This window comes from Nicotiana tomentosiformis, chromosome 1 (assembly GCF_000390325.3).
Source record: "Nicotiana tomentosiformis chromosome 1, ASM39032v3, whole genome shotgun sequence".
In the NCBI taxonomy this organism is placed as follows: Eukaryota; Viridiplantae; Streptophyta; class Magnoliopsida; order Solanales; family Solanaceae; genus Nicotiana; species Nicotiana tomentosiformis.
In genome coordinates, this window is record NC_090812.1 from 23,806,605 (window position 1) to 23,869,936 (window position 63,332).

The 63,332-nt window shown below is 40.5% G+C and overlaps 1 pseudogene; it reads left to right on the forward strand.

Annotated features, from left to right (window-relative positions):
• The first annotated feature begins 24,570 nt into the window (after nt 1–24,570).
• Nucleotides 24,571–32,804, forward strand: LOC104092812 (ferric reduction oxidase 6-like; annotated as a pseudogene).
• Nucleotides 32,805–63,332: the final 30,528 nt, after the last annotated feature.

Sequence of the window (63,332 nt, forward strand, 5' to 3'; positions counted from 1 at the left end):
TGCGCCAATGCTGTTTGGACCCTTAGGGGCTGTTTCTTACCATCCTCTCATTGTTTTCGATTGAAAATCTATACTCAGTCATGTTTATACTTGTTTACCATATAACTCAGTTTTATGACTCTATTTTGATGTATATAAATGTTTTGGGCCGAATGCCCTGTTTTACTGAAATGCCCGAGAGGCTTGAGTTACTTATGATTGAATGAGGCCGAGGGCCTGATTTGTGAGGATGAGTGTGGATCGGGGCTGCCCGCCTGCAGCATACTTATGACTGAGTGAGGCCGAGGGCCTGATTGGTGAGGATGAGTGTGGATCGGGGCTGCCCGCCTGCAGCATACTTTATTATTATCGCACGTGAGTTGTCCATGCAGATTATAGTGCTTGGGCTGAAGGAGCCCCTCCGGAGTCTGTACACACCCCCAGTGAGCGCAGGTACCTACTGAGTGCGAGTGCCGAGTGCTGAGTGACTGGGAGGCAAGAGTGATTGTGAGATATGCCCGAGTGGCAGGAGTGATTGTGAGGTATGCCCGAGTGGCAAGAGTGATTGTGAGGTATGCCCGAGTGGCACGAGTGACTGTGAGGTCTGCCCGAGTGGCTGTTTATGATTTCATCATTTTTGCTCACCTTTTCATTGAGCCTTTGTTTGAAAAACTATTGGAAAATAAAAATGATTTTTATTGGAACTGGGTTTAAACGAGATGTTTGATTCAAATCCTGATTTTTAAGAGCATGTGGTATTTTACTGAGATTTCCTTATATGAATGTTTTATGCTTTATTGCTCGTCACTACTGCTCAGTCTTTATTTATTGTTGTTACTTACTGAGTTGGCGTAATCACGTTACTCCCTGCACCTTGTGTGCATATCCAGGTGTGGCTGGACACGGGAGCGGTTATTGAGTGTTCTGGTTGCAGATTTTCTTGGAGATAGCAAGGTAGCTGTTTGGCGATCGCAACCCCTGCTCTTCTCCCTCTTATCTTCCTCTAGTAGTATTTAGCTATTCTTCCAGGCTGAGTTAGCCTTGATATTGTTAGACAGATTATAGTAGATGCTCATGACTAGTGACACCCGATGTCGGGCTTTTCTTTTCCGCACTTCTATTTTTCTTTGATTTGAACTCTTTAAATGGAGGTTTTTATGTTAAATAACCTTGAAATTATCTTTGAAATGAAAATATCATTTTGTTTTGGAAATGAGTCAGCTTGCCTAGTTCCACGATAGGCGCCATCACGACAGGGGGTTACTTTTGGGTCGTGACAGAGGTAGATGAAAATGATGTGGATGAGGTCAACCTAGAACCTCAAGTACAAAGAAAAGGCCGCGCGCTTCATGACAACGTGCCAAACCCTCCCCCACCTCCTCCAAGGGCAGCACATCGGGTGCTACCCAATGAAGGCTACGCAAGTACAATTGTCCCGCCCCAGATTCGGGCGGGCAATTTTCAAATAACCAATGTCATGCTGACACTATTGGAGTAAAGGGGTTTCTTCACCGGAGCTCCACATCAGAACGCATATAAGTATCTCAAAGGTTTTTTAGACACATGCTGGGGGAGGAAGCAGACGAATGTATCTGAGGACGCTTTGAGATTGAGGCTTTTCCCATTTTCACTTAGAGGGAAGGCTTTGGATTGTCTTGAGAGACTTCCCAACCATTCCATCACCACGTGGGATGAGTTGGCTGAGAAATTCATAGCAAAGTTTTTCTCTCCGGGTCATATGGCAACATTGAGGGATGAGATCTTAGCCTTTAAACAAGAGCCAAATGAACCTTTACATGAAATCTGGGAGCGGTACCGGACAATGGTAAAAGAATGCCCCAACAATGATATGACTGAAGCAATGATCCAGCAAACATTTTATAGGGGTATCAACACAACCAACCAGTTTGTGGTGAATCAGCTGGAATGGGGTAACTTCATGAACACGCCATATTCAGAAGCATGTGAAATTCTAGATGAGATGGCGGACACCTCCTCAGCTTGGCAAAGTCGGGCAAATGTACCTCAGGGTGACCCTAATGTCATCCAACTTCACAAGGAACTCCATGATCACGGACAAGCCATAGCAGAATTGACAACTACCATGAACTAGTTAGCAAAGGCTCAACTTCAGCAGATTCAGGGGCCAAATCAAGTAAACGCCATGGAAGGAGAGAATGTAATGGTCAACAAGAGAAGACAGCGTGGTCAACAAGTGCAAAGCAATCAAGAGCAATTTGAGTAGAGTGGTAGTGGCTAGGGGTGGGCATATTTCGGTCCGAACCGAAAGAACCGACCGAACTGAATTTTTTTTATTTCTGTTTCAGTTATTCGGTTTTTTCGGTCGGTTTCGGTTTAAAATTTTAAAATTTTAGTTTTTTGGTTCGGTTTTCGGTTATTAATTTATTTGGTTCGGTGAACCGAAAAACCGAATTATTAGCAAACCAACAAATTTTCGGTTGGTTTCAGTCTAATTTACCGAAATTTTGAAACAAAACCAACAAATCTGTCAGTCCAATTATTACATAGAGAGCCCAATATGATAATGTTCAAACCGAAAACTGAACCGAAATTAAAAAATAGAACTGAACCGAACTTATTTCAGTTCGGTTTCGGTTACTACTTTTACAAAACTGAAAACTAAATAACCGAACCGAATTTCTTAAAACCGAATCGAACCGACCGAACGCCCACCCCTAGTAGTGGCTACAATCAAGATGATTCTTATGATGATCAAAGTGAGGAAGTTTTATATGCTAATAATTACCAAGGTCAACGGAGCAATTCTCCAAATCAACAATGGAGATCACAAGGAAACAATCAAAATTGGGGAAACCTAGGCCAAGGGAATTGGAATAGTGGCAACAACAACAATCCGAACAATTGGGGGAACAACAACCAAAATTGGGGTAACCAACAAGGAAATTGAGGAGGAAACAATAATAGCAATTGGAGTGGCAACAATAATAACAATTGGGGAGGCAATGGAAACCAAGAGGGGTTGGAGCAACAATAACCAAGGCAATCGGGGGTCGGGATTTCAAAGGCCCCCGATGTATCAACAATCCAATAACCCGCCTCCATATCCGTCTCAAGGGCAAAGTTCTTCAAACAATGAGATGGGGCAGATAGAAAGTATGTTCAAGCAAATGATGGAAAGAAATGTCGACTCCGATGCCCAAATAGCCTCCCACAATACTTCTATCCGCAACTTGGAAGTACAAATGGGTCAAATTTCTCAAGCATTGAATACTCGCCATAAGGGGGCACTACCAAGTGATACGGTAGTAAACTCGAAGGATGGGAATAATACAGGCTATGCTATGGCGGTGAACACAAGAAGCGGTAGAGGTTGAGATGCAAGTGCCTCCAATCCAAGAAAGATTGTGAATGATGATTTGGTTGTGCAAGAAGATGATGAGATCCAAGCCAATGATGAGAATGTGAATGATGAAGTAAGGATAGACATTGATGACAACGTGAAGGAGACACAAAATGATGTGAGCCCATCTAGGGAACACATGATAGACAAGGCCCATTTGCCAAGGCCTCCTCCACCGTATCCTCAAAGGCTTGTAAAGAAAACCAATGAAAACTAATTCAAGAAATTCATTGATATGATGAAGAGTTTGTCCATCAATGTGCCATTGGTTGAAGCTCTAGAACAAATGCCGGGATATGCCAAGTTCATGAAGGACTTGGTAACAAAGAAGTGGTCAATGAATTGTGAGACGATCAAAATGACACATCAAGTGAGTGCCATTGTGCATTCCATGGCTCCAAAGCTAGAAGATCCCGGTGGCTTTACAATTCCATGCACTATTGGTAGTGCCAATTTTGCCGAAGCCTTGTGTGATTTGGGAGCGAGCATTAATTTGATGCCATATTCTGTGTTCAAGACATTGGGTATTGGAAAACCAAGACCTACTTCCATGAGGTTGCAAATGGCGGACCGGACAATGAAGAGGCCGCTAGGGATTATTGATGATGTTCTAGTTTAGGTCGACATGTTCATTCTTCTCGCAGATTTTGTGATTCTCGACTGTGAAGTTGACTATGAGGTGCCAATCATTTTGGGGAGACATTTCCTAGCAACATGGAAGGCATTGGTTGATGTGGAAGCTGGGGATCTCACATTCCGGGTGGGCGATGAAAAAGTTATGTTCCACGTGTATAAGTCAATAAGGCAGCCTAATAGCAACGAAGTATGCTCTTTTGTGGATCTTGTGACGGAGGTGATTGTAGATGACACGAGTGCTATGATCAATGTGGAAGACCCTCTGGAAGCTGTGTTGTTGAATTATGAGGATGATGAGAAGGCAGGCTTGATAGAATGTGCAAATGTTTTGCAAGGAATGGGATCCTACATATCTGGACCCCGTAAACTTTCCTTGGACCTTGAGAACTGGAAGACTCTGCCAACAAAGCCCTCAACCGAGGAGCCACCAACATTGGAGTTGAAGCCCTTGCCTTCACACCTAAGGTATGAGTTCTTAGGCCCTTGTTCCACATTACCTATTATTCTTTCTTCGTGCTTAACTAACGTGCAGGTAGATTCCACCCTTGTGGTGCTTCAAAGAAGGAAGAAGGCAATAGGATGGACATTGGCTGACATTCGGGGTATAAGCCCCGCCTTTTGCATGCGCAAAATCATACTCGAGGAAGATGCCAAACCATCTGTGGAACATCAACGGAGGTTGAATAAGGACATACAAGACGTCATCAAGAAAGAGATAATCAAATGGCTAGATGCAGGGGTTGTGTACCCTATTTCGGATAGTTCATGGACTTTGCCGGTACAATGTGTCCCGAAGAAGAGGGGTATGACTGTGATCACAAATAAGAAAAATGAGTTGATCCCCACCAGAACTGTTACCGGTTGGAGGGTATGCATGGATTATAGAAAACTGAACAAAGTGACCCGCAAAGACCATTTTCCATTGCCATTTCTTGACTAAATGTTGGATAGACTTGCAGGGCGTGCTTATTATTTCTTTATGGATGGGTACTCCGGGTATAACCAGATTCTCATTGCACTTGAAGACCAAGAGAAAACCACCTTCACCTGTTTGTATGGCACATTTGCATTCTCACGGATGCCATTTGGTTTGTGTAATGCACCGGCTATCTTTCAGCGGTGTATGATGGCAATATTTACGGATATGGTGGAGGACTTCCTCGAAGTATTCATGGATGATTTCAGTGTTGTAGGGGATTCATTTGAAGAATGCTTGGATAATCTTGACAAAGTGTTGTCCCGATGTGAAGAGACCAACTTAGTGCTTAATTGGGAAAAATGTCACTTTATGGTCGAGGCGGGCATTGTCCTCGGCCATAAGATCTCAAAGAACGGTATTGAAGTGGACAAAGCAAAAATTGAAGTGATTTCAAAACTCCATCCTCCTAATTCCGTCAAGGGAGTGAGGAGCTTTCTTGGTCACATGGGGTTTTACCGAAGGTTCATCAAGGATTTCTCAAAAGTGGTGAACCCCTTGTGCAAGTTGTTGGAAAAAGATGCAAAGTTTGTGTTCAATGATGATTACATGAAAGCTTTTGAGCTTCTCAAGTATAGATTGACTACCAATCCCATCATTACCTCACCCAATTGGAGCTTACAATTTGAGCTCATGTGTGATGCTAGCGACGTTGCGGTAGGAGCGGTTTTGGGGCAAAGGATCAACAAGATATTTCATCCAGTTTATTATGCAAGAAAAATAATGAACGACGCCCAAGTCAACTATACGGTGACCGAGAAAGAGTTATTATCCATTGTCTCTGCCATAGAAAAGTTCAGGCCGAACCTCATGGGTGCCAAAGTGATTGTGCACACCGATCACGTGGCACTTCGTTGCTTGATGACCAAAAAGGACTCTAAGGCTAAGTTGATGAGATGGGTTCTTCTTCTACAAGAGTTTGACCTTATAATCATAGACCGAAAAGGGAGTGAGAATCAAGTGGCGGACCACTTGTCCCGTTTGGAAGAGGAGGGGAGGCCCCATGATGGCCTCGAGATTAATGATTCGTTTTCGGATGAACAACTCCTCTTCGTGTCTTTGAATGGGATGCCTTGGTTTGCCAATGTGGCTAACTTTCTTGTGACCGGCATTGTCCTGAGTGAGCTCTCTTCTAACCAAAGGAGGAAGCTCAAATGGGACAGCTTGGATTATTATTGGGACGAGACATATCTTTTCAAGATTTTCAATGATGGTGTTATCAGGAGATGTGTTCCGGAAGAGGAGCAATTGAGTATTCTTGAAGCTTGCCATTCCTCGCCCTACGGTGGGCATCATGGTGGGGTGAGAACTGCTACAAAGGTCCTAAGCTATGGATTTTATTGGCCTACCTTGTACAAAGACGCTAGCGAGCTTGTTAGGCATTGTGATGAGTGCCAAAGAGCTGGTGGAATTTCCAAGAAGAATGAAATGCCCCTCACCACTATTCTTAAAATTGATATTTTTGATGTATGGGGCCTCGACTTTATGGGGCCATTTGTGAGTTCATGTGGGAACACTTATATTCTGGTTGTTGTTGATTATGTTCCCAAATGGGTTGAAGCTGTGGATTTTCCTAACAATGAGGCACGGAGTGTGGTGGATTTCTTAAAGAAAAATATCTTCACAAGGTTCGGCACCCCAAGGGCTATCATTAGTGATGGGGGTTCTCATTTTTGCAACAAAGCCTTCGACACTTTACTTTCTAAGTTTGGTGTCAATCATAAGGTGTCAACCCCTTATCACCTACAGGCTAGTGGACAAGTTGAGGTCTCCAACAGGGAGATCAAGAGCATATTATCCAAGACTATCAATGCAAACTGGACTGATTGGTCAAGGAAACTCGACGATGCTTTATGGGCCTATCGTACAACTTACAAGACTCCAATTGGTATGTCTCCGTACTAGTTGGTATTTGGGAAAACATGTCATCTTCCGGTTGAATTAGAGCACAAGGCCATGTGGGCGCTGAATAAGTTGAACCTTGAATGGGATGTAGTTGTCAATCTCCGGGTAGAACAACTAAATGAACTTGATGAGTTCCGGTTCGATGCTTATTCCAGCTTGTCCTTGTATAAGGACAAGATGAAGTACTTACATGACAAATATATCCGGAACAAAGAATTCAAGGAGGGTGACTTGGTTTTTCTATTCAACTCTCGGTTACGGATGTTTCCGGGAAAGCTCAAGTCAAAGTGGAGTGGCCCTTTTGAAGTGGTGCATGTAACTCCGTTTGGTGCTCTCGATTTGAAAAACAAAAATGGTGAAATCCTTAGAGTCAATGGGTACCGAGTGAAGCATTACCTTGGAAAGATTGATGATAGCCACGTGGTGGCCTTGATCCATTTCAAATGATGATGGTAACATGCGTCGTGCCGCGATGTTAAATCAGGTGCTTCTTGGGAGGCAACCCATATATTTTTCTTTCTTTTGATTTTCTTCTTAGATTAGGCATTATTTTGGATTAACTGGTTGTGAAGTGTATGTAGGAACTGGTTGTGCAGTGCAGGATTTTGACAAGGAAAAATTTGGTTAAGTGTTGGAAGTTTGCGGACCGCGCCCAAAATTTCGCGATCCGCGGCCAATATTGAAGCTGGTCTACATAAGGTAACATAGCGCAGACCACGATAGAATTTTGCGGCGGCGATCAGGTAAGGCGGTGGGTTCCACAGTTGATTAGTATAAATAAGGGTTCCTTAAACATTTTACACTTTTTGAACCCTAACGTTTCACCGCACAAAAAGCACTGTTCATCTCATCCTGCTCTCAATTTTCATCTATTTCACATTAAGAGTTCATTTCCTACTACATTTTTACAACTGGTATGTTCAATTCCATGATGTGATTTTATCTTTTTCTTTTCTTTTCTCTTTGTTTTAATTTTTCTTTTTAGTTAGGGTTAGATGCATGTCATGATCTCAAATTAATGCTTAATTGATACTTAAATACATGTGGGTAGTGTTTATATGCCTAATTGGGGCTGGGGTAATTAACTTTGCATGGTTAATTGAACTAATTTTTGCACACTTAGTAAAAACCCTAGTTATTAGTGTTCTTAATACCGATCTTCTTTGAATTTCACGTCTGCAGTCCATTATACGCGGTCTGCGATAGGGTAGGCGGCCGCGTTCATTTTTTTGTGGTCCGCGCTACCCCAGCTTTTAGTTACTGGGTGATTGCTAAGAGTTCGTGATCACAGTAACTTTTACGCGGTCCGCGGTTGGTCCTTCGCGGCTGCATTCAAGTTTTCGCGGTCCGCTCTTGTGAACTTCAAAGAGTCTGTTAATTGCTTTCGCGGTCGCGGTCGCATTCATTTTTTTGCGGTCCGCGATTGGTCATTCGCGATCACGTTCTCTTTTTCGCGGTCCGCGATGGGCATTCTGCGAGAGCGTCCACTTTTTTGTGGTCCGCGATGCCCTATTTTGAGAAACACTATTGTTCATTTCATCTGTACTGCTTTAAGGCATGATTGAACCCCAATTCTAATTATCTTTCACTAATTATTTATTGCAGAAAATGGTGCGATCTCGTGGAGGAGCAGACAAATCAAAAGGGAGGGCAGAATCCTCCCGAGGCCGGGGCAAAGGAAAGCAGGTTTTGCCCTTAGCAGCTCAAAGAATCATAAGCAAAAAAGCAAACCCTCGCTAGACCTCATGCCGAATCATCAGACACAAGTAAATATCTCCCATCCCAGGAGATTTCTGAGGGGGAGTCTACACAACCTCAACAAGAGGCCCAATCACAACCCTGTCACCTAATCAATGAAGCTACCTCCTCTTCTAGGTCGTTTGATGGCTCAGAGGGAGGTAGTGAGGCATCAAAGCCATCTTCCCCACCTGCTGCAACTCTGGCCTCAACAGCTGCTCCTATCAATGTAGATGAGGATGTCGAAGTCCCGGATGACAGAAGAGGGAGTGATACCAATGTGGATGGTCTTTCTAGATCAAGGAAGCCCGAGGTGTGGGTGGATTGATTCGTGAGCGAGAAAGCATACCTCAAATTCCGGGAATGGTATCCCCAAAGGTCGCTCACCCTCGAGCGACACTTTATAGAAAGAGATCTCCTTTCTCACAATCCAAATGCCAAGAGACAGTTTGAGGAGAGAAAAGGGTGGAAGTACTTCACCAGCAAGGTTCCGGATTCCAATGAGTACCTTGTTAAGGAGTTCTACGCAAATGTTGCCCACATCAAAAAGGGCACCACTATGACAAAGGTACGGAACTTGAAGATACGGTTTGATGGCGACACCTTGGACAAATATGCGGGTTTTGAGGATGTGGAAGTTGTACAGTATTTGGAAAAGATGGCCCTAGATGAAGCAGCCTGGCCTTGGCTAGCAGAAGTAATAGCCATCCCAGGGACAACACCGGCCTGGATCGTAGCTGGAGTCCCAATCCCCAAAAACACCCTCAGCTTTGAAGCCAAAGGGTGGTGCACATTTGTATGTAGCCGGCTTGATCCTAGCCAGCATGATAGTGTCATCCCACTCTCCCGGGCGATCCTAATAGCTTCCATCATGGCGGGGTATCCAATCAATATGGGGAATCTCATATCCCACCACATCTCCAAAGCAACCGAAAAAGAATAAAGGTCCTACCCCTACCCGAACATCATCACTATGTATCTCGAGGACCAACGGGTAAAGGGGAGGCACTATGACATGAAGGTGAAGCCGAAGAAACCTTTCTCCTAGTATCGCCTCCAAGGACCGGACAACCCTAAAGCAAAGGGTAAAGCCACTACCTCCGTTGGCCAGTCTGAAGAGCCAAGGGTAGAGACCACTGGGTCAGAGCCTTCCACAGCAGAGGGACCTTCAGCTGGCATGCCTCCTCCTTCATCCGGGCCATCCATCACTGTGCCACTATCTGTGCCCTCATCTTCTACTCACCCCCAGACTGCACTGCGGTTTTATCAGACCTTATCCAACATCAACAACTGGATGCAGGCGGCTACTTCAAAGCTATCTGTCGTATCCAGTGCATTAGCAGCACAGTCAGCCCCAGGACAGCTTCAAGTACCTCCATCAGTGGAGGATTCATTGAAGGAGATTCTGGACAACCATAAAAAGCTCCTGGACAACCAAATGAAGATTCTGGAGACTTTGGATACTCATGGCAAGGTGATCAAGGATCTGGGCAAGCAGGTAAAGAAGATGAGAAAGACTCAGGCCTCAAAGGAGTCAGTGGAGAAGCTGAAGAGGGAGGTAGAGAAGTTCACTTCTGCTAGAGATATCCCACTTGACTTTCTTATGGAGGAGACTGCCCCAGCAGCACACACAGTAGAGCATGCGGCAAACAAAGCTCCAGTTAGAGGATTTTTGGTCCCCCAGTTAGAGGATTTGGAGATCCAGTTAGAGGACCTGAAGGGAGCTGGTGATCCTATGCAGTCACAGGGCCCCACTCATGTGCCTGACCCCATGCAGACAGAGACCACATAGGGAGTTTTCTTTACTATCTAACCCTTCCCTGATCTTATTTTGATATTAGTTTTGAGGACAATGCTATCTTTTATTTGGGGGGGAGAGGTGGTCCATTTTGATTTGGTTATGATTTGATGACATTTATATGTAATAACTATGATACTATTTTTCTTTACCTTTATTTATCGTTATTTTCACTTTCGTTATTTTTCACTTTTGGTAGGAATATAACTTTACCATTCGATGTATATATTCATTTCCATTTTGTATATATTTGTTTCACTCCATTATTGTACATATTCATTTTACTTTCCGTAGTTTACTTCATAACTTCTTTTGTATTTTTCCTTAATAGCTTAGCTTCTTATTTCCTTTAGTAGCTTATTTTTGAGTTTTTAGCTTCTTTTTTACATTCTGCGTGATCAATAAGCCTTTTGTTTTCTTAATGCCACGATTCTTTCCAAAGGTGGATGTTGTGTGAACCGGGTGGCTCTTCCCAACGATGGATGGCATGAAAACCTTCTTAAGGGATTGAGTCCGTTTTTTTTTTCTTTGATATATTGTAGTAATGAATAAAAGTGTCTCAAGCAGGCTTCACTTGGTACTAACACATTTACCTTCGACCTCATGGCTAGAGACAAGTTGATTGACAAAGAATAGCTCTAGTTGTGACCTTTAGACTCTTGAGTTGACTAAACCAATCATCGAGTGGTTTCTTTGAGCCATTTGTGATCTTCAATCTTAGATAGGGTTGTTGTGGACCTTCGAATCTGTTCTCTTTAACAATCCAGTAGCTTGAGAGGTGAGGTATTGAATTGCAAGTCCAAGTCTTGTGTCAATAAGTCTAGAACTTGCCCTGAATGATTGTCTAGGCGAAATTCTAAGTATAGCTCTACTTGAAAAGTGATTGTAGGCTCTCCTTGGTCCAAATTGAACTTTGAAAGCTTCTGTAGCCTACCATTATGATATCCCTAGTCAACCCCTTTGAGCCTAAGCCTTTTTCATTCAATAGCCACATTACAAGCCTTTATCCATTTTATAATGACCCTCTCTTGGAACCCAATCTTTTCTTAGCATTCATGATGAACAATTGGCAAAAGCATAAGTTTGGGGGAGAGACGAGAAAATTGAAAGTGATAAAAGGTTAAAAAAAAAGAATTGATGAAAAGGAAAGGCAAAGAAAAGGAAGAAAAGCCAAAAAGAAAAATGTCAAAAAGAAAGAGAAGGTTGAAGGGATTCAAAGAACATAATGATAAAAGGCAAGGAATGATGAGAAAGGGAGAAAAATGATTGCATGAGTAAGAAAGAGTGACAGTTTGTCTCTCTAGTTCCCCTAAGGAAGAAGAAAAATGACTCAAAGATTCAAGAAAGTATGAGCCGAAATGAGAAAATGGAGTGCTTAAGGAAAGATGAAACCATCATAGTTCGTTATGCCCTACCTTGGTCCAAAAGCCTTCATTACATCCCTGCTAAAGCCCTATATGATTTCAAGTTGAGTGAGCTTACATTAGTGGTGATTTACATAAGGGGCAAGCTTATGGTACTTAGAGCCGGACTTGTGGCATTCTTTTGAGAGTGATAAGCCCACTTCTTTACAATCCTTGTTTTGAGTGTTACATTCTAAAAAGTGAGATTTGCTCATGGAGAGTAGAGGAGAATGAGTTTGGGATCCACAATGACCTACGTGATAGAGCGAGCTTCCTTGATGAATTGAGTCAACTCTTGATGCTCTAGTGTCATATTAGAACTATGGAACTCAAAAGGTAATAACATGACGTTGTTGATAATTCATTTGTGTTGAGGGTAATTGTTAGTCCCAATTGATGCTTGATAAAGTCACCTTAGGCCAACTGAAATATCTTTTTTTTTTCTTGTGGATGTGGGAATTACCTTATTTGCTTGAGGACAAGCAAAAGCTTAAGTTTGGGGGAGTTGATAAGTAGGGATTTTAGCCTATTAATTGCTCTCTTTTACTTGTGTTTTGGGCCAAAAATGCATGAAGGTATTCCCGGAAACTAACTTAATATGCTTGCTTGTAGGGATTGTTCAAAATGAGCCAAAAGAGCCATAATCAACTCATAAAGGAGTCAAAACTTGAACAAAACCCAAGACTAGGCCAAGAGGTGTGGAACGCGGACCGCGACAAAAAAGTGCAGCCGCGAAAGTATCAACGCGGACGCGGCCATTATTTCGAGGTCCGCGATATGAAGAATCAGAGAGATGGTTTTTTGGGCACAAACATGAACGCGGACCGCGACAAGAGGATGCGGCCGCGAAAGTAACAACACGACCGCGATGGGAATTCCGCGGATCGCGGTTGCTAAGGTTCAGAGAGTGCATAATTCAAGCAAAAATGAGAAGGGCGGTCCGCATCAAAGTTACGCGGCAGCGGAAGTCTCTCACACGGACACGGCGGAAATTATGCGGTCCGCGAAACAAGGTTCAACCCAAGTCCATATGTAAAGAAACGCGGATCGCGATCAGAATTACGCGGCTGCAAAAGCAAGTGTGCGGCCGTGGTCAGAATTATGCGGCCGCGAAACGTCCGCAGGGTATTTTTGTCCGAAAATTTTAGCTTAGTATAATTAAATCTTTTTGTCAATTTTAGGTTATGTTATGTTTTTTCTGAGTACGTGAGACGACTAGTTTTTCCCTTTTTATCAATTTTGTACAAGATTTACCTTATAACATTAGATTTTCATCTTTTAATTTAGTATTATGGATTATATCTTCTCTTTATCTTTGATTTTTGCTATTATTATGTGTAGCTAGACCCATAGCTAGGGTTGTGACCCAACCCTAGTGTGGGTATTTAGTGGGTCTTAAATTTTAGGGCTTGATTGTTTATGGGTTAGTGATATTTAGCCTAGTTCATGCTAGAATTGTAGAATTAGTGATTGCAAACACTGATTCATGCCTTTGTGACTTAGCCTCTTCTTGAGAAAGAGGGACTAAGTCTAGAAAAACTAGGCTAACAAGGAATTGGGGTGAACTCAAAAAATTGATAGCCCCAATAAAAGGGTTAAACCTAGAGATAGTAATACCCGACTTGAGCTAATATCACTTGTATTGCATGAATACCCATTTGGACTTGAGAAAGCCAAATTGGGCAAAATCACTCAAACTACCTAGAGGTATAGATTGAGTACTTGGGTGTGATAGCTATATTATGACCCCAATCAAATCAAACTCGCCCTAGATTACTGATACCCGTTAGATATCCACCTAGGCGGAAGTCACTACCCTAGTCCTTTTTAAACACTTGAAAGCTATCATCAAAAATATTGTACTTAGCTTTAATCTTATCATCCAATAGAAATAGAAATAGAAGTAGAATCAACACCATTATGTTTGGAAGTGAAATTAGGAACAACACACACATCTATATTTAGATAAATACCTAATTCCAAATCAATTAACTCCCTGTGAAAATCGATCCTGACCTTATTGGGTAAAACTGCATCGACCATCCTCGCTACTCAATAGTGGTGTAGGTTTGGCAAACGATCAACCCCACGGGCGATTTTTGAGTTACATTTCGGGTTTTTGTTGAAAAAAATCTGTATTTTCATATGGAATTAATTCCTATAATTTGTATTGACTGATACGAATTAATTGTGAATAGATTCGAGCCGATTGGAGTCAGAAAATCGAGGGAAAGGCATTCTTATTGACTGATTGAGCTTGGCTTGAAGTAAGTGACTTATCTAACCCTGTGTGGGGGGAAATCCCCTTAGGATTTGAAACTGTTGTAACATTTTGTGATATGTGAGCGCCGTGTACGCGAGGTGACGAGTGCGTACTCGGGCTAAATTTTGGAAATATCGGTTCTTGTTGAGTAGTTTTCTTTTAAATTCTTTAACTAAGCTACCTTAGCATATGTAGTGATCATGTTTAGCCTAGTATCACATGTCTACGTGCCTTAACTCTTACGTGCATTATGTGCAACATGCTTAGTTGAATTACCTGCTTTCCTTGATTTGATTTAAATCTTTAACTGTAAGATTTCTTTCGGAAAATTTGTTGTTCCTTCGACTACCTGCTGCATATTTACTTTTGGGAATACGAGGCGGTTCCTCAGAAGATCCCCCTGTACTGCATATTTACTTTTGGGACTACGAGGCGGTTCCTCGGGAGATCCCCTTATACTGCATATTTATTTTTGGGACTACGAGGTGGTTCCTCGGGAGATCCCCTTGTACTGCATATTTACTTTTGGGACTACTAGGCGGTTCTTCGGGAGATTCCCATGTACTACATATTTGCTTTTGGGACTACGAGGCAATTTCTCGGGAGATCCCCGTACTGTAGATTTACTTTTGGGACTACGAGGTGGTACCTCGGGAGTGACCCTGTTGTTTACCTCTATTTACTGCGCTGATATTTTCTGAAACTTCTTATTGTTTAAATCCTCAGTCATTTCAAAAATATTATTATATCTTTTGCCTTACTTTTCTTTTAAACCAGTAGGGACCTGACTTGACCTCGCCACTACTCTATCGAGATTAGGCTGGGCACTTACTGAGTACCATTGTGGTGTACTCATACTACACTCTGCACATCTTTTGTGCAGATCCAAGTACTTCCTATCAGACCAGGTACTTCCTAGAAGCTTGTGACTTATTTCTACCAGGTTTTGGGAGTTGAAATTATTGGATTGCAGTTTTATATTTATTTCATATGTTGAGAATTTGGCTTCACTTTTATTTTATGTATTTCCGCAAAAATTGTTAGGGTTACCTAGTCTTAGAGACTAGGTGCCATTACGATATCCTGCAGAGGGTGAATTTGGGGTCGTGACAAGTTGGCATCAGAGCTCTAGGTTCATAGTTGTTATGAGTCACAAGCAGGTTTAGTAGAGTCTCGCGGATCGGTATAGAGACGTCTGTACTTATCTTCGAGAGGCTATGGAACTGTTAGGAAAATGTTCACTTCTTTGATTCCTTATCGTGCGCATTTGTTGACTTCAAAATTTTAAATCCTTGTCTTTCTATTCTCTTACAGATGGTAAGGACACGCACAACTGGATCCGATGATCAGACACCCACACCCCCAGTTGAAGTCGCAAGAGGCCGAGGCCGGGGCAGAGGCTGAGCTAGAGCCGAAGAAGACCACGTAGTGCAGCCAGAGCACCTGCACGAGCTGCTGCAGCAGAGCCACCAGTAGCTCCAGTTGGAGAGCAGGCACCTGAGATGCCTGTTACTACCCCTGCACTTCAGGAGACTCTTGCACGGGTTTTGAGCATGTTTGGCACTCTAGCTCAGGTAGGGTTAATTCCACTTGCTCCTGCCACATCTCAGGCCAGGAGAGGAGCACAAACTCCCGCCGCCCGTACTCCAGAGCCACGGGCCCAGGTTGACCATGCCCCAGGGGTTATACCAGTACAGCCAGTTGTCCTAGTTCGGCCCGAGGTTATGGCAGTAGTTTCGGAGAGGGAACAACTCAGGCTCGAGAGGTACAAGAAGTACCACCCTCCCACTTTCAGCGGTTTGGCTTCAGAGGATGCTCAGGGTTTTCTTGAAGAATGTCACATCATCCTCCGTACTATGGGTATTGTGGATTCTAGTGGGGTTTCTTTCATGACATTCCAACTTAGAGGAGCGGCCTACCAAGGGTGGCGGGCATACGAGTTGGATAGTCCGGCTGAGGTAGCTTCACTCACTTGGACTCAGTTTTCAGAAATGTTCTTGAGGGAATATGTTCCTCAAAGTCGTAGAGATGCATGGCGTGCAGAGTTTGAGCAGTTGCACCAGGGTTTTATGACAGTGTCAGAGTATGCGGTCTGATTCAGTGATTTGGCTAGGCATGCACCAGCCTTGGTTGCTACTATTCGAGAGTGGGTTCGTCGATTTATTGAGGGGCTCCACCACCCTAGTATCAGATTCAGTATGGCTCGAGAGCTGGAGATGGACATCGTATACCAGCAGGTGGTGTCAATTGCTAAGAGATTTGAGGGTATGCGGACCCGGGAGAGATAAGAGAGAGAAGCTAAGAAACCTCGAGATTCTGGCATGTATAACAGTTCTCGTAGCCCAGCTACAGCTCGTCAGGGTAGGGGTTATGGGAGTCGCCCTATTTATTCAGCACTTCTAGCTGCCAGCGGTACTCTGGCCACTCCTAGGCCCCAGGATCCCTATTATGCACCGCCAGTGTCTAGTGTACCTCCTGTACGCGGTGCTTCTAGCGATCAGTCTAGTCGATCAGGCCCGAGCCAGTCACAACATCCATGTCCACCGAGAGCTTGTTTTGAGTGTGGTGACACTCGTCATATGGTGAGGGATTGCCCCAGACTTAGGAGGGTTGCGCCTCCACAGATCTCTTAGGCCCCAACTATTCCACAAGGCCCTCAGGCTTCTCAGTCCATGATTACTGCACCAGTTGCCATTCCACCTGCACAGCCAGCTAGAGGTGGAGGTCGGACAGGTAGAGGTCACCATAGAGGGGGAGGCCAGGCTAGATATTATGCCCTTCCTACTAGGACAGAGGCAGTTGCATCCGATTCGGTTATCACAGGTAGTGTTTCGGTCTGTCATAGAGATGCACCAGTCTTATTTGATCCAGGATCCACTCATTCTTATGTGTCATCTTATTTTGCCCCGTATTTGGGCGTATCTCGTAATTCTTTGAGTTTTTCTGTTTATGTATCTACACCCGTGGGTGATTCTATTATTGTTGACTGCGTGTATCGATCATGTTTGATTGTTATCAGTGGTTTTGAGACCAGAGCTGATTTATTATTGCTCAGTATGGCGGATTTCGATATTATTTTGGGCATAGACTAGTTGTCTCCCTATCACGTTATCCTTGATTGTTATGCCAAGACGGTGACGTTGCCTATGCTAGGTCTACCGTGGCTAGAGTGGAGATGTACCTTGAATTATGTTTCTAGCAAGGTCTTTTCATTTCTTAAGGCTCGATGAATGGTTCAGTAGGGGTGTGATGCGTATCTGGCCTATGTGACAGAAGTTAGTGTTGATACTCCAACCGTGGAGTCAGTTTCGGTAGTAAGGGATTTTCCCGATGTATTTCCAGTGGATCTTCCGAGTATGCCACCCGGAAGGGATATTGACTTTGGCATTGATTTGTTACTAGGCACTCAGCCTATTTCTATTCCACCAAATCGTATGGCCCCAGCAGAATTGAAAGAATTAAAAGAGCAGTTACAAGAACTACTTGATAAGTGTTTTATTCTGCCTAGTGTATCGCCTTGGGGTGCTCCTGTATTATTTGTGAAGAAGAAGGATGGTTCTATGCGGATGTGTATTGATTACCGCCAGTTGAACAAGGTTACAGTAAAGAACAGTTACCCATTGCCACGTATTGATGGCCTATTTGATCAGCTTCAGGGTGCCAGAGTGTTCTCTAAAATTGACTTGCATTCAGGCTATCATTAGTTGAAGATTCGGGAGCCAGATATCCCGATGACTGCTTTTAGGACTCGGTATGGTCATTATGAGTTCCTTGTAATGTCATTTGGGCTGACCAACGCCCCAGCAGTATTTATGCATTTGATGAACAGTGTATTTCAGCCCTATCTTGACTCATTCGTCATTGTGTTTATTGACGACATTCTGGTGTATTCCCGGAATCGAGAGGATCATGAACAACACATAAGGACTGTGCTTCGGACTTTGAGAGAAAAGAAGTTATATGCAAAATTTTCAGTGTGAATTCTAGCTTGATTCAGTGGGATTTTTGGGTCATATAGTTTTGTGCGAGGGGATCAAGGTAGATCCGAAGAAGATTGAGGCAGTACAGAGTTGGTCCAGACCATCCTCAGCTATGGAGATCCGGAGTTTTCTTGGCTTGGCAGGGTATTATCGCCGATTTGTAGAGGGTTTCTCTTCTATTACCGCACCTATGACCAGATTGACCGAGAAGGGTGCCCCGTTCACGTGGATCGAGGAGTGTGAGGAGATCTTTCAAAAGCTCAAGACTACTTTGACTACAGCCCCAGTATTAGTGTTACCTATAGGTTCAGGATCTTATACTGTGTATTGTGATACGTCATGTATTGGTCTCGGTGCAGTGTTGATGCAAGACGGTAGGGTGATTGCTTATGCGTCCAGACAGTTAAAGGTACATGAGAAGAATTATCCTATCCACGACCTTGAGTTAGTAGCTATTGTTCATGCCTTGAAAATTTGGCGGCATTATTTGTACGGTATCCATTGTGAGGTTTATACCGATCACTGGAGTCTACAGCATCTGTTTAAATAGAAGGATCTTAATTTGAGGCAGCGGAGATGGTTAGAGTTGCTTAAGGATTATGATATCACCATTCTCTATCATTCCGAAAAGGCCAATGTGGTGGTCGATGCATTGAGTCGTAAGGCGGACAGTTTGGGCAGCTTAGCATACTTACCGGTAACAGAGAGGCCTTTAGCCTTTGATGTTCAGGCCTTGGCCAACCAATTTGTCAGATTCGATATTTCCGAACCGAGCTGAGTTTTGGCTTGTGTGGTTTCTCAGTCTTCTCTTTATGATCGTATTAGAGAACGTTAGTATGATGACCCCCATCTGATTGTCCTTAAGGACACAGTTCAGCACGGTGATGCCAAGGAAGTCACTATTGGAGATGACGGTGTATTACGGATGCAAGGTAGGCTATGTGTGCCCAATGTAGATAGTTTGCATGAGTTGATTCTCCAGGAGGCTCACAGTTCGCGGTACGCCATTCATCCGGGTGCTACAAAGATGTATCAGGACTTGAGACAGCACTATTGGTGGAGGTAGATAAAGAAAGACATTGTGGAATATGTAGCTCGGTGCCTAAATTGCCAGCAGGTAAAGTATGAGCATCAGCGACCGAGTGGATTGCTTCAAAAGTTAGAGATTCCAGAATGGAAATGAGAGCGGATCAATATGGATTTTGTTGTTGGATTCCCATAGACTCAGAGAAAGTTCGATGCAGTTTGGGTGATTGTGGATAGATTGACCAAGTCAGCTCATTTCATTCCTGTGGTTACTACTTACTCTTCGGAGCAGCTGGCTCAGGTTTATATTCGCGAAATTGTCAGACTTCATGGAATACCAGTATCTATCATCTCTTACCGGGGTACACAGTTTAAATCACGGTTCTGGAGAGCCGTACAACGTGAGTAAGTACTCGAGTAGAGTCGAGTACAACATTTCACCTTCAGACGGACAGACAGTCCGAGCGCACTATTCAGATATTTGAGGATATGCTTCGTGCGTGTGTGATAGATTTTGGGGGTGCTTGGGATCAGTTCTAGCCACTTGCGGAGTTTGCTTACAACAACAGTTATTAGTAGAGCATTCAGATGGCACCGTATGAGGCCTTATATGGGAGGCGGTGCCGGTCTCCAGTGGGTTGGTTCGAGCCGGGCGAGGCTAGGTGATGTTTGGCTATAATTCCATACTTTTAGTACATTACTTACCTTACATTTTAGGTGCTTTAATGATAAATTATACTATAATTGTGCTTAATTGAGTCTATTTTATGTGTAGGTACATTGAAGATGAAATTTGGAGCAAATTAGAGATTTTATGTGTATTTTATACACTACAAGAATGAAGTATGATTATTTAATTAGTAGGATTTAATTACAAAGGAATACAAAAGTGTAACCAATGCAAAATAAAATAAAATAAAAAAAGAAAAGAAACAAGGCAAGGATTTTGGAAAGGAAAACAAAAAGAAACGTGAAATGCAAAAGTTAAGTTAAGCGAAAGAAAGTTGAAACAAATCAGCAAAGAAGCAGCAGGCATAGCGAGATGCAATTCTCGCGATAGAGCATACGACGCAAGCTTTCTAGCTCGCGTTTGACAATGCGACGCTAAGCCTAAAGCGAGGAGGAGCTCGCTACAGAGCTTGTGAGGCTCAGTGTATGACGAGGCCCGTGGCGAGCGTTTCCGGATTTTTAAAGCTTATTTCGTCTCCTATTTGGTTTTGGACTTGGTTATTTCGTTTAGGTCTCTTCCCTACACATATAAATAGTCATTAAATACCATTTTGGAGAAGTTTTGCGACTGGAGGCAAGAACACCATGCTTGGAGGAGGCTTTCAACTAATTTTTCTTCTCTTCTCTTCCTTTAATCGCATAGTTTATTAGTTTTAGAGTTTTGGGTGCTACATGAACGTTGTAGTTTGAAGCTTGAATTGTTCTTATTAGTTTATCATATTGGTTTATTTATTCAATCTTGCACTTAATTATTTGATTGCTTGATCACCAATTGAATACTATCTACGAATCTAGGATTGAACTCGGGAGAGGGAATTCTAGATTGCATATAAGATTGAGTAGAGCAAGATCTTAACTTTGAGGGGGGCGGATTTGCAGTTAGGATAGGAATATACCTAATCTCCTTGATTGGTTACTGTACATGAATTATTAATTCTAATTCCATAGGAATATAGGCGTTAGATTAGCTTGAATAGGCGAGTTGTACTTCGAGAGAAGGTTACGAGCAATATTAACCCTGTCAACCAATAAACTAGATAAATTAATTAGACAATTTAAGTGGAAAACTCAACGGGATTGTTAGCTAACCCATAGCTCTAGAATATTCACTCACATTGAATTCGTCTTTAAGCTTGTCGTTGTTTCCTTTAATCTCTTAATTTGTTACTCTGGATTAATTCTAGTTAAATATTCATACGTTAGGATTCGCTTGAATATATTAATTGTTTGGTTTAATTTAGTTGATAGTTAATCACAAGTCCCTGTGGGTACGATATCTGGACTTACAATCCTATATTACTTGTACGACCACGTATACTTGCGTGTGCGTTTAGGAGCAACACTAGGCTATTGGGTACAGACCTGGTTCAGGATGCTTTGGAAAATGTTAAATTGATACAGGATCGACTTCGTACTGCCCAATCTAGACAGAAGAGTTATGCTGATCGGAAGATTCGTGATGTTGCATTCATGGTTAGTGAGCGGGTCTTGCTCCGGGTTTCGCCCATGAAGGGTGTTATGAGGTTCGGGAAGAATGGCAAGTTGAGCCCTAAGTATATTGGGCCTTTTGAGATTCTTGAAAGGATTGGAGAGGTGGCTTACAGACTTGCACTACCACCTAGCCTCACTGCAGTTCATCCAGTGTTCCTATTTCCATGCTCCGGAAGTATAACGGCAATCCATCTCATATGTCAGACTTCAGCTTAGTCCAGTTGGACAAGGATCTATTTTACGTTGAGGAACCAGTGGCCATTTTGGATAGACATGTTAGAAAGTTGAGATCGAAGAGCATTGCTTCAGTAAAAGTACAGTGGAGGGGTCATCCGGTCGAGGAGGCGACTTGAGAGACCGAGCATGATATGCGTAGCTGTTATCCTCATCTTTTCACCACTCCAGGTATAATTCTAAATCTGTCCAAGGACGAATGTTTGTTTAAGAGGGGGGATGTAACGACCCGGCCAGTCGTTTTGAGAGTTGCAGTCTCGTTCCCCCATTTACTGCTCATTCTGTACTTTATAGTTGTTATGTGACTTGCCGGGGTAGTCAGTTCGGGTCCGGTGAGGTTTCAGAATGAATTGAGATACTTAGTTTCGAGGATGAAAACTTAAGTTGAAAACTATTGACTGGACGTTGACTTATGTGTAAACGACCCCGGAATAGAGTTTTGATGATTCCAATAGGTTCGTATGGTGATTTTAGACTTAGAAGCGTGTCCGAAAAATTATTTAGAAACCCGTAGTTAAATTAGGCTTGAAATGGCTAAAACAGAAATTTAAGCTTGGAAGTTTGACCGGGGAGTTGGCTTTTTGATATCGGGGTCGGAATCCAGTTCTGAAAATTTTCATAGGTCCGTTATGTCATTTATGACTTGTGTGCAAAATTTGAGGTCAATCGGACTTGATTTGATAGGTTTCGGCATCGAATGTAGAAGTTGGAATTTCTAAGTTTCATTAAGCTTGAATTGGAGCATGATTCGTGGTTTTAGCGTTGTTTGATGTGATTTGAGGTTTCGACTAAGTGTGTATGATGTTTTAGGACTTGTTGGTATATTTTGTTGAGGTCCTGGGGGGCTCGGGTTAGTTTCGGATGGTTAACAGGTCAAATTTGGACTTAGAACAATTGAAACTTGTTGATGCCTATTAATGCAATCGCACCTACGAAATTTGGCTTGCAAGTGCGAGCTCGCAGAAGCGAGCCTGGCATCGCAGAAGCACATAGTCCCCGGAAGCGGATGAGGCATCGCAGAAGCGCGACCGCAGAAGCGACGCAATGGTCGCAGATGCGGCCTGGGCTAAGGGGGCCTTGGACCGCAGAAGCGAGTCCGCAAAAGCGGACTCCTTCTCTGCAGAAGCGAAGGCTGTCGCAGAAGCGGGAGATTCACCGCAAAAGCAGAACCGCAGATGCGTTTAAAAATTCCGCAGAAGCGGAACCTCTGGGTAGTGTACAAAAATAGAGGGTTCCGAGTTTTTGTCATTTTTGGACATTTCCAACACGGTTTTGGGGCGCTTTTCAGAGCGAATTCACGGGAAAACTTGAGGTAAGTCATTTGTGATCATTGTTAGTTAATAATATTGGATTATCATTGAGTATTTTGACTAGATTACATGTTTTTGAGGTAAAATTAGAGGATTTGAGACTAGAGATTTCAAAATAAAAAATTGAGATTTGGAGGTCGAGTTGATGTCGGAATTTGGTAAATTTGGTATGGTTGGACTCGTGGTTGAATTGCCGTTCATATTTTATAACTTTTGTTGGGTTCCAAGACGTGGGTCCCATAGGCGATTTTTGAGTTAAATTTAGGGTTTTTGTTGAAAGAATCTGTATTTTTATATGGAATTAATTCCTATAATTTGTATTGACTGAACCAAATTAATCGTGACTAGATTCGAGCCGATCAAAGTCAGAAAATCAAGGAAAAGACATTTTTATTGACTGATTGAGCTTGGCTTGAGGTAAGTGACTTGTCTAACCCTGTGTGGGAAAAATTCCCTTAGGATTTGAAATTGTTGTAACATTTTGTGATATACGAGCGCCGTGTTCGCGAGGTGACGAGTGCGTATACGGAATAAATTTGAAAATATCGGTTCTTGTTGAGTAGTCTTCTTTTAAATTCTTTAACTGAGCTGCCTTAGCATATGCAGTGATCATGCTTAGCCTAGTATCACATGTCTACGTACCTTAACTCTTACGTGCAATATGTGCAACATGCTTAGCTGAATTACCTGCTTTCCTTAATTTGATTTAAATCTTTAATTGTAAGATTTCTTGCTGAAAATTTGTTGTTCCTCCGACTACCTGCTGCATATTTACTTTTGGGACTACGAGGCGGTTCCTCGGGAGATTCACTTATACTGCATATTTACTTTTGGGACTATGAGGCGGTTTCTCAAGAGATTTTTCTGTACTGCATATTTACTTTTAGGACTACAAGGCGATTCCTCGGGAGATCCCCGTACTGTAGATTTACTTTTGGGACTACGAGGCGGTACCTCGGGAGTGCCCCTGTTGTTTACCTCTATTTACTGTGCTGATATTTTCTGAAACATCTTATTGTTTAAATCCTCAGTCATGTCAAAAATATTATTATATCCTCTGCCTTACTTTTCTCTTAAATCAGTAGAGCTCCGACTTGACCTCGTCACTACTCTACCGAGGTTAGGCTTGGCACTTACTGGGTACAATTATGGTGCACTCATACTACACTCTGTACATCTTTTGTGCAGATCCAGGTACTTCCTATCAGACCAGGTATCAGTGAACTAGTTGTACACGGAGACTTTAAGGTACTTCTGCTAGCGTCCGCAGACCTCGGAGTCCCCCCCTATCCTTATTATGTTGTCTTCCTGATTTCTCTTTAGACTCTAATGTATTGAGACACTCAAAATAAATTCTTAGAAGCGTGTGACTTATTTCTACCGGGTTTTGGGAGTTGAAATTATTGGATTGCAATTTTATATTTATTTCATATGTTGAGAATTTGGCTTCAGTTTTATTTTATGTATTTCTGCAAAAATTGTTAGGCTTACCTAGTTTTAGAGACTAGGTGTCATCACGACATCCTACGGAGGGTTAATTTGGGGTCGTGACATTTATAGTGAAGCTTTCTAGTATATATTAACTACCACTGCAATTCATGCCTTTATGTATTTATGACCAGAAATTCTTTCTTTATTTTCGTGGTGCTTGATATAGGCCAAATAAAGTATAAGAATAGTCCTGAAGAGTACTAATTGTTGCCAACTTTAAAGATTCTGTAATGCGTGAATTCTCAGGCCAAGAACCTCTTCTTTTAAGAAAGAAGATGAATTTGACTATCTCAATAAGACACCCTTTTGGGTATCATCAACAAAGTTGGTTCTCAATGTATTAATGTGGATGATCTTCATTGCATAGGCTACTTTTCTTTTCTTATTGCCTTCGGCATACATGAATGAATTGCAAAAGAAATTTATTTGAGACACCCAAGGAACTATCTTTATGAAAACAGGTTTATTTCCAACTTGAAAAATTTCTTGCTCTTATACTGCATCAGTTTTTCCAATTTCTTATAAAGTAATCTCAGTTTCTGTTGAACTGCAGGAAGCAAATTCTTGATATTCAGTTTCCTAATTTTCATGATTACATTTCTTGCAGTTATTCGCCTCGTTCTCTCTGGTAAAGATGAACCCCAAGTGTATGTGCATCTACTAGCTTGATTTCTTAGTTCAAAGGAACTCCTTTAGAAGTTAGTGGATGTTCTGAACTTGTGTAGTTACCTGAATTTTAAGTTGCTGTAGGAAGAAGACTGCAAAAGGTCCAAGTTTTCGCTTATGGACATTCCCAGTGCTGGTGGATGGATCATTTGGGGTTGTTACAGCTGCAGAAATGATTGGAGTTATACTCTTCTTAGTGTACATCATCTGGGTTGTTATTATGTACAGTATACGGAGCATTGACTGCTTATCCTCGTTTCATGTACAAGACATGAAAGAGAAAATAAAGGTAATTATGTTACCATGATCATGTTACATTCTTTGTTCGGGTTTCACTGATTTCTCGTTATATTTTATATGAATTTAAAGAGAAAGTCGTTGTTTCCCAATGGCAATAACATTCACCATGTTCAAGATCATGCAATTTTTAACTGTACAGACTTAGGCCTACTGTTGTCTATTGTTTGGACCATGTTATTTCGGCTGGGCTAAAATATCATCATTTCAGCGATCTAGTTACCTTTAGTCCTTTCATAATTACATGTATGACTCAGCTATACAAACCATTATTCCGAAAGGACTACATGATATTCTTTCTCTAAAATTATTTGTTTTGAACTGATCTTCTGGCTCTCAACTGCTCTATATTTGGAAAGGTTTCAATCCATTATACTCTTAATTCATTTTTGGTCCTTCAAGTTTGTTCCTTATGTTATCTTATTTTTAAGTAGCAGTTAGTTCTCCAGATATGTGCAATGGCAGTAGAATTCTGAAAGTAAAACTACTAAAATATTCTTCCTGAAAGATTGATTACTCCAATTTACTGAAGCTCTTGCTAAACATGAGTCATTAGACTGTATTAGAGATTTCATTTTTATTCTTCAAACAGAATTTAGACTCCGCCTGGTGGAACAAATAACTATATCCCAGGTCCTCTTTTTCCAATTATAGGTTATGCGTCATTGACTAATATCCTCTTTTGTAATCTCTTCAGCGCTATATTGCTGGAGCTAACAGGCCGTCATTTTGGATTCATTGGATTAACCTTCTTAGCATTTTTGGTTATACCTGTTGCACGGGGTTCAGTTCTTCTTCGAGCTACAGATATCCCATTTGAACATGCCACTCGATATCATGTTTGGCTGGGACATATTACTATGGGTCTTTTTAGCCTTCATGGTCCATTCTATGTGATTAGCTGGGCAATGCGCGGGTGCCTTGTGGAGGAAGTGAGTTCTAGAACTGAAAATTCATTTGCCTAGCCCTTCATCACATGTATGCGTCTTTGTGTGTTTTCTTGGTAAAGAAAAAAATAAGATTTGAACTTTGCCGTTGTGCTTAATGCAGCTAATCCAGTGGAAAAATATTGGGGTAGCCCATCTTCCAGGAGTTATCAGCCTTGCAGCTGGTTTATTGATGTGGGAGTCTTCACTTCCAGGAGTAAGGAGGAACAACTTTGAATTATTCTTCTATACGCACCAATTATATGTGCTCCAATTTACTTCCAGCTAATCCAGTCATGAAATATTGTTGTCATACATTCAGCCACATACTTTCCTTGTGGAACCATTGAACTCGTTCTTTCAAAACCCGCAAGTAAAAGATAAATCTTTAAACTCAACTGATTTCCTCACCACTGCATTTTTCAGTGATTCTAATATTTCTTCTCTCGCGATGTAGATTTACATTACAACGCCCTTGGCTGGATATTCTTACAAATACGCGAGCTGTCCTCGCTGTAGTGGCACCCTTTCAGTGTCTCCTCCAATCCCCTTGATGGGAAACATCATCTTGCTATTCTTATAAAGGTTCTTGGAGATTGGACTGAAAAACTGAAGGGACATATCTTGAATCTTTCGGTTGAACAACCTGAAATGGAGCTCATTTTGCAGCATAACAGGATATTAACAGCATCTGTTGAAGGTCCTTATGGACATGAATCACCATATCATTTAACGTATGTCACCAGCATTATCTGCTGAGTATACAATTCTTTTGTTTCAGTACCAATTCATTGGCTAATCAATTGTGTTAACCATGTTTCTCCTCTCAGGTATGAAAATCTCATTTTGGTAGCAGGTGGAATTGGAATATCTCCTTTCCTAACTATCCTGAGTGATATCCTCCACCGTATCAACGATAGCAGGCCTTCCCTTCCAAGAAATATACTAATAGTATGGGCCATAAAAAATTCAGATGAGCTCCCACTTCTTGAGACAATTGACATGGAGGCAATCTGTCCACTTTATTCTGATAAACTGAATCTTGAGATTCAAACATTTGTGACTCGGGAATCACAACCTTCATTGGTATTTGGTTCTTCGTATTCTCATTTTGTTTATGTAACATCACTCCATTTTATATTGTGTGTAATTTTTACTTCTTTTTGGCTCAGGAGGAGGGCAAAAGACCGAAAGCAATGCACCCCTCAATCTCCCCTGGCTTCAGTGGATGTCGAATGTCTAGTTTGGTTGGTACTGGAAATGTTGGATGGTCTGGATTGTATGTCATAGTATCCACAATTGGGTTGGTGATCACTGTAGCATTATTAGACATCTTGTACATAAATCCATACGATGTAACTTACTGGTGGTACAAGGGGCTTTTGTTGATTGGATGCATGGCTGCAAGTGTTGTTATATTTGGGGGTCTCGTGATCGCTTTATGGCATCTTTGGGAAAGGAAAACCTCATTGAAGGAGGAACCAGAGGATAGCACAAAGAAGGTCGACAACCTGCAGCAGAATATTGAGTCCTCTTTACACAAGAATCTTGAAGAAGCTCGATCTGTTAATACTACTCGATATGGTGAAAGACCAGATTTCCAAGGTATGTTCAGAAAAGCATATGAACTTTGCAAGGTCTACTTCTCCTTTGTTTTCTTGACAGTGTGTTTTAACTAATTTTTCTGCAGAGATATTTGGATCACATGCAAAGAGTTGGGGAAGTGTAGATATTGGTGTGATAGTATGTGGTCCTCCTACTCTTCAGTCCAGTGTTGCTGAAGAGTGCAGAAGGCAGAACTTGCAAAGAAGAGGCCATCAGGCTATTTTCCATTTCAACAGCCACAGTTTTGACCTCTAAATCACCCCAGTAAGCATCCAATTTTCTCCTATCTTAGCACACAACTGGACGACATGTGTGCTTGCTACTAAAGGGTATTTTGGTCATTTCATATTACTCCTAAATTTTGCTGAAAGCTAACGCGTGTCAATCAACTTGACAGCTGCTGCAAATACAAGAAGTTTGCGGTACTTTTGTACGACAGATAGGTCACTCTCTGTCTCTATCTATTCATCTTCTTTGTTTTTCTCTGTCTGCGTTCTGCTTTATCCTCTGATTTTTGCTTTGTTTCAACTTTCAACTGACTGATGAATTTGTTATCACTATAATCGATGAGTTTGTTCTGAATTATTGTAAGCTCTTTGATGTTTTGATAGCAATTTGGTCGCCACTTTCGATTTTATGGAAAATATTTGTACATTCCCCTTCAATGTTGATTTTTATCGATCTCATTGCTGCTTGTTTTTTGGTGGTTTCCCAGGGTTAGCACAGTATCGTATGTTTATTAGTCAATTTTTGGTTTTCCTGATTATGCTTTTTGAGAAATTTTGGACTGTCTGTACATCTAAATCTCTTTGTGTGCTTTTCTCTATTGTTGCTTTGAATAGTATGTTATTTTTACTTCTGTTTGTGAACCAATTTACTAAGAATTTTTAGTGATAGCAAGAACAGAACTTCTTCCGTTTTTCTTCAAATAATAAGAATATTACATGTCGAGATGACATATAGTATGTCCAAATTACTGATGACATTTTCTTTATGTTTACTGGCAAAAATATTAAACTTTACTATTAGTGGTAAAATTACCTGCATTACCAAACTTGAATGAGAAGGCCATCTAAAAGAAAGAGAACAAGTAATATGCTTCTACTTTCTACCAGAAACTATTTACAAAGTATGATATGTTAAATTATTTCTTTGCATTAACTATATTGCCTAATGTCTTCCAAAGTTTTAACGCTTTCTTATCAGAATAGACCAACTTTTTTGTGTTGGTAGGCCATAATGCTTCAATATGCCTCTGAGAAGGGCAAACTAAATGAGATTTTCATATTTCCTAGGTTTACTTAAATATTTTTTTGTTCTTTTCTATGGTAGAAATTAACAATTCAAGTTAAAACTTATATTTCACTCTATGAGTAAAAATATTATGCTTTCTGTACTCTTTTTGACATTCAAAATATGACTTTGAGTTTTACTGAAACATGTGCTTAGAAGATAGCTATTTATGGTTGGTTTGGATGTTTCTGTACTTATTCGCTTCTTTATATACTGCCTCCCTCTACTATAAATATGTTATTGATGAAATCCTAGATCTAATCTGAGTTGTTAAGCTGAGAATGAAGGAGAAGCAGTTACATGCTAATGGAGAAGAAAGAGTTCCTTCATTTTCTGTTAATTTTCTGTTACAAACACTGTACACTAGCCATGTATATATACAAACAAGTTAGCTGCTAACTACCTGCTTAACAAACTAAACCTTCCACTAACTTAGCCTAGTTGGCATCCAGCTGTACATTCCACTACCTATACACCTAATATACTTCAACACCCTCCCTCAAGCTGATGGTTGAAACAAGTCTTTCAACTTCAGCTTGGACAGTAGATAGTCGTGCTGCACTTTCCCAAGACTCTTTGTTAGTAAATCAGCTTGTTTCTCCTTAGTAGGTACAATATGATTCTTGATCAATCCTTGCATATTTTTTCCCTCACAAAGTGACAATCGATATCAATATGTTTGGTTCTTTCATGGAATATAGGATTAGCTGCAATCTGAATTGCAGCTTTGCTATCATAGTGTAAGTCTATAGGCAGGGGCAACTCAACTCCTAATTCTAAAAACAGTCATGTGAGCCAAGTTAACTCTGCAATTGTTGATGCCATACTCCTAAATTCTGCTTCTAGCAATTGTCTCCTGCTTTTTTGACTTCCAGGATATTAATGCATCGCCAGACTTGACTACATATCCTGTAATAGATCTTCTAGTTTGCAAACATCCACCCCGGTCTGAGTCACAATAAGTTTCAAGTCTTCCTGAGCCTTCTGAGGGCATCAACAGACCAAGACCTGGAGCAGTCTTGATGTATCTAACTACTCTTAAAGTAGCATCCATATGAGATTGCTTAGGTTTGTGCATAAACTGGCTGAGCACCTGCACTACATATGAGATATCAATTCTAGTCATAGTGATATATAAAAGTCTGCCAATCAGTCTCTGATAAGGTCCAGCATTTTCTAGTTCTTTATCCTCTGCATTAGCTTCACTAGAAAAGTCTTTGTTCATGAAACTGTCAAACTCAACAGAAGTAAGCTTTGAACTGGTCTCCAAGGGTGTACCAGCAAATTTGGCACCACCAAGCCCTGACTTTGCAATCAACTAATTATGAGCCTTGCCTTTGTTGTGAGTAACATAATCCTTCAACTAAATTGGTGGTCTATTGTCCCTGTTAAATCTTATACTGGCAGCAGGTTCAGCAGTAGGCAATATAGAAGATATTGGCTCAGCAGGGATGACTACTGAATCAGCAGGAAGATCAACAAAAGGCTCTACAGCATCCTCATGGAGTGCAGAAGAGTCACTCTTTGAGTGATTGTGAGGAGTTGCATCATCTAGTGATGCAACATTAGGTGCAACATGGTGTGGAGTTAACTTGTTCTCAGAGAAAATAATAGGATTATTGAGATCCAGCACAGAAAATATAGAGGAGATAGTACTAGAGGCATATTTGAAAGGGAAGATATCTTCTTTGACAACCACATCTCTACTGACAGTAAAGCCTTTAGAGTAAAGATTATACAATTTTTAACCCTTTTGTGTCATAGAATAGACTAGAAATACAACTGGAACAGCTCTAGGAGCAAACTTGTCTGATCGTCTCATATCAGTAACATAGCCTAGACATCCAAACACTCCCATATGGTCCAAAGGAGGAACATGACCAATTAACGCTTCAAAATGAGACTTGCCTTGAAGGGCTGTTGAAGGTAGCCTATTTATAATATGCACAGCAGTGGTGATACATTCACCCCAGAATTTGAGAGGTACAGAAGATTGAAACCTCAGTGACCTAGCCACTTCCAAAATATACATGTGCCTCCTCTCAGCTACTCTATTATGTTGTGGAGTATATATGCAAGAACTCTAGTGAAATCCTAGATCTAATCTGAGTTGTTAAGCTGAGAATGAAGGAGAAGCAGTTACATGCTAATGGAGAAGAAAGAGTTCCTTCATTTTCTGTTAATTTTCTGTTACAAACACTGTACACTAGCCATGTATATATACAAACAAGTTAGCTGCTAACTACCTGCTTAACAAACTAAACCTTCCACTAACTTAGCCTAGTTGGCATCCAGCTGTACATTCCACTACCTATACACCTAATACTTTAACAGCTGTAAATATTGTCTTCTCATATGACTATGTGTACTACATTTTCTTTATGAAATTAGAATGTCTGATATACTGTTGTGTTTTAAATTCTTTATTTGATAACAAAATGATATGCCATCAACTGGATTATACAAAAAAGGTGATTGAGTAAATCTTCACTAATAGGGAAGTATGTCCTTAATCCTTTGTCATATTTGGAAGCTAGAAACTTGCCGATTTCTACGCTTAAACAGTTAAATAGTAGTATACATGTTTGAACAGTCTCAAATGTGCTAGATGTTAGGGTCATTGGTGTAAATCTCATTATCTTGAACAATGAACATGTGTGAACTGTTGAGTTGTTACTTCTCTGAAGTTGCTATATTCAATTGTTCTGTTATGACGTATGACGTATATCTTGACAAGTTATTTTTGTTTCCACAAAGGAATAGAGATTATAGAACGTGAAGCAGGGAGTTCCAGCACTTTGAAATATAGTGATTAAAAAGTTCACATCCAACTTTCACTAGGAATTCTTAACTGTTGGAAAATATTTCAAGTGTATTATATGTATATCTTTTGCCTTATATTTGTAATGTGAGATGGTTTGTTCTTGCAATTTTACGGTTATTAATATACAAGTTATATTGATAAAATGGAAGAAAGACGTACCATCAATGAAATTACACCGTCAACTATAGAATGGACTTGCAAAGTTCAGGCTGTAGACAAATTTCGGCCGAGAGAGAGCAGAGATCAGCGAGTTCGGTTTTAGACAATAATTGTGCAGGATGAAAACGTAAGGCAAGTTACAACTATAACTGTAACATAAGATCTTCTCACTTGTACTCTTCCAATAATTAGTGCATTATCATTTTAAATAACATTGTAGGAGGAACAAATTTGTGTAATACTCTATGGTGACGACATTAGATGATATGATAACTTGTACGAACTTTTCGAGACGTATCTGATTTCAACTGCCAAGGTTAGAAATCCATAGCCTTATTCACTACATATTGTCCAGTTTGAATGGGTCGTCGACAGGTTTACTATTGTGGAGTCTATTCCGAAGAATAATGAAAAGGAGACACTGTTACCTCCTCCGTCGAGACTGAGTACGATTTCCTTCCTCGATGTTGAACAACAGCCTTGCGGTGTTGAATTTGGTATATTTCAAATTAGCTTATGCTTTATAACAGCTTCATTACTTGGAACTCATGGTGAATGCAAAAATACTGGTTTTACCTACATTTTTTTTTTTGTTTATAATAACAGATCTATTAGTTGTGGTGGCAAACTGTGGGGCAATGCAATACACCGCTGATCAGACTAAGAGATTTCAAGAGGCCATAGTTATGGACAACAGGTGAGTCATTTAATCTTCTATTACATAACAAAATCTCTAGCTGGCACTTACAAATGTACAGGAAGAAACCTCTTTTCTTCACTATATGGCAAGACTTGGCAAGCAATGAAGGAACTGAGTTACTGAGACAAGCGAGGCAACTATAAGAATACCATGTTATTCTCGCGAAGCGGATAGCTACCACAAAATACCGTGGTGGTAAGCTCATGAACTTCCTTTTTCTATATATGGATAACGCTTTCACATTGTTTATTAACAAAATTTGCATACACAGTTTTCCGTTTGGCGACAAGATACAACTCGACAATCTTAATCAATCCCATGTATGTGCAAGCAATTGAGTTACTGAATTGGTACAATACAAATTGTGCTTAAAATGTATGACATCATTATTTAACTATTGTTACTTATATGAAAAAATAATTGCATGATATTTATTATGCGAATTACAGGGGAAATGAGAACAAACAAATGCTAATGGATTACATACTGAAGAGTTCAATGGAATCACCTTCATCTATTAATCTTGTAGCTGTTGATGATGAAATATTATCTGTTTCAGCTATTATTATACAAACCTCCATTGTGAGTTTATTAAATTACAAGATAAAATACCGATAACTGCCACGCCATACGCTGTCGTTGCGTATCTTTTATACAATATGGATAACTGTCCAATATGTTCTAATATGCTACTGTTCGTGTTGGCCCAATAACAGTATGGTCTAAACAATATTGGAGTATAAATTTTTGGAATAAAATCTTATGTTAGAGTTCAACTATAAAAAATCCTAAAGAAAAAAATATCAAACAAGCTATATTTGTTCACTGAAGTTATATATCGTTCCATTTAAAATTAGATTTATTTTGAAATTCTTTTTAAAACTCCTATCACTATATTACATCCTATTTGTATCCTACGACATCTTAATATTTGGGAAAGAGGCTTTTGAGACTAATAAATCTATTATAATATCAAACAGAATAGTTTTCGCAATTTAGTTTTACATAAAATTAGCTAAGTAATTTTTACATCTTATTGTCACAGCACACTCCTCATGAGGTTTTACTAACTATGCAGCTTTGTATTATTCCGCTGCTGAAAATTATATGCAATTAACAATTGATGATTTAGCAGCTTCCACTGCTTATGTTATGAACACAGAACTAACGTCTTGTTTCATTAATTACATTTTGCAGTTGGAAACTTTTTACGTCAAAGGAGAAATTTTGCTACCTGAGCATTTCCAAGAATTTTATGTGCTAGGTTGTTTAGAATGTAACCATCTTGTTCGGAGCAAAATAAAAAGAGAGGTTCAATGCATAAACTGCAAGCTGCAACAAATGTTAATTTCAAGGTAACAACTGCTACTAATAACATGATGCCATTGATAATATTTCATACTGAGTACCATCCATTCTACCTCAACTAAAATATTTTACATAATACCACAGGATAGGTGCCACTTTGAGGTAGAAATTACATACGAAACTGGCACAACTACGGTAACAGTGTATAAAGGCTTGGCCGAAAGAATGCTGTCAATAAGGACTGAACAGATATATGAAATCGTCAGTGTTAAGGTACATACACATACAACGTTGTAGTTAATATAACCCAACAAAGTTAATATAATACTCTCATGGTTAACACATAAAGGTAAGCTTTGGCGAGTCCATTGTTTTTGCTATCTGTTTGAAGCATGAGTCATTCCGTGTTGCCCATATCAATCGACAGCTTGCAGATAAACTGTTCAGGCTTCAGTTACAGAGGTCATTATCCAGAACACCGACGCAAATGCAGGTTCTCTGGTCCTTTTATCATACAGTGAAAAACCAACCATGTTTCTCCGAGAAGAGTCAACATCTGTGGTTGGTGCCGAGGGAATTATGGAAGAAGAGTCAATACATGTGACTGATGCAGAAGGAAGTAAGAAACAAAAAATGGAACCAACTACTACTCCACCAAAGCCACACTTAAGGTTAAAAATTCAAATACCATATTATAAAATATGCTAATTTTCTTAAAATGAATATTTTATTTCTATAGTTTGCCGAGGCTGTGATGTTCGCCCAGATGGTTTGCAATGTACAAATGCATTTTGACATATCGTACCGATCTTTTAACAAGGTTTAGATAGTTGACCGCCTTCACAAATTGTTCCACATTTTGTGTATAAATAGTTCTAAGTAGTGTGTGCCTATATCTGTGAAGGCAATTGGTATTACTTTTGGATATTGGAGTGGCCTCCTGATGTTCTACAATCAACAACAATAACAACACATCTTATAATTAGAATGCATGTATATTTCTGAAAGTTTACTGCATTTACCGTATGGCGTTTCCCTTTATATTACTAACGTCCACTCTTACTATTTAACAAAAGAATTACACATGTATCATTTACATAATTTTAATTTTAGTTCAGTTATAAAAATCCGTGGCAGCATTTAAACACAATTCACTACCGCTAAAATGTTGATATATAAGATTTTTTGGTTAGCTGAGGTGTTTATTATTAAGCATCACTAAATACTTTAAAGTTTATGTTATACAAACTACGTCATTGTGCGTAGGCTATACATGGGCAACGACCAGCTAGCCTCTATTAGAAGTGCAAATTAACGCGTGAAAGAGGCAGTCACTTTTCCTTCGGATTTGGCTACCTTCGTTTGTTATTCGTATAATATTTGTGTGTTCGTCAAAGCTACATTTTTAGATAGAAGTTTAAGGCCAAAGAGCATCAAAGAATCTTACGACATCTTATGATGGAGTAAAGGTAATGCCTAATAGATTGCCTTTATCTCAGGTTTGCTGAGAAAGTAAATTATTTTCTTAAATTATCTTACGATCAAGGTTTGTTAACTATGATTATAATCATATTTATCAGTTTGATATAAATATTTCCTGAATTTGTACGCTATTCGGATGAAAAACAAGGTTTAGGTGGACTCATTTGGTTATCTTTTGGCAATATTGGTGACGTCATCTTCCACCAGTTGCGTTTTTACTCTGTCAAGGTAAGTACATGAGTTTAAAAAGTTCTCACCCTACTACGTTGTGTCTACTACTATAATAAAATATCACGACCCAAAACTAACCTGTCGTGATGGCGCCTAACGTGGTACTAGACAAGCCAACACTTCAAAATACTTCCAACACTTTTAAATGAAAAAATAAGAATAACACAGGTTTAAATCATCAAAACTCTCAAAAACTGGATAGAAGGTCAAAACCCAATACGGAAATTTTCAACATCGGGGTGTCACTGAGTACATGAGCGTTTATACAACACAAGTCTAGAAATAATGTCTATGAAAGACTAAAACTAAATACATAAAGCGAAAAGATAGGGAAGGAGAGACAAGGTCTATGAATGCTAGGCAGCTACCTTGGAATCTCCAGCGATCAAGCTGCGAAAAGAAATCAACACCCACCGTGTCCAAAAATACCTGGATCTGTACACGAGGTGCAGGGTGCAGCGTGAATACAACTAACTCAGTAAGTAGTAAGACTAAATAATAGACTGAAAATAGTGACGAGCTTCACGGATATAGCTCAATTACAGAAATTACGACATAGAAAGATAGACATGCTTTCAAATTCGATAATTAAGGCCAAAAATATTAATTCATGTCAAGTTCGATTTAAACAGGATATAATATCTCTCAGAAATTACATGACAATGATATATGCCAGCTGAAGTACAATAGTAATGAAATCAAGTGCAAAATATCAGAGAAGCAGTCACTCAGTCCTCCCATGCACTCCAACTTCACAGTCACTCATTCCTCACATTCTCTCATTCCTCTCAATCGCTCGGCACTCAGTAGGTACCTGCGCTCACTGGGGGTGTGTACAGACTCCGGAGGGGCTCCTTCAGCCCAAGCGCTATAACAAGCCAATCATGGCATAAATCAATAAAACATGCTACGGCGTACAACCTGATCCCATAAATATCCTCACAATTAGGCCCTCGGCCTCACTCAGTCATCAACCTCTCCAGTCTCTCGGGCTCTCAGTAACCATGATAATCAGCCCAAACAACAATGATATAATGTATCAATAATGAACAAAATATAATATGCAAGTAAAATTGTGGTTGAGTACGAAACATCAATTTAGCAGATAATTCATCAAGTACACGACCTCAGTGGGTCCTTACAGTGCCAACACATAGTCTAAACATGATTTCTAACATGGTTTGCAGTTCAATCTCTATAACACATGGAGAATATACGGATAACAACAGATTATTCAAATACACAGTTCCTAGTAATTGACCAAGTCACCAATCCTACGGTGCATGCCCACACGCCCGTCGCCTAGCATGTGCGTCACCTCAAAACCAATCACATGTCACATAATACGAGGTTTCATACCCTCAAAACCAAATTTAGAACTGTTACTTACCTCAAGTCGTGCAAATCCCTACTCCAACATACCCTTGCCTCGCGAACCGGCCTCCAAATGCCTCGAATCTAGCCACAAAAATTTTGATACAATCAACACGTGCTAAAGGAAAATATTCCATAAGAAAATACTAAGTTATTAATCAAAAGTCAAAAGTCGACTCAAAAGCCGCCCCCCGGGCCCATATCTCAAAATCCGATAGAAGTCACAAAATCTGAAATCTCATCCAACCACGAGCCCAACCATACCAAATTTACCAAAATCCGACACCAATCACCACCTAAAACCCCAAATCAAACTCTCCAAATCCCTAGCCTCAAATTCCCAAATTCCACCTTATATACACACAAACTAGGTGAGAAATTCAATGGGGAAACAAGATTATTGATTAATAATGAACACAAGGGACTTACCTCAAGAACCCCCACGAAAATCCTCTCAAAAATCGCCTACTCCCGAGCTTGAAATGTTCAAAATGAAGAAAAATCCCAAACCCTTGAATTTAGATGTTCTGCCCAACCTTTTTGCTTCTGTGGTTCATTTAGCCGCTTTCTGCGGCACCGCTTTTGCGGTAAACCATCCGCATCTGTGAAAGTCACTAATGCCAACCAACCGCTTCTGCGGGTGCGCATCTACGCAAATCGTCCGCTTCTGCGGACCAGCCTCCCCAAGCTCTCTTCCGCTTCTGCGATCCTCCACGCGCATGTGAGAGTCCGTACTTGTGGAATTCTTTCCACACCTGCAATACACCCAAGGCCATACCAAATCTCGCTCCTGCGCCACTCTAGCCGCACTTGCGGCCAACCCCTCGCAGGTGCGATCACACTAGAGAACTCCCAGCTTCAGCAATGCACTAAGTCCCATTTTCGATCCGTTAACCATCCGAAATCAACCCGAGGCCCCCGGGACCTCAATCAAACATACCAACAAGTCCTAAAACACTATATGAACTTAGTCGAGCCCTCAAATCACCTCAAACAATATCAAAAACACGAATCGCACCCCCAATTCAAGTCTACTGAAACTAAGGGAATTTCAACTTCTACAATCGATACTGAAACCTATCAAATCACGTCCGATTGACCCCAGATTTTGCACATAAGTCACAAATGATACCACGGACCTACTCCAACTCACAGAACTCCAATCCAAGCCCGATAACCACAAAGTCCACTCTCAGTCATACTTCCAAATTTTCAGTTTTTGCCATTTCAAGCCTAATTCAACTACGGACCTCCAAATCACAATCCGGACACGTTCCTAAGTCCAAAATTACCCAACGGAGCTAACAGAACCATCAAAACTCCATTCCGGAGTCGTTTACTCATAAGTCAATATCCGGTCAACCTTTTCAACTTAAGTTTCCAACTTTGAGATAAAGTGTCTCAATTCATTCAGAAATCTCTCCGGACCCGAACCGACTACTCCGGCAAGTCACATAACAGATATAAAGCACAAAATGAGCAGTGAATGGAGGAAGGAGGCTACAACTCTCAAAATGACCGGTCGAGTCATTACATCATCCCTATCTTAAACAAACGCTCGCCCTCGAACGGGTGTAGAAATGTACCTGAAGTCTCAAATAGGCGTGGGTATTTGCTCCGCATCTCCCGCTCGGTCTCCCAAGTGGCCTCCTCAACTGGCTGACCTCTTCACTGCACCTTTATTGAAGCTATGTCCTTTGACCTCAACTTTTGAACCTGACGATCCAAAATGGATACCGGCTCCGCATCATAAGTTAAATCACCATCCAACTGAACCGTGCTAAAATTCAGAACATGAGATGTATCGTCGACATACTTCCGAAGCATAGAAACATGGAATACTGGATGCACACTCGACAAAGTAGGTGTCAAGGCAAGCTTGTAAGCCTTCTCTCCAATCCTCTGAAGTACCTCCAACGCCCCAATATACCGAAGGCTCAACTTACCCTTCTTCTCGAACCTCATAACACCTTTCATGGGTGAAACATTGAGCAGTACCTTCTCCCCAACCATGAAAGCAACATCACGAACCTTCCTATTGGCGTAACTCTTCTATTTGGACTGCGTCGTGCGAAGCCGATCCTGAATCAATTTAACCTTGTCCAAAGCATCCTGAACCAAGTCAGTACCAAATAGCCTAGCATTTCCATGCTCAAACCACTACTGGAAAATGGCAAAATTCTGACCGCCAAAACGGTAGGAAATTGGTTGGAAATCACGAATTTTCGACTACTTTCCGACCAAAATTGGTCTGTCGGAAAATAGTTAGTCGGAAAATAATTTCTGACCGAATCCGTCGGTGATTTCCGACCAAATAGTCAGAACGTTCAAAAGGTCAGACGACCAACGTGGTCGGAATTTACCAACTGAATCAGTCGTAATAATATAAATAAAAATAATTATTTATTTAAAATTAAATAATATAAATATATAATTTCCGACCGAATTGGTCAAAATTTAATAATTAAAAAATAAATTTTATTTAATTTCAGACAGAATCCGTCGAAAACCTCTAAATATTAATTTATGTTTTTAAAATTTCCAACCGAATCGGTCGGAAATCTGGGAATTTTTGGCAAAATCTAGGCAGCTGTTCGACTGTTTCCGTCGGAAATCAGTCGGAATTTTCTGTAAAACTAGGCAGCATTCTACCCAATTTTGAGCTACACCACATGTCAAACTATTACAATACAATAACGCCAACAACCAATCAACCATTAACGCAATCTAAACCAACCATTAACACAATATAAACCAACAATACCAACCATTAACACAATCTAAACCAACAATACCAATCATTAACATAATCTAAACCAACAATACCAACCATTAACACAACCTAAACTAACAATACCAACCATTAACACAACCTAAACCAATAATACCAACCATTAAACCTAACAATTTTGGGCATAAAAATTTTCAAATAGTAGCCCACATTCAAGTTTAAAAACAAAACATAAAGTTGTCTCTCACAATGAAGTTTACCAATCAACCAAAACACCATACCTAAACTACTACACATCAGATTCAGTTTGTTGATCCTCATCATCAGATAGATCATGCCCATGTTTCTCATGAATTTCTGCATCTTAACAAATATTCCAAATTGGGAGTCCAATTGTTGCTTCAAATCACGAATTTCCTTTCTCGTATCTTCCATTTGTTCTTGATTTTGAGAAGAAGAAGAATTGGCTAAGAGTGGGTTTGGATGACATGTAGGTCAATGTACTCCAAGTCCGTAGACTCTGCCTTTGTTTACTCCACCCGTTGCCTCTGTCCACAATAAAGCCATATCATCAGGTGTTGGTTGAGTTGAAGGAGGCTGAGTTTGTTGACATTCTTCCACCCTTATAATCTTCCTAAAATGAAAACATAACTATTATGTAAACAAACTAATACTAATAAAGCATAAATAATTATGAAGTTAGTATTTTACATATGTGTCCGACGCACGCGTCTCCATCCAGTGTTCTCTTGTACCATCCTTCTTTTTTTTCTTATGCGTCTCCTCGAAGACCTCAGCGTGACTCATATCTCGCCCTCTTTCCTTTTCCTTCATAACGAAAAGTATGAGTTAGACATTACAAACGTAAAATTCTATATGTAAAACTAAGAAAAATTTTATAAGTAATTACCAATCTTAGTTTATGGGCCGCAAACTAACCGAACCTCATGTGTGCAACGAGCCACCTTTACTGGAGGCACGGTTTGCCTTTTCTTGTTCACTCTTTGTCTTCCATTCTGCGGTATTCCATTTCTCAAGAATTTTATCCCAAACATCTTTTCTTAACCAGTCCGTCATTTACCGACATTTCGAGCAGCGAACATAGTATCTTTAATCCGCTTAGCAGCCTTCTTCTCGAAAATACTATTATTTCATTTTGATGCTGAGGATTCTATGTACACTTTGTCTGCAATATAAAAAAGTAACATTAGATGAAGACGATAATTATTAAATAAATATAATTAATTTTTACCCTAAATTGATTCCACATTTGCTCTCTGATGTTATACGGTATCTGTCTCCAAGAATTTCAGGCTCATGATAAAATGGCTTCATAGAATCCACAACCAAATGTGTAGACTTAAAGGATGGCAAAAACCTGCATTAAAGTTAACATATATATAATTAATAAACATCTTAAAGTTTCAAAAGTTTTAATTATAAATAAATATTTCTTAATGTTAACATATCTAAAAGTATATTCAAAACTTAAAAAATAGTATAAGAACCTTCTTACCCATCCTCGTAGGGGACGATTATCAATCGATTATAACTATCAAATTGTACATCCCCTCCAAGATTCTGCCTGCGTCTACTAGATGGTGCAGAAGTAACACTAGATGCAGCTGGGCGAGAGCCTCCAATATCCAGAAGCAACACTAGAATTTTCAATATTATGCTCCGCAATGGGGCTACCCTCACCACCAAAATAATTATGAAAGTTAACATCATCTAAACTAGCATGATTCTCGCCGTGAACAGTCTATATATAATAATTTTCTACCAACCCTTTCTTGTAGAGATGAACTTTAACTTCGTCTGATTTTAATAACTTAACACACTTACATTTCACACAAGGACACCTAATCCTTCCTCCAATAAGAAAATCATCAAGTGTTTGAGCCTTAGCAATAAATTCAGCAACCCCTTCAATAAATTCATCCCTCAACCCCGCACGATTAGGATGATTCATATTATATATCCATCTACGATGCACAAATTCCATCTACACAAATAGAAATCTAAAAATGAGATATTTAAAATAATTTGATTTATTTAAACTGGTTACAAAGTTATACTCTTTCAAAGGTTCGTTTTAAATATACACATATCATTGTGTCAAAGCACTTGAATTGATATATTTTATTTTTTAAATTAATATTTATTAACACTCGAAATCTCACATTAATCCCTATTCTAAATAATATAAGCCTTTAAATATAATAATTAAATTTGAATAGCTTCTTAAATGTTCATATAATCCAAATTAACTAATGATTTCTCAAACAAAAGAAATAGTCGTAATTAATAATTATTTAAACTATTTCAACATATAAAAATTAAAGAATTCAAATAGAATATAAAAATTAAGGCATTTAATTTAAAGAGCATAATTTTTTAATATAAAGTAAAATGAATTCAGATATTTGGGATCTACAATAACAATTATGCAAAACAAAAATGGACTAATCTACAACAACAATTTAATAATTTAATGGATGAAAATGATAATAGATTTCAATTAAGCTTAATTCCATGAAAGTCAAAAGATATTAAAACAGTTAGGAGTAAGACATATTGTCAAAAGTAGTCAACTAGCATTAAGAGTTTTAATAGATTCTTCATACTTTCTCCTCTTAAAATTAGTACCCTCCCCAATATAATCAAATGAGATGAATTGCTATATATGTAACAACTCTACAAATTAGTTAGCAAAATTATTTAGTAAAATTATCCCTAACTTGGTAATGTTATCCCCAAATTAATATGTAATTTACCAACATATAACTTTAACATATAAATTATAACTCTAAATTACCAACATATAACTTTAACATATAAGTTTAACATATAACCCTAAATTACCAACATATAACTCTAAATTACCAACATATAACTTTAATTTAGCTACTAACAATAGTCATAGATTTACTTTAGCTAACACCAATCAATTTTTACAAACCAAACTAGGAGAAATTAAACAAAATCAGTATATTTTAAAAAAAATAACAAAGGAGGATGAGGGAAACCTACCTAGCAGTGGAGGGTCGTCGACGGAGCTGCAGCGGGGCGGCGTCGCCGGTGAGTGTCGCTGGTGATGGCAGCGGTGGGTTGGGTGGGGGGAGGGAGAGGGGAGGTTTGAGTGTGAGAGAGAGAAGAGAGAATGAAGAAAATAGGGAAAGAAAAAAGAAAGGGGACGGGGGGTTTTAAAATTACATTCCGACCGATTCGGTCGGAAATTAGGTCAAATAGTCAAACCTCATTTTAATAAAAGATTCCTACAGAATCGGTCGCAATTTTTTAATTTTTTTTAATTGTTTTCGACCGAATTGGTCGCTAACAGTTACGCGGTATTTTACGCCAAAATTTACGACGAAGATAGACGGAATATCAGTCGTAATTATTATTAAAAATTTAAAAATATATTTTTATGCAATTTCCGACCGATTCCGTCGGAAATTTTTGACTACTTTTTCCGGTCGGAATATTTCGGTCGGAAATTGGCTGTTTTTTAGTAGTGAACCAACCCACCGGAGATCGACACTGTCTACCATACAAAGCCTCATACGAAGCCATTTGAATGCTCGACTGGTAGCTGTTGTTGTAGGCAAACTCCGCGAGCGGCAGAAACTGATCCCAAGAACTCCCGAAATCAATGACACAAGCGCGTAGCATGTCCTCCAATATCTGAATAGTGAGCTCGGACTGTCCGTCCGTCTGAGGGTGAAATATTGTACTCAACCCAAACTGGGTGCCCAACTCTCGCTACACGACTCTCCAAAACTGCGATGTAAGCTACGTGCCCCGATCTGAAATGATGGATATTGGCACACCGTAAAGGCGAACAATCTCGCGGACGTAAATCTTAGTCAACCGCTCTGAAGAATGAGTAGTCCCAACTGGAATGAAGTGCGCGGACTTGGTCAGTCGATCCACAATCACCGAAATAGCATCAAACTTCCTCAAAGTTTGTGGGAGCCCAACTATAAAATCCATGGTGATCCGCTCCCATTTCCACTCTGGAATCTCTAGCCTCTGAAGTAATCCACCTAGTCTCTAATGCTCATACTTTACCTACTGACAGTTAAGGCACCGAGTTACAAACCCGACTATATCCTTCTTCATTCTTCTCCACCAATAGTGTTGCCTCAAGTCCTGGTACATTTTCGCGGCACCCAGATGAATAGAATACCGCGAACTGTGGGCCTCCTCAAGAATCAACTCATGTAGCCCATCTACATTAGGCATACAAATCTGACCCTGCATCCTCAACACCCCATCATCCCCAATAGTAACGTCTGTGGCATCACCGTGCTGAACCGTGTCCTTAAGGACAAGCAAATGGGGATCATCATACTGGCACTCTCTGATGCGATCATATAAGGAAGATCGAGAAACCACAAAAGCTAGAACCTGACTGGGCTCCAAAATATCTAATCTCATGAACTGGTTGGCTAAGGCCTGAACATCAACCATCAACTGCAAGAGGTCTCTCACCAACAGGAATGAATGCAAGGCTACCCATACTCAGCGCCTTTCTATTCAAGGCATCGGCCACCACATTGACCTTCCCGGGATGATACAGAATAGTGATATCATAATCCTTTAGCAGCTCCAACCATCTCTGCTGCATCAAATTTAGATCTTTTTGTTTGAACAAGTGCTGGAGACTCCGGTGATCCGTAAATACCTCACAAGACACACCGTAGAGATAATGCCTCCAAATCTTCAATGCATGAACGATGGAAACCAACTCTAAATCGTGAACAGGGTAGTTTTTCTCATGAGACTTCAACTAACGCGAAGCATAAGCAATCGCTCTACCCTCCTGCATTAAGACACACCCAATACCGATCCTAGAAGCATCACAATACACTGTATAAGAAACTAAAGCTGAAGGCAAAACTAAAACTGAAGATGTGGTCAAGGCAGTCTTGAGCTTCTGAAATCTCTCCTCACACTCATCTGACCACCTGAAAGGTGCACCCTTCTGGGTCAATTTGGTCAAAGGCGATGCAATAGACGAGAAACCCTCTACGAAGCGATGATAATAACCAGCCAAGCCGAGAACGGTTTGGGCCAACTCTGAACCGCCTCTATCTTCTTTAGATCCACCTGAATCCCCTCACTGGACACCATGTGCCCCAAGAACGCCACTGAACAAAGCCGAAACTCATACTTGGAGAACTTGGCATAAAGCTTCTCCTCCCTCAACCGCTGCAACACAACCCTCAAATGTTGGGCATACTCCTCCTAGATACGAGAGTACATCAGGATATCATCAATGAATACTATGACAAACGAGTTGAGATAAGGCTAAAATACAGTGTTCTTCAGATGCATGAATGTTGTTGGGGCGTTGGTCAGCCCAAAAGACATCACAAGGAACTCATAATGACCATAACGGATCCTGAATGTTGTCTTTAGAATATCTGAATCCCGAATCTTAAATTGGTGATACCCTGACCTCAAGTCGATCTTGGAGAACACCCTCGCTCCCTGAAGCTGGTCAAATAGATCATCAATGCGCGGCAAAGGATACTTGTTCTTGATCATAACTTTTTTTCAACTGCCTATAATCGATGCACCTCCGCATAGTACCATCCTTCTTCTTCACAAACAGGACCGATGCACCCCAAGGCGATACACTTGGTCTAATAAACCCCTTATCAAGAAGTTCCTGAAGCTGCTCCTTCAATTCCTACAACGCAGTTGGTGCCATGTTACGGTGGAATAGAAATGGGCTGAGTGCCCGGCACCAAGTCAATACCAAAGTCAATATCCTTGTCGGGCGGTATGCCCGACAGGTCTGCAAGAAACATATCCGGAAAATCTCGCACCAACAGAACAGAATCAATAGAAGGAGTATCAACACCAAAATCCCTCACAAAGGCCAAATAAGATAAACAACCCTTCCTAACCATCCGCTGGGCCTTCAAATATGAAATCACTCTACTGGGAACATAGTCTAGAGAACCTCTCCACTCAATCCTTGGCAACCCCGGCATCGCCAACGTCACGGTCTTAGCGTGACAATCTAGAACAGCATGACATGGAGACAACCAATCCATACCCAAGATCGCGTCGAAATCAACCATACTAAGCAATAAGAGATTAACTCTAGTCTCAAGTCCCCCAATAGTCACTACACATGACCGATATACACGGTCCACAATAATATTATCGTCTGGCATAGATACATGAACAGATGAAACTAAGGACTCACGGGGCATATCCAGATAATGAGCAAAATACGATGATACATACGAATAGGTGGAACCAGGGTCAAATAATAAAGAAGTGTCCATGTGGCATACTAAGACAATACATGTGATCACTGCATCTGAAGCAACAATATCTGTTCTGGTAGGAATAGCATAGAATTGGGCCTGACCACCACCTGATCGGCCTCCCCCTCTAGGGCGACCTCTAGCTGGCTGGGCCCCACCCCGAGCTAGTTGGGCGGGCGGTGAACTAACTAGTGCGAAAGTCGTAGCCTGACTCCTCTGATGCACTGGACCTCCCAGGCAACGAGGACATTGCCTCCATATATGCCCAAACTCCCTGCACTCGAAGCAACTCCTTGGTGCTGGTGGTGGGGACTAAAAGGGGCCCCGAGTACCGGGATAACTACTAGAAGGACCTGGCATAGATGAATCCGGAACCGATAGAGCACGAGATGAACTCTGAGTTGGAAGGGCACTGAGAGATGACTGACCCTGACGAGCACTGTACGAACCATGACTGGATGATGCACCATGGTGAAATGGACGAGCCATCTGAGCGGGCCTATAAACACGACCCCTGCTGTGATAGGATTGGCCCCAAAAAGTAATACCACCGAAACAACCAGAACCTTGAGGCCTCTTGGCCTCCCTCTCCTCATGCTCCTGACTACGGACCATCTCTATCTGCTGAGTAATATCAACCACCTCGTCGAAAGTAGCATCAGATACCCTCTCCCGAGTCATAAGCAACTGCAACTGATATGTGAGGCCATCAATGAACCTCCTAATCCTCTCCCTATCCGTGGGAACCAATCAAACTGCGTGACGGGCCATCTCGAAAAATCTCATCTTGTACTGAGTCACAGCCATGACATCCTGACGTAGCTACTAAAACTGTCTTTACAACTCCTCTCTACGAGACTATGGAACAAATTTCTCCAAGAAAAGAACGGAGATCTCACGCCATGTAAGTAGTGCTGCACTGACTGTCTTGCGCCTCTCGTATCTGAAGGGAGCCCCAATAAACTAAAAAGTAGTAAATGAGATCCCACTGGTCTCCAGAATACCTGCCATGCAAAGAATCCGCTGGCACCTGTCCAAAAAGTCCTGGGCATCTTGAGACTCGGCCCCACTGAATGCTGGAGGCTGGAGCCTCCCAAATCTCTCTAGTCTCTTCTGCTCATCGTCAGTCATGACAGGACCCACCTAGGCTTGAGCAACTGCTACCGTCTAGGCTGGTAGTACCCCCAATGTCTGAAGTCCCTGCATCACCTGCTCTGTTGTACGGGTGGCGGGAGTTTGAGTACCTCCCCCAGCTTGAGAAGTGGCTGCCACGGCTAGAACAAAAATTGCCTGAGCAAGGCTGGTGCACGCCGTCAAAATCTGAGCCAAGGCCTCCTGAAGGCCTGGAATCACAATGGGCACTGCCGGTGCCTGTGTTAGCCCCACTGGCTCAACCATATCTGGTACCTGCTCCTAAGCTGGAGCAACTGGTGGATCTACAGGCGCTTCTCTAGTTGTTGTACGAGCTGCACATATGCCCCTTCCGCGGCCTCGGCCTCTCATGGCCCTAGTTGGTGGCACTGGTGGATGTCCATCCTATCCGGTAGCACATGTCCTCAACAACTGTGAGAAAATAGAATGCAAAAGTTTAGTTACCGGAATCAACAAGTCAGCACGACAAGAATACAAGAATATGAAGTTTACTAAGTGTTTGCAGCCTCTCGAAGATAAGTACAGACGTCTCCGTACTGATTCGCAAGACTCTACTAAACCTGCTCATGACTCGTGAGACCTATGTAACCTAGGCTCTAATACCAACTTGTCACAACCCAAAACTAACATGTCGTGATGGTGCCTAAAGTGGTACTAGGCAAGCCGACACTTCAAAATACTTCCAACACTTTTAAATGAAAAATAAGAATAGCACAGGTTTAAATCATCAAAACTCGCAAAAACTGGATAGAAAGTCAAAACCCAATATGGAAATTCCCATCATCGGGGTGTCACTGAGTACATGAGCGTCTATACAACACAAGTCTAGAAATAATGTCTATGAAAGACTAAAACTAAATACATAAAGCGAAAGATAGGGAAGGAGAGACAAGGTCTGTCAACGCCGGGCAGCTACCGTGGAATCTCCAGCGATCAAGCTGCGCAAAGAAATCAACACCCACCATGTCCGAAAATACCTGGATCTGCACACGAAGTGCAGGGTGTAGCATAAGTACAACTAACTAAGGAAGTAACAAGACTAAATAATGGACTAAAAGTAGTGACGAGCTTCACGGATATAGCTCAATTATAGAAATTACGACATAGAAAGATATGCATGCTTTCAAATTCGACAATTAAGGCCAAAACTGTTAATTCGTGTCAAGTTCGATTTAAACAGGATATAATATCTCTCAGAAATTACATGACAATGATATATGCCAGCTGAAGTACAACAGTAATGAAATCAAGTGCAAAATCTCAGAGCAACAGTCACTCAGTCCTCCCATGCACTCCAACCTCACAGTCACTCATTCCTCACACTCTCTCATTCCTTTCAATCGCTCGGCACTCGACCCTCAGTAGGTACATGCGCTCACCGGGGGTGTGTACAGACTCCAGAGAGGCTCTTTCAGCCCAAGCGCTATAACAAGCCAAACATGGCATAAATTAATAAAATATGTTGTGGCGTGCAGCTCGAACCCATAAATATCCTCACAATCAGGCCCTCGGCATCACTCGATCATAAACCTCTCCAGTCTCTCGGGCTCTCAGTAACCATGATAATCAGCACAAACAATAATGATATAATGTATCAATATTGAACAATAGAGACTGAGATGTAATATGCAAGTAAAACTGTGATTGAGTATAGAACAGCAATTTAGCAGATAATTCAACAAGTACACGACCTTTATGGGTCCCTACAGTGCCAACACATAGTCTAAACATGATTTCTAACATGGTTTGCAGTTCAATCTCTATAACACATGGAGAATATACGGATAACAACTGATTTTTCAAACACACAGTTCCTAGGAATTGACCAAGTCACCATTCCTATGGTGTACGCCCACACGCCCGTCACCTAGCATGTGCGTCACCTCAAAACCAATCATATGTCACATAATACGGGGTTTCATACCCTCAGAACTAAATTTAGAACTGTTATTTACCTTAAGCCATGCAAATCCCTACTCCAACACACCCTTGCCTCGCGAACCGGCCTCCAAATGCCTCGAATCTAGCCACAAAAAGTTTGATACAATCAATACGGGCTAAAGGAATAAATTTCATAAGAAAATACTAAGTTATTAATCAAAAGTCAAAAGTCGACTCAAAAGCTGACCCCGGGGACCACGTGTCAAAATCTGATAAAAGTCACAAAACTCATAAGCTCATCCAACCACGAACCAAACCATACCAAATTTACCAAAATCCGACACCAAATCACCACCCAAAACCCCAAATCAAACTCTCCAAATCCCTAGCCTCAAATTCCCAAATTCCACCTTAGATATACACAAACTAGGTGGTAAATTCAATGGGGAAACAAGATTATTGACTAAAAATGAACACAAGGAACTTACCTCAAGAAACCCCTCGAAACTCCTCTCAAAAATCGCCTAATCCCGAGCTTGAAATGTTCAAAATGAAGAAAAATCGCGAACCCTTGAATTTAAATGTTCTGCCCAATCCGGAAGAGGCGGCTAAAAGTGGAGATTTATCTCATATACATAGAGGAAAAAAGGTCAATCAAGGAATAGCACTCAGGCGACTCCCGATAAAAGCTGCAAAGCAAAAAGGGGCTGCCTCTTCCACATCTACAAGATCCAATCGATCAGAGAAGAAATGAAGAATTTTGAAGCTTTTTTGAAGATAGTTGAAGAGGATTTTAAGGAGCTACATTTTGAAGAACTCACAAGTGTGATAAATGAGGGGCAAGAATCCAATTTCTACCTTATTTAATTTTATCTTTTTCTAAGCATTATCATATGTAATATCATCTTAGAGTGTGTTATAAACTCTATGATGATCATAGAGTATTTACTACTTTCTAGTTCTTATTTTTTACATGCTTGCTAAAAGATGAGGTTATTCATGCCTTGATAGGAATTGTAAGGTAAGGTCTAGCTTAGTATGTATTTGCTATTAGAGGCAACACTAATGTAGCTTTTGCCCCCCCCCCCCCCCAACTTGTACTCTTCCATTGTGGTTTTTCTTTTACTATTAATAAATTAGCTACTGGGCAGGCCGCCTAGTAGTATAATTTGCTATAAAAAAAATGTTCAGCCCAGCCTTTTCGCTTCGGCGGTTCATTTAGCCGCTTCTGTGGCACCGCTTTTGCGGTCAACCATCCGCATCTGCGGAAGTCACTAATGCCGACCAACCGCTTTTGCGGTTGCAAATCCAGCTTTTGCGGGTGCGCATCTGCGCAAATCGTCCGCTTCTGTAGACCAGCCTCCCCAAGCTCTCTTCCGCTTCTACGATCCTCCACGTAGAGGTGCGAGTCCGCACTTGCGGGATTCTTTCCGCTCATGCGATACACCCAAGGTCATACCAAATCTCGCTCCTGTGCCACTCCAGCCGCACCTGCGGCATCGCACCTGCGGCCAACCCTTCGCATGTGCGATCACACCAAAGAACTCCCAGCTTCAGCAATGCACTAGGTCCCATTTTCGATCCGCTAACTATCCGAAATCAACCTGAGGCCCCCGGGACCTCAATCAAACATACCAACAAGTCCTAATACACGATATGAACTTAGTCGAGCCCTCAAATCACCTCAAACAACACCAAAAGCATGAATCGCACCACCAATTCGAGCGTATTGAAACTAAGAAAATTCTAAATTTTACAAACGACGCCGAAAACTATCAAATCAAGTCCGATTGACTCCAAATTTTGCACACAAGTCACAAATGATACCATGGTCCTACTCCAACTTCCGGAACTCTAATCCAAGCCCGGTAACCACAAAGTCCACTCACGGTCAAACTTCCAAATTTCCAATTTTTGCCATTTCAAGCCTAATTCAACCGTGGACCTCCAAATCACAATGCGAACGCGCTCCTAAGTCCAAAATCACCCAGCAGAGCTAACAGAACCATCAAAACTCTATTCCGAAGTCATTTACTCATTGTCACGACCCAAAATTTCCACCTTCAGACCGTGATGGCGCCTAACATTTCACTTGCTAGGCAAGCCAACGTTAGAATAATATTATCTATTTTTAAAATAATTTTTATATTATTAATAATCAAGAAAACAAAAGCGGAAGCAAAGTTTGAAACATAGTGAAATAATCCATAAAAATAACGGTGTCTAAATACCATCCCAGAATTGGTGTCACAAGTGCACGAGCTTCTAGAATAAATATAAATAAAGGTCTGAATAAAATAAAGTTGTCTGGAAATAAACACACAGCTAAAGTAAAATAGACGGGACTTCAGAACTGCGGACGCCGTGCAGTTATACCTCAAGTCTACTCTGGTAGCTAAAATTCGAGCAAATTTATAGTACGCCGTTGGGACCAACTCCAAAATCTGCACAAGAAGTGCAGAGTGTAGTATCAGTACAACTGACCCCATGTACTGGTAAATGCTGAGCCTAACCTAGACGAAGTAGTGACGAGGCTAAGGCGGTTCACTTACATTAACCTGTACGCAATATTAATGACAACAACAAATAATAGAAATAAAACAGGTAACTAATTTATAATAATTGAAGTCAACTCAGCAGTCACAATCCATTATTATTTTAACCAATTCTATTGCAGCGTGTAACCCGCTCTCACAATATATTCATATTCATTTCTGTTGCAGCGTGCAACCCGCTCTCACAATATATTCCTTTTAATCAAGTCTGTCATATATTTATTTCAATCAAGTTTATATATAGACTTTTAAATAAGTCTGTTGCGGCATGCAATCCGATCCCCCAATATTGACTTTTAGATAAGTCTATTGCAGCGTGCAATCCGATCCCCCAATATATATATATATATATATATATATATATATATATATATATATATATATATATATATATATATATATATATATATATACTTTTATTTCCGTTGCAGCGTGCAACCCGTTCCCCCAATATAATTTTAAACAACTCATAAATGTAATAAAGTTTACTCCAATAAACACCACGTCCAATGAGAAATTATTAAGCATCAAGGCACACAATAATTATAATTTATTTATGAACCAAACACTGACAAATAACAATTTATTATGAAAATCATAGAGAAAATAGACAGTTTAATATTTAATATGCTAAATGTCAAGTAACAATTAATGCACATAATTCAAATAAGCATGTAGCAATTATTACAGGAATTTAAGAATTAATATTTGACAAAGAATAGGAGAGAAATAATTATTATAATAATTAATTTATGATTTTAAACAATTTATGATTTTTCAAGTAAGCAGGCAAATAATTAATCTGACGACGTATAGACACTCGTCACCTCGCCTATACATCTTTCACATGCAATTCATATAACAAATCATTTAAGGGTTCTATTCCCTCAAGTCAAGGTTAACCACGATACTTACCACGCTTTGCAAATTCCAACCAATTACTCAACCACAGCTTTTCCTTTTAAATTTGTCTCCGAAAGCTTTAAATCTATTCACAAATAATTCGATATATTCAATACAAATCATAGGAATTAATTCCATATGAATTTACAAATTTTCCGGATAAAAATCTAAAATTCATTAAAATATTCGACAGTGGGACCGACGTCTCAAATCCCAGAAAAACTCACGAAATCCGAACACCCGTTCTGCTACGAGTTCAACCATACAAATATTGTCCAATTCCGATATCAAATTGACCTTCAAATCTTAATTTTTCGTTTTTGAAAGATTTTTATAAAAAGTCCAATTTCTTCCATCTAAATCCGAAATAAATGATGAATATAGACATGGATTTGTGAAATATAATCATTTTTGGTTAAAGAACACTTACCCAATTCAAAGTTGTGAAAATTCCCCTTGAAATCGCCCAAATCCGAGACTTGAAACTCAAAAATGAGTAAAAATGGCTAAGACCCGATTTCATGTATTCTGCCCAGCATTTTCGCATCTGCGGGCTATATTTTCGCACCTGCGGTCACGCATTTGCGAAGTAGGGCTGCCAGGCGAGGTTCCGCATCTGCGGACATTTCTATCGCACCTGCGACGACGCAGAAGAGACCGGCTTCTCGCAGATGCGGTTGCGCACCTGCGATCACCATTGCGCAAGTGCGATTACCCCAGGTTCTGCCAAGAACCTGCTGCTTTCAACATGCTCTAAACAATCCGAATTTCGCCTGAAACTCACCCGAGCCCCTCGGGACCTTATCCAAATATTCCAACAAGTCCCGTAACATAATACGAACTTACTCGGGGTCTCAAATCATATCAAATAACATCAAAATTGCAATTCACACCTCGATTCGGACTTTGAGTTTTAATCTTTTCAATTTGCAAACCTCGTGCTAAAACATATTAAATGAATCCGGAATGACTTCAAATTTGGCACACAAGTCATAAATGACATAACGGAGCTGTTCAATTTTCCAGAATCGGATTCCAGCTCCGATATCAAAAAGTCAACCCCGTGGTCAAACTTGGAAATCTTTAGCCTTTAAATTGCTAGTTCCTTTAAATGGTCAAAACTTGAGCTAAGGATCTCCAAATTAAATTCCGGGCATATGCCCAAGTCCCAAATCATGATACGGAGCTACCAGAACTGTTAAAACACTGATCCGGGTCCGTTTGCTCAAAATGTTGACCAAAGTCAACTCAGTTGAGTTTTAAAGCTTTATTTCATATTTTAATCCATTTTTCACATAAAATTCTGAAAAATTTTACGGACTGCGCACGCAAGTCGAGGAATGTTAAATGGTACTTTTCGAGGTCTTAGAATATAGTATTACTTATTAAATTTAAAGATGACATTTTGGGTCATCACATTCTCCACCTGTAAAACAAACATTCGTCCTCGAACGGAGTTAGAAAAAGTACCTGAGCTGGAGAAAAGGTGTGGATATTTACTCCGCATGTCCGACTCGGACTCTCAGGTAGATGCCTCTACCGACTGACCTCTCCATTCCACCCGAGCTGAAGAATAACTCTTAGACCTCAACGGTCGGACCTGTCGGGCTAGAATAGCCACCGGCTCCTCCTCGTAAGTCAAATCTTTGTCCAATTGGACTGAGCTGAACTCTAACACATGGGACGGATCACCATGATATTTCCAGAGCATAGACACATGGAACGCCGGATGAACCGCTAATAAACTAGGTGGTAATGTAAGCCTGTAGGCTACTTCACCCACCCTTTCAAGAATTTCAAAGGATCTGATATGCCTAGGGCTCAACTTTCCCTTCTTTCCGAACCTCATTACACCTTTCATAGGTGAAACCCGGAGCAATATTCTTTCTCCAACCATGAATGCAATATCACGAACTTTACGGTCAGCATAACTCTTTTGCCTAGACTGAGCTGTGCGAAGTCGATCCTGAATAATCTTGACCTTATCCAAGGCATCCTGTACCAAATCGATACCCAACAACCGAGCCTCTCCCGGTTCAAACCAACCAACTAGCGATCGGTATCGCCTTTCATATAATGCCTTATATGGAGCCATCTGAATGCTCGACTGGTAGCTATTATTATAAGCAAACTCCACAAGTGGCAAGAAATGATCCCAAGAACCTCCAAAGTCTATAACACAAGCACGAAGCATATCTTCCAATATTTGAATAGTGCGCTCTGACTGTCCGTCTGTCTGTGGATGAAATGTTGTACTCAACTCCACCCGCGTGCCTAGCTCACGCTGTACAGCCCTCCAGAATTATGAGGTAAACTGCATACCTCAATCTGAAATAATAGACACGGGCACACCGTGAAGGCGGACAATCTCACGAATGTAAATTTCAGCTAACCTCTCTGAAGAATAGGTAACTGCCACTGGAATGAAATGTGTTGACTTGGTCAACCTGTCCACAATGACCCAAACTGCGTCAAATTTTCTTTGAGTCCGTGGGAGCCCAACAACAAAATCCATAGTGATACGCTCCCACTTCCACTCAGGAATTTCTAACTTCTGAAACAAACCACCAGGTCTCTGATGCTCGTACTTAACTTGCTCACAATTCAGACACCGAGCTACATATGCAACTATATCCTTTTACATTCTCCTCCACCAATAATATTGCCGCAAATCTTGATACATTTTGGCGGTACCTGGATGAATAGAATACCTGGAACTGTGTGCTTCTTCAAGAATTAATTCACGAAGCCCATCCACATTAGGCACACAAATACGACTCTGCATTCGCAGAACCCCATCTTCCCCCGTAGCAACCTGTTTGGCATCACCGTGCCGCACCGTGTCCTTAAGGACAAGTAAATGAGGATCATCATACTGCATCTCTCTGATGCGCTCATATAAAGAAGACAGAGCGACTGTGCAAGCTAGAACTTGACTGGGTTCTGAAATATCTAACCTCACGAACTGATTAGCCAAAGTCTGAACATCTGCAGCTAAATGGCATCTCACCAACCGGAATATACGCAAGACTGCCCATACTCACAACCTTTCTACTCAAAGCATCGGCCACCATATTGGCCTTTCCGGGGTGATACAAAATGGTGATATCATAGTCTTTCAACAACTCCAACCATCTTCTCTGCCTCAAATTAAGATCCTTTTGTTTGAACAGATACTGAAGGCTATGATGATCAGTAAATACCTCACACGATACACCGTAGAGGTAATGCCTCAAATCTTCAGCGCATGAATAATGGCTGCCAATTCTAAGTCATAAACAGGATAATTCTTCTCGTGAACTTTCAACTGCCGCAGCGCATATGCAATTACCTTGCCATCTTGCATTAATACTGCACTAAGCCCAATGTGAGATGCATCACAATATACTGTATACGATCCTGAACCTGTGGGTAATACCAATATTGGCCGTAGTCAAAGCGGTCTTGAGCTTCTGAAAGCTCAGCTCACACTCGTCTGACCATCTGAATGGGACACCTTTCTGGGTCAATCTGGTCAATAGGGTTACTATAGATGAAAACCCTTCCACGAACCGACAATAATAACCTGCTAAACCCAAAAAACTACAGATCTTTGTAACTGAAGTAGGTCTAGGCCAATTCTGAACAGCCTCAATCTTCTTAGGATCCATCTTTATGCCTTCTGCCGATACAACATGCCCCAAAAAGGCAACTGAGTCTAACCAAAACTCATATTTTGAAAACTTGGCATATAACTGATTATTCTTCAAGGTGTGAAGCACACTTCGAAGATGTTGCTCATGTTCCTCTCGACTGCTGGAGTAAATCAAAATATCATCAATGAATACAACCACAATAGAATCCAAATAAGGCTTGAACACCCGATTCATCAAATCCATAAATACTGATGGGGCATTTGTCAACCCAAATGACATCACTAGGAATTCATAATGCCCATACCGAGTTCGAAAAGCTATTTTAGGGACATCAGATGCCCTAATCTTCAACTGATGGTAACCAGACCTCAAATCGATCTTCGAAAATACCTTGGCACCCTGAAGCTGATCAAATAAGTCATCAATTCTTGGCAGCGGATATTTGTTTTTGATAGTGGCCTTGTTCAACTGCCGATAGTCTATATACATCCGCATAGAGCCATCTTTCTTCTTTAAAAATAATACTGGTGCACCCCAGGGCGAGACGATGGGTCTAATGAATCCCTGATCAAGCAAGTCTTGTAACTGCTCTTTCAATTCTTTCAACTCTGGCGAGGCCATACGGTATGGTGGAATAGAAATGGGCTGAGTGCCCGGAGTCAAATCAATACAGAAATCAATATCTCTGTCGGGTAGCATCCCCGGCAGATCTACAGGAAATACTTTTGGAAATTCACGAACAACTGATATTGAGTCCATAGAAGGGACATCCGCACTGGGATCGCGAATATAAGCCAAATAGGCTAGACACCCTTTCTCTACCATACGCCGAGCTTTCATATAAGAAACAACCCTGCTGGCAGAATGGCCAGGAGTTCCTTTCCATTCTAACCGAGGTAACCCCGGCATAGCTAGGGTCACTGTCTTGGCATAACAATCCAATATAACATGATAAGGGAACAACCAATCCATACCCAAGATGACATCAAAATCTACCATATCAAGAAGTAGAAGATCCACACTAGTCTCAAGATTACCAATAGTAACCACACACAAATGATTAGACATGATCTACAATAATAGAATCTCCCACCGGTGTAGATACACACACAGAAACACTCAGAGAATCACAAGGCACAACCAAATATGAAGCAAAGTAGGAGGACACATAGGAATAAGTAGATCCTGGATCAAATAGAACTGAAGCATCTCTATGGCAAACTGGAATAATACCTGTGATCAAAGCATCATATGACTCGGCCTCAGGCCTAGTTGGAAAAGCATAAAATCGGGGTTGGGCCCTACCACTCTGAACTGCGTCTCTGGGACGGCCTCTAACTGGCTGGCCTCCACCTCTAACGGTCTGACCTCTACCTCTAATGGTCTGACCTCCACCTCTAATAGCCTGACCTCCACCTCTAGTTGCCTGACCCCTACCTCTAGCTGGCTGAGCAGGCGGTGAAGCAACCGGTGCCGGTATGATGGCACAAGAATCTTGCCGAGATCTGTTACTCGTCAATCTAGGGCAATACCTCTGGATGTGACCAATGTTTCCACACTCATAATATCCATCCTGATGTCGTGGCTGCTGAAGCTGAAGCTGACCTAGATAGGCCGGATAACCACTGTAGTAACTCTGGAGTGGTAGTGCACTGAATATTGGCTGCCCAGAGTAAGGTATAATAGGACCTTGACTCCCTGAAGCACCGTGAGATACATGAAGTGTAGAATGAAACGGTCTGGGAGGAAGACCCCTACCAAAATTACCTCTGCCTCCAGATGAGGCACCACTGAAACCACCGAACTGACGAGGCCTCTTATCGGACCTTTTCCCTCTCTCCTGTGCAAGAACCATCTCGATCTTCCTTGCGACATTAGCAGCCGCCTGAAAAGAAATCTCACTTCCGATCTCCTTGGCCATCTGAAGTCTGATAGGGTGAGTGAGTCCCTCAATAAACCTCCTCACTCTCTCTCCCTCCGTAGGTAGTAAAAGGAGAGAATGATAGGCCAAATCCACAAAACGGGACTCATACTGAGTAACAGTCATATTGCCCTGCTGTTGACGCTCAAATTACTTGCGGAATTCCTCTCTCAGTGCGATAGGGAGAAACTTCTCCAGAAATAGCTGAGAGAACTGATCCCAGGTAAGTGCAGGTGATCCGACTGGTCGGGTCAATGTATAATCTCTCCACCACCTCTTGGTGGAACCCGTCATCTGAAAAATGGTAAAATCAACCCCATTTTTCTCAACTATACCCATGTTCCATAGCACCTCATGGAAACGTTTAAGATAATCATGTGGGTCCTCATAAGGTGTACCACTGAAGTGAACTAAAAAGAGCTTAGTAAACTTATCCAGTCTCAATAAGGCCTCAAAAGACATGGCGGGCCTATCACCGGCCTGTGCCGCAACAACTGGCTGAACTACCCCAACTAGCGGGGCTGCTGGAGCCTGAGTCTGGGAAGCCATCTGCTCCAGAACGGGAGTAGTGGGAGTTTGTGCTCCTCCTCCAGCCTGTGAAACGGCTGGTGCCATTGGAAATGTACCATTTTGGGCCACACCCTCCATAAGACTTACCAAATGGACTAGAGCATCCTGAAGTACTATGGTGGCTATGAATTCTTCTAGGACCTGAACTGGTCCAGCTGGTACATTCTGAACTAGAACCTCCTCCTGAAGGTCCACATGAGGTTCTACAACAGGTGTAGCTGCTCGAGCTCTAGACTGAGCTCTACCTCGGCCTCTTCCTCGGCCTCTAGCATGACCTCGACCTCGACCTCTACCCCTGGCCATAGTTGCCACCGGGGGTTCTGGTCCCTGTCCATCGGTAGAGGTATTACGTGTTCTCACCATCTGCTAGACTGCGAGAGAATAAGGGTAGAATGGTTCAATCATCGATGAGAGAATTAATTCGCACGATAGAATAAGAAAGAAGTGATATTGTTCCTAAACTTCATAGCCTCTGAGAGATAAGTACAGACGTCTCTGTACCGATCCTTCAGACTCTACTAAGCTTGCTCGTGACTCGTGAGACCTATATAACCTAGTGCTTTGATACCAACTGTTACGACACGAAATTCCCACCTTCGGACCGTGATGGCGCCTAACATTTCACTTGCTAGGCAAGCCAACGTTAGAATAATATTATCTATTTTTAAAATAATTTCTATATTATTAATAATTTAAATGAAACAAAAGCCGAAGAAAAGTTTGAAACATAGTGAAATAATCCATAAAAATAATGGTGTCTAAATACCATCCCAGAATTGGTGTCACAAGTGCATGAGCTTCTAAAATAAATACAAATAAAGGTCTGAATAAAATAAAGCTGTCTGAAAATAAACACACAGCTAAAGTAAAATAGACGGGGACTTCAGAACTGCGGACGCCGTGCAGTTATACCTCAAGTCTACTCTGGTAGCTGAAATCCGAGCAAATCTATAGTACGTCGTTGGGACCAACTTCAAAATCTGTACAAGAAGTGCAGAGTGTAGTATCAGTACAACTGACTCCATGTACTGGTAAGTGCTGAGCCTAACCTCGACGAAGTATTGACGAGGCTAAGGCGGTTAACTTACATTAACCTGTACGCAATATTAATGATAACAACAAATAATAGAAATAAAACAGGTAACTCATTTATAATAATTGAAGCCAACTCAGCAGTCACAATCCATTATCATTTCAACCAATTCTGTTGCAGCGTGCAACCCGCTCTCACAATATATTCCTTTTAATCAAGTCTGTCATATCTTTATTTCAATCAAGTTTATATATAGACTTTTAAATAAGTCTGTTGCGGCGTGCAATCCGATCCCCCAAAATTGACTTTTAGATAAGCCTATTGCGGCGTACAATCCGATCCCCCAATATTGACTTTTAAATAAGTCTATGGCGGCATGCAATCCGATCCCCCAATATATGTATATTTATACTTTCATTTCCGCTGCGGCGTGCAACCCGTTTCCCCAATATAATTTTAAACAACTCATAAATGTAATAAAATTTACTCCAATAAACACCACGTCCAATGAGAAATTATTAAGCATCAAGGCACACAATAATTATAATTTATTTATGAACCAAACACTGACAAATAACAATTTATTATGAAAATCATAGAGAAAATAGACAGTTTAATATTTAATATGCTAAATGTCAAGTAACAATTAATGCACATAATTCAAATAAGCATGTAGCAATTATTACAGAAATTTAAGAATTAATATTTGGCAAAGAATAGGAGAGAAATAATTATTATAATAATTAACTTATGATTTTAAACAATTTATGATTTTTCAAGTAAGCAGGCAAACAATTAATTTGACGACGTATAGACACTCGTCACCTCGCCTATATGTCGTTCACATGCAATTTATATAACAAATTATTTAAGGGTTATATTCCCTCAAGTCAAGGTTAACCATGACACTTAACTCGCTTTGCAAATTCCATCCAATTACTCAACCACAGCTTTTCCTTTTAAATTTGTCTCTGAAATCTTCAAATCTATTTACAAATAATTTGATATATTCAATACTAATCATAGGAATTAATTCCATATGAATTTATATATTTTCCGGATAAAAATCTGAAATTTATTAAAATATTCGACAATGGGACCCACGTCTCAAATCCCGAAAAAACTCGCGAAATCCGAACACTGTTCTGCTTCGAGTTCAACCATACAAAAATTGTCCAATTCCGATATCAAATAGACCTTCAAATCTTAATTTTTCGTTTTTGAAAGATTTTTATAAAAAGTCCAATTTCTTCCATCTAAATCCGAAATAAATGATGAATATAGACATGGATTTGTGAAATATAATCACTTTTGGTTAAAGAATACTTACCCAATTCAAAGTCGTGAAAATTCCCCTTGAAATCGCCAAAATTCGAGACTTGAAACTCAAAAATGAGTAAAAATGGCTAAGACCCGATTTTATGTATTATGCCCAGCGTTTTCGCATTTGCGGGCTATATTTTTGTACCTGCGGTCACGCATTTGCGAAGTAGGGCTGCCAGGCGAGGTTCCGCATCTGCGGACATTTATATCGCACCTGCGACGTCGCAGAAGCAACCAGCTTCTCGCAGATGCGGTTGTGCACCTGCGATCACCATTGCGCAGGTGCGATTACACTAGGTTCTGCCAAGAACCTGTTGCTTTCAACATGCTCTAAACAATCCGAATTTCGTCTGAAACTCACCCGAGCCCCTCGGGACCTTATCCAAATATCCCAACAAGCCCCGTAACATAATACGGACTTACTTGGGGTCTCAAATCACATCAAATAACATCAAAATTGCAATTCACACCTCGATTCGGACTTTGAGTTTTAAACTTTTCAATTTGCAAACCTCATGCTAAAACATATTAAATGAATCCGGAATGACTTCAAATTTGGCACACAAGTCATAAATGACATAACGGAGCTGTTTAAATTTCCAGAATCAGATTTCGGCTCCGATATCTAAAAGTCAACCCTGTGGTCAAACTTGAAAATCTTTAGCCTTTAAATTACTAGTTCCGTTAAATGGTCATAACTTGAGCAAGGGACCTCCAAATTAAATTTTGGGTATACGCCCAAGTCCCAAATCACGATACGGAGCTACCGAAATTGTCAAAATACTGATCCGGGTCTGTTTCCTCAAAATGTTGACCAAAGTCAACTCAGTTGAGTTTTAAAGCTTTATTTCACATTTTAATCCATTTTTTATATGAAAACTTTCCGAAAAAATTTACGGACTACGCACGCAAGTCGAGGAATAATAAATGGTGCTTTTTGAGGTCTTAGAACACAGAATTACTTATTAAATTTAAAGATGATATTTTGGGTCATCACATTCATAAGTCAACATCCGGTCAACCTTTTCAACTTAAGCTTCCAACTTTGAGACTAAGTGTCTCAATTTATTTTGAAATCTCTCCGAACTCGAACCGACTACCACGGCAAGTCATATAATAGCTATAAAGCACAAAATTAGCAGTAAATGAGGGAACGGGACTACAACTCTCAAAACGACCTGTCGGGTCGTTACAAAAAATCAGACCTAAATTTGTTTGTGTACTAAAAAGAAGTTAATTCAAACGCAATATTGCTTCCCACTAAAAACCAATACAAATAGAAAGCCTTTTTTGTTGGTTGGGATCATTGTGAAAAAAAATTTGGTTGCTATTATACTAGAAGTACAGTGGAAGTAACCGACTTCCAATATGCTAAATTTTTTCCCATCTCTTTTGCATTTCTTAATTTTCTATTGAATATCTCAGTATATTGTAATGATCTTATCAGTTTTGGGATATTAGAAAGTATCTCAAACAGTTGTTGAAAGTATTTCTATTCATGTTACAACGCAAGCAACTCTCTCCTGGTTCATTCCTATCTTCATCATCTTTCTCAATTTATCTTCTACTCCTACTTCTAAGATTTGATCCCCGCCTTCTGTTTTTGTCAATGGCCTTCTGTAGTGATCATATTTGCTTAGTATAGTTTTTCATTATATAATTTGATGTGTTTTCTGGATATTAGAGCGTTCTTAATGAAACATGCCCAAACATTCAATGTCTGGAATTGCTTAGAGGTACCAACGACAATTTCTCCTTTTACTTCCTATGCAACGCTTAATTACAAATATTTTTTACCAGTATTGCTAAAAGGTTATGTATGTTTTTTTCGATTATTATCCTCTGTTGCGTTGCAGTTGTTCTCATACTTATACCATTTCTTTGCAAAACTGATTTCTTACTCTATCAGGAGTAATGATGTCTTACTAGCTCTTTGATTTTCCGATAGGTTCGAAGAATCATATAACTTAATTTCATAACTTTCTTTTATCATGCTTCAAGTATAATGCAAAGAATTATATTTCCAGTCTATATTTCAAAGATAGGATATTTCAGGACTAATTTTAAAAGTGATCACTTCAGCACATGTCATTACTAATTGGGAATTATTATACTGTTGAAATTATGGTAATT